Here is a 72089-nt window from a genome sequence, read left to right as displayed (position 1 = left end):
CCGTATCAATAGCTACAATAATATCTATTGACGCCAAGACAAAGTTATAAAACCTCGCTCATACGACATATTGACGTCAAGACAGTTGTCAACCCCTCGCCTGATACGACAATAAAGACACAGCCGGAATCTTCGCTCATACGACATTGGCCGTCAACATCAAAGTTACCGTAACCACCCACGACATTGCCGTCAGTATCAAAGGCATTATGTAACCACCATACGACATTGACGCCGTTATACGCACAATTTCCATTTCATTGCCGCCATCAGTTGGTATAACTCTACTCATGTACGATTTTGATGCTGTTACCGTAACCCTCTACTCATACGATAGTTGCCGATCAGTTTGTAGTTACCTACCACGATATCGGGATAAGACAGACGCTAATTACGTAGCCTACATGCCGAAATATCTTTCGTTACATCTGAAAATTACGTGAGCGTAACCGATCAAAGCCTTCGATAAGCTGGTGTTGAAGAAGTCCACGAATCTGTTCGCGTACGGTAGCCATGCCGTCATCAGTACGTCATTTATCTGAAAATATGAAGGTCACCAGTCTCGCCTTCCCCAGATAAAGCTGCGAGTTGTGTCGATGCAACGAAAAACGTCAAAATTTGGGAAGATGAAGCTATCGCGCAGTAGTAAAATGCCAGTTCTCGGCACTGAAACAGTCGTATGTCGAAACTCGACTGGCAACTTACGTGATCCCGGCCTTAAGATTATTCCGGTTCTCGCCGCAATACGATGGACGACGGCGGAAGCTCATCAATATTCACCAGCCGGGTGTTAAAACGCTTAAGTGGTCAACGAATATCATTCACTGCAACAGACAATTTCATCAGACCAGCGATCTACATTTCGATTAAGCTGAGATGAAGCTCGAACCGCCCGATAATACCGACGAACAACGCTATCACCGATAGTCTTTGCCATAGACGCTTCAGCTTACGAAATACGCCACGGCGCCCAAACACTTCACCACTGGTCAGTCAATTCCGAACTGTCAGCAAGTTGTGAACTCAAACGATGCCAGCTGGAACGATTTCAAACACGCATATGCCATGTCGGCCAATGTTCCGAAATATTTCGAGCCGACTTGCGAGAGTATAAACAATACACAACGAGGTTGGAACAAGCCGGGAGGTGTTAATGGAGTGTAACACGGACTTCGAAGATAGTCCTGAATTGCATCAAGACGTTCACGTTTTGAAGACGGGGATTTCTAACGTCAATAAGACGATGCAAAGAGCCTTCGGTAAAAGCGCGGGAACAGAACAATACCACATATCGTCGGTATCGAGCGATGTCAATCGTCGAATACCCGTCTGGCACCCGATTATACCGCCATCGTTATGTTAACGCAAACATTGTACCGTCAGTTATTCGATTCGCTATCATTTAACGTCAGCACACGTTTGTTTGCCTCTCGTCGGACATAAACTAGCAAAGCCAATAAACACATTATTCACAACTGTTTTTCGAAGCTAAGATCGTTTTAAATCGTGCCGACGAAAATTGTGCAGGTTGGTAACTATCACCGTTCAGAAGACATCGCATGATGCACCGCAGCATATATCGCTGACTTCGCTACGGCTCATATGGAGCACGACACGGGCGGGTGATGTCACCACGAATGTCAATCGCTGATGCGTTAAACAGCGAAATCGTTATAGCCAGACTGATTAGTTGTGCAAACCAATATTTTTTAATGCTTGCCATCACAGCATCATATCAGAAATGAGATCCGGAACCATATTGTCAATCAAAAACTTCGTTATCATGGTTTCAGAGCTTCACTCGGGGACAAATCTCATATCAAGCATGTGATAACTGCCAGAAAGCGCATCCAAAGTTTACTGTTTCACATAATGCGCTGCCACCAGCGTCAGGGGAAATATGATTCAAAGCCAAAAAAGATTTACGCGGTTTAAATGTCATCACAAATGGGAAAGAATTGGCTTTCAAAATACAGCTTCAGAAGTTTTCCGCCAACAACGCCATTCATTTTGCGCCCCTCCCCAATATGTCAAATACGATCAGACCTGCCAGACTACGGAAAGCGAAGACAGTTACTGTAAACGGCATTTTACGAATCGGTTGCGGTGAAGCCCTCACCTTTTGATTGTCAACGGGGATATACAGCAGCTGAAACCGTTCACGATGCAAATACATATTCTTAACGCCGGGTAGCAAAATACCTTCGATCATGTGTCGGTAACCGCCGATTCCGATGGAAGCAGCAAACTCCAACACCGGCGCGATTGCGTGAGTAAGACGCGCGAGTTCAATATCCCGCCGGGGATATTACCGGTCGCTAACAGTACAAACAACAAATCAACAATAACATTTTGTGCTTCTGAAAGCGCAAAAGCCATTAACATGGTACAGCTCACTGAGACTATGACATTCCCGGCAGCGTTATGGTTCATTTCCCTTCACGTCCTCGTACTGGGGTAGAAATGTCATACGCTCGCTCGTCAGGTCCCGACCGAAATCCAGTTTTCATAGGGTGCTAGTTTTGCCTGTAATATTCTGTTTCTAACACACAGGCTTTACATACAGTACAATGAAATGGTAATTGCCGTGGGCATGACCTGCTTTCCCCATGATAGTCGGTGAGGCGCTTCCAATAGTTGTTTCAGCCATTCACGTTAACACTCGAATTTCGATTCATTACGGGTGGCTAATGTGAAACCTACGCCGCCGTATATGTTGAAGGCGTACAACCACCGGTTTCAGTCGGCGACATGGCGAATTATCAATGCACCATATTCTTACCTCATTATTCGGAATTTGTGTCTGGGGAACAGCTCCAGTTTTGGTGACCACCTAAGAATATGGTACATTTTGAATATAGCATAAGACACACAGCCTTAGTGTTGCTGGAATTTTATTCTTTATATTCCACCTCGGTGAAAGCGAAGATTGTCGTTATCACGTTGCTCCAGTGACAGATGGGTAGTTTAAGACGAATTTGATTAATACTGGTTTTTGTTCAAACTGTATATTAGTTAGGGTATATGGTTGTTTTTGTTCGCTACTTTGCCGACTTTGATTTTCGTCGGGTCAAAGACTCAATCACACTTTTCCCCTCAACAAATCACCAGCCCGTTAACAACCAACCCTCAATTACCACTCTTTCAGCCTTCACTGGTCATAACCATCAATTCCAGCTTTCGCCAACAGTTCGTCACCACTAATAACGTTCCTTAATTTTCCCGCCATCGTCGCCAATAAACTCTTCTGTTAATACCAGTCGAATGCTTCATCAGTCAATTACCGTCAATAATTTTCAAGTTTTCGTTGTCACCACCACCACTTTCACGTTAACAGCAACTCAATAATTGCTCTCTCGCCCTTTCACCACCACCACTTCATTTTCTTCGCCATCAGTACCATCAACGTTCACCAACTCCTCGATTAACACCACTTTCGTTTCGTCATCAATCTTTCGCCACTAATCAACTACGTTGCGGTTCGAATTTTACCAACAACACCGTCGTCTTCGCCAATGTTTCCTCGCCATCATCCATCACTCTACCATTTTGTTCAATATTAACAAAGTGGTTCATTTCAACTGTTTGATAAATCAATTTTCGCCGTCAACAAAATTAATATCTAAGCCTTTCGACAACAACACTTCCTCATCAATTTTCAATACCATACCTTAAATCACCATTTTCGCGTTCACACTCGTCAATCATCTTCACTTCTTCAGTAACAATCTGCGCTAACTAATCTTCACGTACCGCACAATACTAATTCCAGCCACACCGTCCTCATCACTTTCACACACCACAGCCGTTAACAATCACCAATGCCAACAATATTGTCACTTCTTTGCCGTCAATAGTATCTTTCGCCATTACCACGCCAATACCATTCACCTCTTCGTCAGAATAATACCCGCCGTCAAACAATTACGCCCTTCTGCCGTCAAAAGCCGCGTCGGGTCATTTTCGCCATCAGCAATTAAGTTTTCGTCACCACTTTTCAGCCAATCACCATATTCGCCAACAGTGAACAATACGCTTCTTCAATAATGTTCAATGTTTCAAAATCACCACCACGTTCACCAGCTTTCAATCAATAACGCCAATCAATATTGTCAATAGCGCCACTTCGTTCTTCAATACGTTCATCAATGCGCTCATCACCTTTCGTTGCTCAACAATCATTCATCAATTTTCGCGACTATCAATGTCGTCAATTTCAATAATTTTTTCGTTAATTACCTTTCGCCGTCAAACACGCAGTCGCTGGCGAAGCGTTTCGTCAAGGAAGTTTGCGATCACATCGGCATCCGTTTGAGACAACGTTCGTGTTGCGGTTTAACAACGATCGTTTAAAACGGCGAAATGATCAGTTTCAGATTTTGGTATGTCGCCAGCCATCGAGAATGCCCAGTTACCGTTGAAATCACGGAGGCGGTGTACTCACCGAACAATAATATCGTACGACCAATGATAAAGCCTGAATCGACGGTAACCAAAGACCATCGACCATCAGGTAACGCAATGTAATATTGCGCCGCTGTCGTAATCACCATTGCGCCAGAAGTCGACACCTAAGGGCAATAACATAATGGAATAATAAAGGACCATAAATAAATAACGTTACCGACATGATAAAGAGCGAAATCTTCAAAACCGTATCGTTACCAAGCAGCCGGTTAGTAATACCGTGTCATATAATATGGCTACGTCTGGCTTACCGGGCAGTATAGACGTCCGTGCCGAGTTATCGTTAATAATGACTATCACGCCGCTGACCGTTACTGTAAACAAAGCATTACGCGAACTGTGTTCGCGATGTCCGTACCGTACTTGAAGGTTTTCGACCAAAATACAGCATCATCACCCTTATGGAATTGCCAGGCCTTTGTTTTAAATGTGAAAATAACGAAACATCGCATATCATACACGCTGTTTGTTGAATGAGCTACCGGCGCAAAATATCTTCGCCCGGATATTTCGTAACTTTATCAACCGCGGCGATATAAGCCGATACGGGCGATTCTCGAGTTAACATGCTGAAGCGACCGTTTTACCTGCCTGAAAGAATGAGTATGTACGCACGGGGCAGCTAAAGTTGATTTTTAAATATTAGCGATCATTATACAGTTTTTTCAAATGTCAAAGCACAAATGGTCATAAATTCGCGATTTATCATAACTTCGGTACATGTCGGCCAATTGTGGAAGATAAGAAATGTAAGCCAATATTAAAGTCGTTAATAGTGAATACGGTTTTCTTAACATAATAAATACGGTGTATGTGAAGTCATCAACAAAGATATTCAAATATTGATACGAGTCGCTGATTCACTCCGCATAAGATAGCGTCAGCTGGCTTTCTAAAATCAGTACTTATACGGAAATAGTTACGTTCGTTATTTTATTCAAAATTGAATGGGTTTCCGATTTTAAAGGTTTTTCGTCACGGGAGGGTACTGGAGCAGACAACTATGATCGAATATTTTGCTTTCCGTTCAGTCTTTTCGAAGTTGCCGTCATTTTTTTGGTTGAAATTGTGATAACTCAAATTTCAATAATATTAGATGCTATTTCGCAGTAAGTATCGTTACCATTCCTTAAGCGGCAACAGTATGCCGACAACTCATTACTTTCGCCGTTCGCCTGACTTCGCATAAGCGTCATTTCAATGTTTTCAATGGTCATGATATGGTGTGCCGCGAGCTTTTGCAATTGAAGCATTATTACGAACAAGTTGCCGATTTTTATTAGCCGGTTTGTATTTACTTTCATTACTATTATTTAAAAGCTTCAGTTTGTTTGTTGTTGCCGTTTTTGGGGTTGTTAAGCGAAGTTGTTACTTTGTTGTTATATGCGGCTTTATCAAAGGTGAAATTTACCGCTTCAAAAGTCTTCAAAGACTTTCATTTCCGCCAAGTTGCATCTAGTGTTCAGCGGCCGGTGCCCATAGAAATTTCAGTCAGTTTACTTCAGTTCAAGTTTTCCATGGCAACAAGTTTACTTCGACTTAATTACGCTGGTGCGAGACTGTCAGAAGATTACGAAATATAATAAACAAAACCAGTATTTCAAGCATGTATAGACCATTTGTACCAGACCGTCAAGAATACGCACAGCATGACCAAGCTTGACGGTGATTGTTTCAACGGCTGTGGTCGTAAAATATTTTCAAATGATCTAACGGAGATCGTTTTGAAGAAAAATTTGCCGTCATTTAATATACCGGTTAAAATGAATTGATTTAAACATTTCATATAGTAAAGCATATGATGACCACCGGTTGCGGTCCTTTACGGGGTTGAAGTGTCGAAAACCGGCCCCGGAGAATTTTCACTTTATTCACTCTCCAGTGGGAGATACGTGCTATCGACATTTCCGGATTTGTGCATAGTAGTAGACTGGTCGAAGATGCAGGGTTATTTGTCATTTGGCGAAGTATCACGCCAGTGAAGTATTACGGTAAATATTTGGTGTAATAATAAAACATATAACAATCACTACAGAAGACGGCATAAACAGTAGACAAGATTGCGCGGCCGCTTCGTTATCATTTGCGACGGTAGTTGCGAAAGTTATGCTGAGTATCACTTGGTGAAATAAAAATGTTATTTAATATAAGCGCATCAAATATTGAGTAGAAGTCTGAGCAATTGCTACTGATTCGATTAAGGAAAATCATTATGCGTAATGAAATACTTACTTCCGGCCAGCCAAAAGACGTTACCCTGCAAATAGTATTTTACTTGATGTACATTTCAAATTATACACACAGTATACAGATATACTTACCCCGGGATGTTATTTCAGTTCATACATCAAAAGCAAGCCAGACAGCATATAATAAGCAGAGTTTTTATAAGTAGTTGCTGTTGTATCATACAGCATCTAAGAAGAATACTACAGTTTCGTTTCGCTGGAACTTTCGTCATGTTATTGCTATTATATTCACATAATGAATTCAGCTTAGTGAGTTTAGAAATGTCTCAAGGATGAATATCATTACCAGATAAATATATGAATTTTTCTCCGGCAAGAATGATATTAACACGTAAAGCAGTCAGTGTTAATCCCCTCAGTAATATAGTAAATTTTGCAACAGATATTAATATTACCGAAGTGTTTTTAATATATGTTAAGTCATTCAAAGTTCGATCATTACGAAACATAAATACGTATTGGTCGTCCTTTCAAGATTCACAGAATATGCAACTTCATTTTTCGGTTGAATTATCAAAAGCAATTCATTCGATTTGATCAATTTAAATGCAAAATGTTTCACAAGTTTCCGATACAGAAATGCTCATTAATGTCAAGATTCGTTTATAGTCATTTAACTTTATAGTTCGTAGTTCATCACCGAAGAATATCCCCATATCAATGTTTTATAGTAGCATATCGACATTTTGTTGCAGCCGAAGGACATAATGGAGTTCCCAGGAAGCGACGCATCCTCATAGTGTTTGCGGAATAAAGCCGTTAAGATCTCCTTCAAGAATCTATTGCTTCGTTCAACCGGTCATTTTATATCATAAACCAAACTTCAGATAATGCGTTCTATTCATGAATTCCACTTCATTGATGTTTCGATTGCCCGTTTACGGCAGAATGTAATGTCGATGCAGTGTCAGTTCATATCACCGAAATTATTAGGCATTGAAAGTTTGATTTTTCCTCGTTCGATATTGGTGAGGTTACGGCCCAATTCCATATTATTGTTTTCGACAATTACCTGCTCACGGAGTTATCATCGGTCTCAAGTATCCTTTAGTTGTGGAAGATTTTCTTTCCTTCAAATTTGCAGGCCTAGGGCAAGTTGCAAAAGAAATGCATTTGATAAATCGGAGTGAAAGCGATGAAGCTTGTTTCGTTTGTTATAGACAAGAAATGATGTAGACGAAGAAAGCTACTCGTAATCGTTATCTATGTCCGAGCACAAAAGCAACGTAGAAAACTGCCTTTAGACAACAATGTAAAATCGTATTAAGATCGCCGGGTCAACCGAAAGGTAGATCACCGATAATAGAACATGGGGACTATGCCAGCCGCACGGTCTCAGCTTACCACAACGTAAAACACCAGCCGCCGGCTATTGCATGGAATTCAGCCCCTCAAATTAAAATTATCAAAGAATGAATACGAAAGCATAAAGCGGAAGATCAGCATCGAATGCCCGAACACCGCTATGACAATAAAGTTTGCGCTTCAGCCACGAAGCTGAAGTGTTGGCAATATCCCCGAGCATGTTCATATGTTTCGAAGCGACGTTATATTCCCAACAGCCAGTAATACCGGCTCAATTGGTTAACCGACACTTCAAAAGGTTGTATCAGCCTGCAGTTTCGATGGGGTCATGTTTGAACATAAGAACGGGCAACGTCGTAAACCAGCCGTCCACAAGCAAAGTCACTTTAGTCCCCTTGTTTACGTATCTTTATTGAATCGTTAGCATTCATATCGCATTACTGTAATCGTTGCACAGTTTAATATCAATACGACATTTTCGTGATAACTATTTGATTTTACCGTCCTTCGTTCATTGCGTTTAATATTCATTAGTTCGATAACTCACCATTACGGCCGAAATATTGTTCATATCGCGATTTACCACCAAACTATTTCACTCGCCAGTTTCGATGGTCGAATACATGGCGCAGTTCGCGCCTGGGGATATTGATAACGCCATCATTCTGATGAAAATAATAATGCAGATTGTCAATTAGCTTTATATAATCCCCAGCGCTCTGTTGAATCACACGACGAACATGAAGCCGCATACCGTTTCACATACAGTCAATCTTTATTTAACAGTGAGCGTTTATCCTGAATATTGCATACGCATACCGCCTGGACAACAAAGAGCCCGCCGTGGATGTCGCAGTTTACCTGATAAATTCCGGTTGTTAAACTGTTGGTTGATCACCGACCACAATTCGATTCAATAATGTTCGGTCATGGGATACAACGACAGGATGAATTAAAACAATGAACACGTTCGTTGAAGCAATATATGTTGCCGCCCGTTCACGAATAAAGCGTCAATTCCGGCGACGACATGCTTGTCATCGAAGCGAATCAGTCGGAATTAATAGTCGTTCCAGCAATATTCAACCAGTTATTCATGTCTTGCCAATAAGCATAGTAACCGGCAAAATCGCTTATCTGGGATTCGCTCAGTAATCGCTTGAAACTTTAAGATTCAATAGTCATTTCATTATTTCTAGATTAACAAAAGCCAGTTTATAGCAAAACGCATATCATCATCATCGTAAAGAAATACGCCGGTTTATTACGAGTCAGTTCATCATTGAACACCGCCGCCCTCATTCACGGCACTTATTGTGCGGTATCAACAATTGCACCGTTACGAACATTAAGTTTGCCGTCATAATGCCTAATATCAAATATTCGGTGCCATGTTCGAAATCCGCCAGTTCTCCGATGTACCGGGAGGCGGTTCGGTCATCGGTTCGCGCAGACAACATGCCAGTTACCGGGATTACCTGGTCCCAATCAACACCACCACCTCCGAGAAGCAAAATAATAGGGTTCGCGACAATCAAAGCTCACCAAACCGTATTTTTCATCAATACCAGTTACGTCGAAAATAAAGTCACGCAGATACGATCATTCGCGTATGCTCAGTTCACCCGGTTAAGCGCAGCCATTATTTCGTCGGAGAAATTGCGATAAAAATGCGAAGTCCGACCATCATGCTGGTCGGTGATCATCACCGATGAAGAATAAGACTACTAATACCGCAATGAGCGACTTCAGCTGCCGACGTCATCACCGAATGCCGCTTCCGTCATTAATGCACGTTAATGCGACGTGCGCGCTTTATGGTGATCGGTGCCGATTTATTGCCACCAATACGAATATACCGGGGTCAGTCAAAATTTAGCTCAGCATTATCACTAAGACCAATAATCGCTCCATTTTTAAAAATTTCAAACAAAGTAATGTTCGAATGACGCACCATTGGCAAAGAGGTGTCACATAGCGCGCTGTTCGAAGTCCACAAAATCCGCGCATCGAACATGCACCGTAGTGGTCGAAAAGTAACGCCGATATCGACCGAAGTCATCGATAAGTTATCGATCTGGTGCAGCAAATCAGGCATTGCATCGACGATCTGTTGACAACCAGAGGCTTAATATCAATGCCGCCATGCATGCAACCGACCAAAGCTCGACAGAGTCAAGACATGAAGTCACCAGTGATGACCGTACCACGCCTGGTACGAAGCCGGGCGTTAAACGACCTCATTACCGTTCGAGAATCGATCGAAAGTTATCGAGCTGCTCATGAGTAAGCGGCATACCGCCTGACCAATGTCAGAAGCTCGCGACAGTGAACAAGCTGTTGGGCGTCAGTATGGCATACGAATGACCACTACAAAGACAACGTCAGAACTCGCAGTAAAGGAAAGCGGCAATTGTTGGCAATTTCAGTTTATCAGGTGCCGCCGGTACGGGATAAAGATCCGTAGGCGTCGAAGCATTCCCCGATCAAATCATCAGTGTTCATCAACGATGAACCGGAAAGCGTAGCCTGAATCGACGAAGAAAGTTATCGCCGGCGTTTCAGCCGCGAGGTGCGGTGCCAGCCGGTAATGGACTATTACCTCGATCATCATTGAAAACATTTGATGTTCGTTCAGCAGAAACATACGATTGCCTGTCAGTTGCAGTTCGCCATTGTTTACCGCAAATGCAGTAAAAGGCTGTTCAGCAAGTTAAGCGCCTGCGTATGCGCGTTTTAAAGCAAAATTCGTTTTGCCATCTCCGTTGCTCATGTTGCTTATGTTGCAGTTCCCGTCCGCCGCGATGCAGTTCGTTTCAGCAGATTTTAACTGTTCGAACGAATGAGCACTTCAACATAAGAAACATAAAACAATAATGTTTCGTCGCATACCTAACATTTGTCGTTATCAAACAAACCTTCTGAGCAGATCGACAGCCTCTCCCCAGAAGGAACTACTAAAAGTAATAGCGCTATAATACGGGCTGTTACCGAAGGATGACAATGGCGTCAATACATCAAGCACGAGGCATCCTCGGCGATGTCTCCAGTTAGAAAGTCGGCGGTTCGAGTCGAAATGATCTGTTTAAAGTTGGGATACATTTATCACAAAGCCACCAATCGCATGAAGCCGACCGACACGATCCGGTGCCAATCACCTTTGCGATAAGCTCGCGTTGCCGAAGAATCAACTACTTCGGTTTATCTCCGTAAATATCGGTGTTATCGTGCACTACTATTCATTGGTTTGACAGTTCGTCGGTTGAATGCTTCGACGCGAACATACCGGTAGGCATACTTTCATTCTGGTCGGTCGGCGGCTGTGGAGAAATTTCAGTCTTTCGAAAGAATTACGGCGTCGGGAAATCACTGTTGCCTGGGTCAACGCTTCATCTTCGAAAGCTGTTCAAATTTACTACAAAATAAGCTCGTTCCGTGGTCGAATGTCAGGCCTGCTCCAGATTGAAAGCGATATTCGAGATTTATCCTTTATTCTAGCGCCGTCAGCACGAAGTTAGTAATGCCTAACGACGCATCAGCCGCTGCTGCTGGGGAACATACCGCTAAAATATACATCGTCATTTTGAAAAGCTACTAAGAACGTAGCTAACAGAACTGTGCTGGTCACTGAATGTGAAGTTTTTATATGAATCATGAGATTGACAGTGAGAGATTCAAATGCACGAACGAAAACAGCAATATGCAACGTATGAGTACTTCGGTGATATTAAATACCACTGGAATCAAACAGGAATAGAGTTATCGTTCCTGATTGAAGTAGATCTGATGTTCCTACGCTAATATGAAATCCTTCTAGAGGGCCAAATTTCGTCGCTATTCGGCTTGTCCTGGAAAAACACGAGTTGGTAACGAATGAAAGCGTACCTGTATGCGTCAGGGAATTATGGGATATTTTTAGGGGAATCCCTTACATTAACCCACGTTCGATATTGACATGCTAATAAATGTTTAATACCATCGATTTTAATGTTGTGGATTCCCAAAAATGGCTGTAAGAGTTTAATTGATTCAATTGAATTATTATTTGTCGATCATTAGGCAGCCATTCTTCATTGCTTTGATAACTTCAGTGTCAGGATAAATCTCAGGCTATCTCTGCTTTCAATCCTAAGACAGGTCAAATAGTGACTTTGTACATTCCCGTCAAACCACGGAACAGATAAACTAACGAGTACGAGCGTCTAGTCGTTTCATAAATTGAACAGCTCAGAGATGATCATAAAACGTTGACCAGAACGAAACGAGTGGTTCCCATTGTGCCATGGTTATAACTTTCAAAAAAAAAGACTGGGAAACATTTCTCACAGCCATACGGTATTAAAGGGTATGTTAAAGTATATACCTACCAGTATGATCACTTTGTCAAACTGGGCCTTCAACCAGTGATCACAATCAAATAAATAGAATAAAAGTAAATGATACTGACTAAAAATGCGTTTCCATTTCAGTCTACCAAAGATTTATATTTACAGGACATCGGCGCCTGAGTGGATCTGGGTTTGAATTTGTCCTCAGCAACACAGGCTTGTCGTAAAAGGCGATTAACGGATCGTGTGGTCAGACTCGCTGACTTGGTTGAAACATGTCATCGTATCCCAACTGCGTAGATCGATGCTCATGATCTCAATCACTGGCTTGTCTTGTGACTCGAAAATTAACAGACCGCCGGCATATAACTGGAATATTGCCGAGTGCGTCATTAACTGATAAACAAACAAAGCGTAATATTGGCACACCATTGTCATCCTTCGAGTATAACTAATAGTGCCCCGTATTCTCCAGAATTACCAAAGCATGTACGCATTTAAGTAGTTCATTTCTAGGGAGAAGTATCGATCTGGCATATCCTTTAGAAGGTTTGTTTGTCTTTGACAAATGTTAAGTATAACATTACGACAGAAACATGTATTTTATGTTACTGGCATTGAGAAAAAGGCAAGGGTCTAAACTACTATGCTGCTGTTCGGTTTTCTTTCAGACAAGTTCACAAATCTGGTGGAGCATTGCAAACGAATGAAGGCGACATTTTGGCCGGACTGGGAGGACTGCATCACGGCGGACGGAACTAAAACTGCAACAAAACAACATGAGAACTTAATAAATGGAATGTAAACTCCAAAGACCCTTTAAAACATATACATAGGCCGCCAGATAACTTGCCGGACAATGATAATTTTACTGCATTTGCATTATAAATATCGTAGCCAGACTACCAACCTAACCTAAGGCAATCAGTAGTAAATGTTTCTACTGAACAGACAATATCAAATGTTTTCAAGTATTCGATCAAAGGCTAATCGTCCAGTATACCAGCAACACCACACACCTTCCACGGCAAAATTGACACCGGCGATATGGCTTTCTTTGTCCCGGTTCAAAATAGTCCGGCCGGGCCATAGCTCTAATCTCCAGTTCGTGTTGTTGTTGCTAGTGGTTCTTGATGATCGGGGCTCTTATCGTGCCGGTATATACGAGGATCTGTATCCCATCTGTACGCAGCACGGTAACAAGCCTGTCATTCTTGAAGTACCCAACAAGCCTTGTTCCTTACTGTCACGGAGTTTCTGACGTTGTCTTGTAGTGAGGTCATTCGATATGCGATACTGTCATTCTTGAAGTACCCAACAAGCCTTGTTCCTTACTGTCATAGAGCTCTGACGTTGTCTTGTAGTGAGGTCATTCGATATGCCATACCCATTCCTTGTTCCTTCATCACTGGGCTTGTAGTGAGGTTTTGATATGCCATTCGATCCTTCCTTCATCACTGAACTTGTGCTAATCTGATTCTCTGAACTTGGCAGGGGGTCTCGGTCTACTAGCATCCGAGCCTTCAGTACCAAGGCGATGAGCACGAATAATATCACTGGGTGACCATGTCTTGACATGTATCCTGGCACTGGATATTTCTTTCCCCAGGTTCCTCGGTTACGCCATAGAGTATAACATTGTCTCTTTTGTACCCAAAGCTCTAGTTTATCAAACACGTCGTCGAACCTTGTCACCTGGTCCTGCCCCAGATCAATCTTATCAGTGAGCTAGTCGGTATCAGCGTTCACCACTTCGATACTCTGGTGCATGTTTGTCAATTCGATTTCAACTCTGCCGTTTGTGATTCCAGATTATCATATATGTTATGTAACCTCTTTACTTTAATAGTTACGTCATTCAGATTGATACTTTGTTTAAAGTTTTTAAAATGGGTAATTAATTGAATCCTTAAGCGATAATGGTACTGGGTCTGAGTCCACGACAGTTGAACATATAATTATGTGGGTAACAACTTCATCCGGCACCGGTCCACTGACTAAGCAACACACATCACGATACCAACGTGCAGTGTGATAGGCAACGTGCAGCTGATCAAATTCCAATTTGATGACGTCAACAACAAGTCCTTTCAGTGAATATGTATTACGGGTGTAAAGAGCATGGTGTCTGTCTTCATGGTGTGTGTCCTGTGCGCCGTGTCAGTTTCAACCACGTGGAGTTCGTGCAGCACATGCACTAAAGTTCCTCCGACAAGCAACGGACGAGAAGCCACAGGTAAAGCACGCTTAGCCAGGTTATGAAACTTGGACAGACTGTACACAGGTGTCAGTATCTGCGTGGCTTTGGTACCGACATGGCTTGGAAACATTGATGAAAAATACGAGAATTTGACAGCAGGGGGTATACAATAAAGCTTTGGTGTCCGCGGAAATTTCCCTAATTGTTTTGCTACATCGGAGTGAGTGAGTGTGTGAGTCTGGACCAGACAATCCAGTGATCAACAGCATGAGCATCTATCTGCGCAATTGGGAACCGATGACATGTGTCAACCGAGCCTAACCACCCGATCCTGGCTACATCGGAGGAACTGGCAGTTCTCAGAACATAACAACTGAATAATTTGCTATTAAACCCGGTGATTATTAGAGCATTGTGTTTTCATAAAGCACAAACTTTAATGTTCATGCTGGTGCAATTTGTTGAGGAAATACCACCTAATAGAAGTCACCATGAAAGGTGAGGCAGCGAGTGTTGTGTCGTGGTTGTTTCAGCTAATAAACCATAAACGTGTAAGAATGTGGCACAGATTTAATCTCACTTACGATGATGATGAAATTATATGGCTGCGCTCAAGTGATTAAACTGACTTTGTGTATCTAGAAAATGTAAAATGAGCCATTGAAACTTAAAAGTTTCAAAGCGGATACAATTTATGTGACAATTGTTATTTCTTGTATTTCGATCATTTACGAAACGGAATCCAAATCGCCCCAAAACCAGTTGTTGGTCGGATATGTTTTTGCCGAGTTGCTATGTAATTTAAACTAAAAGACCTTGGGTGTACTTTGAAAACTTGGACAGACTGTACCCAGGTGGCTGTGATTCCGATGTTGCTTTGGAAAATATGACAAGCAGCAAAACATATCAGTCAGCTGATACGCATTAACTGACGCTTTTTGTGTAAGGAATTCAAGCGTGCAACATATATGTTGCTAGCAAGACGGTGTTCAGGCTCGCTGACTTAATTCATGTCATTGTATCCCATGACCAGTTGTGGCAGGTTGTGAATCCCTGGATTGTAGGGTCCAGCCTAGATTACTTAGGAGAGCTTGAATATTGTAGTTTAACAACCAGAGTGTGTGTATTTATCCAAGGTAAACTGCGACATCCACTGGCCTGCATCAGATGCTGGTATACACGACTGAACATGCACGTACTTTCAAATGCAATAATGTAGGACAAGTTATTAAACCTTCCTGTTAAAAAATAAATTGGCTGTTATGTGAGAACAATTTATATAACCTCATATTCGTTTTGCGTCATGCATCTGATTCAACAAACACTGGGGATATATAAAGAAAGCTTAGTGATAATCTGCATTATTATTTTCATAGAACTGATGGCGTTATCAATTTTCTGAAACACCTCCCCAGACTTTGCGAACTGCGTTGTGTAGTTTGTTCGACCATCAAGAGAGCTAGCGGGTGAGAGAAAGTTCACAAAATAACGTTTGTATTAATTATTAGTGAGTTAAAATGTACGGTCATATGGGCAATATTTCAGCCATATCGTGAGTTATGAATTCATGATAAATACAGCTGATTATTTAAACCTGTGAACGAAGGACAGTAAAATAAATAGATTATCATCACAGAAAATGTCATGTGTGATATTAAACTGTACAACGATTACAGACAATACGATATAAATACAAATGCTAACAGTTCAATAAAGATGCATCACCATAGAAAGACCATGGGGACTAAAGTAACTTTTGCTACCTGCATGGACCCCAGCTGGATTTACACGATCCCTTCAGCCGTTGCCGATTCTGCTATTCATATTTACAAAACATATTTATCAAAATGCTTCAAACGATTCTATTGCTTTTTTAGAGTGTCAATTATTGAGAAATTGAGCCGAACATTAAATGACAAGTTTTCTGTTATTATAACAGTAGGAGATATAGCATCACTTCGAAACATATGGGCTTACATGCCCTCTCGGGGGATAACACTTTAACACTGCTTCAACCCCAATCAAGGGCATTGGCACAAACAAACTGTGAATAATCACATACTTCCAATTTATGAAGATACGTAATTCCCTAGACATTCGAAGTAAAATTTTAATCTTCCACTTTTATACTCGTAGTATTCTTGTCATTTTAATTTGGGGCTAAATTTGCATACAATCGCCAGCGGCTGAAGGGATGTTTTTTGTTGTAAATTAAGCTAGGGTCCATGCAGGTAGCAAAGGCACTGTAAGTCCCCATGGTCTCTAGTATGGTGATCTACCTTCAGTTGTTGGCGATCACTAGCCCATTTTTACATTGTATTGTCTAAAATAGTTTTCTACATTTAAAAATAATACTAGCTAGTTTTAACTCTTTTTGTGATACTCTAGTTAGTTTGCAGTCCGTCGATGGCTGGTTATTTTAGTACTTTTCTTTATTTGTGTATCTACATCATTTCTTGTCACTATATGGCTGAAATATTGCCGAGGTGACGTTAAAACTCACTCACTCACTCCAATTTATAAAATACATTTCTTTTTGCAACACCCCTCGGCCCTCACAAAATTTGAAAGAAGAAATCTTCTAACTAAAAGTTACTTAAGTTGATGAGGAAATTTCTGTCTAGTCTGTACTTCCGTAAACGAGAGTAGTTCTGTCAAAACAATAATATGGAATTGGGATTCGTAACCTCTTTGTCAGGTACACACCAATATCAAAGGCAAAGGAAAAAATAAACTTTTAAATAATGCCTAATAGTGAGTGAGTATAGATTTATTTTCACATCGGCGGTATTTCTGCCATATCGTGACAGAGAAAGTCAAACATCAATGAGAAATATCTACATATAGTATAGGAATTCTGTCGTCGGAGCACAGTATACTAACTACATTATCACAAAGTGTTTGGTTTATGATATAAAATGACCAGTTGACAAACACAATAAAAAGGGGGGGGGGTCTTGAGGAGGATCGCTAGCAACGACAGTAAGGTCACGACACAAGGACCTGTGGGGACGTACAATACGTCTCCTTCCTGCAGGGCTCCCAGTAGGATTTATACCATCCCTTCAGCTGCCATAGCGATTGTATGCAGATTGCCATTATCTAAAAATATCGATATACTACTATAAAACGGTGATAGATATAGGGGATATTCTTCGAATGATGTGGGCTACAAGTAATTCTCAGGGTTGACTATTAAATGACTATAAACTAGAAAATCAAAATCTTGGTATTAATGAAGCGATATTAACTCTGCTTACACCTTCAAAAGGCTGTAGAATATTTTACGACAAATTGATCAAATCAGATAGATTGCCTGATGTGTGTAGAAAATGGGAAGTTGTGATAAATATTGCTATACCCTGGGACGCTATTTTCTTAAATTATAGAAAATGTACTAAGGATATTAAACTCTTGGATTTTCAGTACAGATTCATTCACAAAGCTATCTACACAAGAAAAGAACTAGTAAAGATGAAAATAATTGATAATGATCACTGTATATTCTGTAAAAAAGAATCTGAGGACATTGTACATGTGTATGTTTCATGTGATATTGTCCAGACTTTTTGGAATGACTTAAGTACATATATTAAAAAACACTGTTAATATTAATATCCTATTTACAAAATTTACTATATTACTGGGGATTAACACTGGCTACCTTTTTATTGATAATATCATTCTTGCCGGAAAAAGATTCATATATTTATCTAGTATTAATGATAGAAAACCATCCTTGGACACATTTCTAAACTCACTAAAAACAATTCTATCAATTGAAAGATATATAGCCAAAAAAAATAATAACATGACAAAGTTCCAGAGAAAATGGCCCAAGGAATTGAAACTGTAGTATTCTTCTTAGATAAATATATGATACAATACCTACTATAAAGTGCTAATAACTACTATAAAAAGCTCTACTCCTATTATATTATATCTAGCTATACTGTGTGCTATGAACTGAAATAACATCAAATTAAATTATATCTAGCTATACTGTGTGCTATGAACTGAAATAACATCAAATTAAAATACTTATTTATATAAGTGTAGCATGCGCTATATACAGTATTGTTCTGGCCAGATTAAATTGTTACTAGGTCATACGGATATTTCATTACACTATTTTTTGTATAATGATTTTCCATGAAAATCAAGTGTAATATGTGTTAGCTCAAGACTATACCCTCTTAATATTTGATGCATATGTCATGCTTGTTTTACTATTTCACTAAATGATACTCAAATATCACCATGTATGCTTCACTGAAAGTTTGTCTTACTACATCACCAAATGATACTTAAATATCAACCCTGCACGCTTCTCTGAAATGCTTGTCTATTACTGTTTTTCATCAAGTGTCCTTATGCCATCCTATATCCTCTTAGTAGTTGATCCATATGTCATGATTGTTTTATTATTACACCAAATGATACTCAAATACTACCATGTATGCTTCACTGAAAAGCGTGTCTTACTACTTCACCAAATGATACTTAAATATCACCCTGCATGCTTCATTGAGATGTTTGTCTACTACTGTATTTCGTCAAATGTCATTATACCATCCTGTATGCTCCACTGGAATGAATAAAAATTAAAAAAAAAAAAAAAAAATTCTCAGGGTTACAATAGTTTCGAGTACTTCAACCCCCATAAAGGGTTTAGCCACAACCAATTGAAAGTCATAATCATATGCTACCTATATATAAAATGTTTAAATCAATTCGATTTCTTGGTACTAATTAAATGACAACAAATTTTCTTAAAACGATCCTCCATTTAAGATCATTTGAAATATTTGTCCCTTGTGATCCAAACAAATCCACAGAATCAAGCAGATCATGCTTGACCGTGATTCTTTGATGAGGATCCTCGGGTTTTACCAAATAGTCATGTCTATACATGCCCAATAATAAAAGGCAGCAGTTGAAAACCTGGTTTTTGTTTGTGCATAGTTTCGTGAAAGAATCCTCTTTCCTGATGGTCTTGACAATCGCACCAGCATGAATAGAGTCAAAGTAAAACTTGTTGCCATGGAAACAGGAACTAAATGCAACTGACTAAAATTCCTATATAGCAAAAGACACCAGCCCTTGGACACTAGATGTAGCAGGCGGGAATGGAAAGTCTTTGAAATTTTTTGAGCGGTGCTACGGAAACGAAAACAAAATTTCACCTTGTCCCTTTTGCGACCAAAGAGCCCCCACCCGCTCCGAAATAAAGAAAAAGCAACAAAACAACAACTTCAACAACAACCCCCCCCCCAAAAAAAAAAAACAACAACAACAAACAAACAAACTTAAATAAATAAATAATAAAATAAAATACAAACCAACTAAATAAAAAATCAACAACCCTGATTTCATGTAAATATAGAATTGCAAAAATGCGCAAGTAGCAAAAGGCAGTTTAGGTTTTGTATTTCATATCTAAAAGTAGTATTGGAAAAACATTGAAAGTATTTTAGCTATGCTAAGGAATCAGAATGGTGACGGTCAAGCAGACTTGGCAGAAAGTAATGGAACAATGTCGGTAACATACTGTTGCCGCTAGGTATGAATGAACAACATTCTGCCTGCAAGTGCATCTAATATTAGTGAAGAATTTGGGTTATCACAATTTCTAATAAAAATGACAACGAAGCTGAAACTAGAAAGATTCCCCCTTTGAGATTGGAAAGCAAAAATGTGTTGATCACTGGATTGTCTGCTCCAGACTTATCCATTGTGGCGAAAAATAACAAATCAAAGGCCAGTTTCTAAATGTTTTGGATAAAATGGCAAACGTGCTATTTTTACCCATTTCCGTACTGTTTGTGTAGATAAATTACTAGTTTTAAAGTAGCTAATGGCCAAATCATCTCAGTATATCTTATGCAGGTGAGATCTTTGACTCGGTAATATTTTCAATATTTGAATAATCTTGTTGTGAAGATACACAGTTCACATACACCAGTAACCTTGATATGTAGAAACCGTGGTGATTCACTTCTCACATTACAAAGCGACAATGTGAAACACATTTCTTATCTTCCTGATTGAAGTTGACATGTACCATAAATTGTAAGTTATGTCAATCACGGATTGCTTGTTGTTGAATTTGGTGCTTTGACGTTTTCTGTTTGGAAAAAATAATATAATGAATCTATATGTATTTAAAAATCCAACTCTTTTAAGCCTTGTGCGACGTAAAACTCAACTCTTCAGGTGGAATTAAAAACAATCACTTCAGAAACATGGTAAATAGAGAATCTCACCCGAGTGCCTTCTGATATCAATTATATCACCACGAGTTGATAAAGTTACAAATATCCGAGGCGTGCCGAGGATATTTTTACTTTTATCACCGAGTGAGATGTTAGCTCATTCAAAGTTTTTCGTGCCAGTGAAACATAATTATTACATCTTTTGTAGGAAATGACCGATTTTGTTTTGCAGTGTTTAAAATCAACAAAGGCCCTAACAGTTATAAAGGATTTATGATGTCTGTAATTTTTGGGGTCAAGGAAACCTTCAAATTTGATGCTGCAGTTTTTTAATCTAGGGACCTCCTCAATTTTCAGTTCTAAACATGTATGCTATGAGATAGAACCCTTGATTTTCACACAATGGTTTACGCACCAGAAACTGTGGTGCTTCAATACATTGATGTGAAGTCATTATTCTATTAACAGTCTCTTGAATAGTTCATTGTCCTCAGCGTATCAACACGGACTGTCATATTCTCTAATTCACCTGCCCGATGGTCGGGTTAAAATTTAGACATGTATATTATTATATTTTGTGGGCAGGTACGTTTTGGTCAGGGTATTACATCTAACCAGCCTTGTGGCCTGGCTGACAGTTTTGGGAGTTTCATGCCCTGTTGTCCTCATGTCAGACAAACAGTCTTGTTTGTCCCCATAGTCAGCAGTATTCCAGCTGTATGGTTGTACCCTTAAGATTGTCGACTCTGGGCCAGACAATCCAGTGATTGACATTTTGACTTAATAAATACATTTGCGTTACACACCTGTTGGGGTCAGATGAGTCACTGGATTGTCTGATTCAGACTATCATTTAAAAAAGGTCATACAGTGTATTGTTCAGGTGGAGTACACCGCCTCCATGGTGTAGTGGCTAGAGCGTCCTCCTGGGACCTCTCAGGCGGTGTACAGGACAGTATATACCAAAAATCATAATTGTGAATCCAACATTTCGCTCATTTTGTGAATCGTTAAACATGATGACCTAGAAGATATACAGCACAGACACAAAGATTTAAATACTCAAACAGTTTAGTGCCAGTGATACACAATCATCCCTCTAAATGTGATCACAAATACAGTGATAACCATGGCAGGAATAGCCTTCGTAGCTGTTTGCGAGTGAATGAGTGAGGGAGTGTTTGTTGGCAGGGAGCGAGGCGTAGGCCGGTGTTAGCGGGAAAAAAGAGTGAGTGAGGGAGTGGTTTTGGCGGGAAACGAGGTGTGGGTCACTGTCGGCGGGAAAGGAGAGTGAGTGGATGGTTGTTGGAGCGAAACGAGGTGTGGGCCGCTGTTGGTGGGAAAAGAGCGTGAGTGAGGGAGTGGTTTTGGGGGGAAACGAGGTGTGGGCAGCTGTTGGTGGGAAAAGAGCGTGTGTGAGGGAGTGGTTGTTGGCGGGAAACGAGGTGTGGGTCACTGTCGGCGGGAAAGGAGAGTGAGTGGATGGTTGTTGGAGCGAAACGAGGTGTGGGCCGCTGTTGGTGGGAAAAGAGCGTGAGTGAGGGAGTGGTTTTGGGGGGAAACGAGGTGTGGGCAGCTGTTGGTGGGAAAAGAGCGTGTGTGAGGGAGTGGTTGTTGGCGGGAAACGAGGTGTGGGTCACTGTTGGCGGGAAAGGAGAGTGAGTGATGGAGTGGTTGTTGGCTGGAAAAGTGAGTGAGTGACGGGTTGGTTGTTGGCAGGAAACGAAGTGTAAGTTGCTGTTGGCGGGGAAAGAGAATGAGTGAGGGGTTGGTTGTTGGCGGGAAACGAGGTGTCTGTTCCTGTTGGCGGTTAAAGAGGGCGAGTGAGTGAGGGAGTGGTTTTGGCGGGAAACGAGGTGTGTGTCACTGTTGGCGGGAAAGGAGAGTGAGTGGGTGGTTGTTGGAGCGTAACGAGGTGTGGGCCGCTGTTGGCGGGAAAAGAGCGTGAGTGAGGGAGTAGTTGATGGCGGGGAACGAGGTGTGGGTCACTGTTGACGGCAAAGGAGAGTGAGTGATGGAGTGGTTGTTGGCTGGAAAAGAGAGTGAGTGACGGGTTGGTTGTTGGCAGGTAACGAAGTGTGGGTTGCTGCTGGCGGGGAAAGAGAGTGAGTGAGGGGTTGGTTGTTGGCGAGAAACGAGGTGTCTGTTCCTGTTGGCGATGAAAGAGGGCGAGTGAGTGAGGGATGGATGTTAGCGGGAAACGAGGTGCGGGTTGCTGTTGGCGGGGAAAGAGAGTGAGTGAGTGGTTGTTGGCGGGAAAAGAAGTGTGGGCCGCTGTTGGCGGGAAAAGAGAGTGAGTGAGTGAGTGGTTGTTGGCGGGAAACAAGGTGTGGGCCGCTGTTGGTGAGAAAAGAGAGTGAGTGAGGGAGTGGTTGTTGATGGGAAACTAAGTGTGGGCCGCTGTTGGCGGGAAAAGAGAGTGAGTGAGGGAGTGGTTGCTGGCGGGAAACGAGGTGTGGGCCGCTGTTGGCGAGATAAGAGTGTGAGTGAGTGAGTAGTTGTTGTTGGAGGGAAGCGTGGGCCGCTGTTGGCGGGAAAAGAGAGTGAGTGAGTGAGTGGTTGTTAGCGGGAAAAGAGAGCGAATGAGGGAGTGGTTGTTGGCAGGAAACAAGGTGTGGGCCGCTGTTGGCGAGATAAGAGAGTGAGTGAGTGAGTAGTTGTTGGCGGGAAACGAAGCGTGGGCCGCTGTTGGCGGGAAAAGAGAGTGAGTGAGTGAGTGGTTGTTGGCGGGAAACAAAGTGTGGGCCGCTGTTGGCGAGAAAAGAGAGTGAGTAAGTGAATGGTTGGTGGGAAACAAGGTGTTGGCGGGAAAGGAGAGTGAGTAAGGGAGGGATTGTTGGCGGGAAAAGAGAGCAAGTGAGGGAGTGGTTGTTGGCGGCAAAAGAGATCGAGGGAGTGAGTGAGGGGTTGGTTGTTGGAGGGAAACAGGTGTGGGTTGCTGTTGGCAGGAAATGAGAGTGAGTGAGTGAGTGAAGGGTTGGTTGTTGGCGGGAAACGAAGTGTGGGTTGCTGTTGGCGGTAAAAGAGAGTGAGTGAGTGAGGGCTGGTTGTTAGCAGGAAACGAGGTGGGGTTGCTGTTGGCGGGGAAAGAGAATGAGTGAGTGAGTGGCTGTTGGTGGGAAACAAGGTGTGGGCTGGTGGTGGCGGGAAAAAAGAGAGTGAGTAAGGAAGGGATTGTTGGCGGGAAAAGAGAGCGAGTGAGGGAGTGGGTGTTGGCGGGAAAGGAGAGTGAGTAAGGGTTTGGTTGTTGGCGGCAAAAGAGAGTGAGTGAGTGAGGGTTTGGTTGTTGGCGGGAAACGAGGTGTGGGTTGCTGTTGGTGGGAACAGAGAGTGAGTGAGTGAGTGAGGGGTTGGTTGTTGGCAGGAAACGAGGTGTTGGTCGCTGTTGGGGGGAAAAAGAATGTGATTGAGGGAGTGCTTGTTGGCGAGAAATCAAGTCAACCTAAGTATGAACAAAAACAAGCCATATGCCTATGTATACAGTTTGAATAATTAAAAAAATAGTAGCTAATCAAATTCACATGCTTAAATCTTCCCCTACCCCATCTATCACTTAAGGCAACGTATGATGACATGACGTCTGTCTTCCTTCCTGAGGTGAATACTGAATAAAATTCCATAGCCTTGCAGAGACATTGTGGCAATGCTAATGCTGCTCTTCTTAGATGCCACCATGACTTATGCTTAGAATTGAATTTAGAACGTCAGTGCAAAAGACCTGACTGTCCCCAGACACAAATTCCGAATAGTGAGTGAGGTAAAATTATAAGTCACATTGGCAATAATTCAACCATATCATGACTAGTGAGTGAGTGACTGAGTTTAGCTTTACGCCGCTTTTAGCAATATTCCAGCAATATCACGGCGGGGGGACACCAAAAATGGGTTTCACACATTGTACCCATGTGGGGAATCGAATCCGGGTCTTTGGCGTGACGAGCGAGGGCATTAACAACTAGGCTACTTCACCGGCCCATATATCATGATTAAAACAGGTCATACTTACAATAATTATAATTTATAATGTTATAATATAAAGCCTGTGGCCAAAGGACAGTAGAAAACTAGAATATTACAGACACAAGAACTAAAACTAGCACCTATGTCTAAAACTGGATTTCAGTCAGGACGATACAATATGAAAACAGGCAGAGTATCGCCGGCAACCATACTAGGTACAATGGGGACAGTATGAAGGGGAAATAGTTATAACAGCTACCGGAATAGTGTCCTGAATCTCAGTGATAACACCATGTGTAACTCGCTCAAACACAAATGTTATTGTTGGATTTGGTGTTTAGTACTACTGTGCAGCCAGTAATATCCCAGCTTCAGGAATGTAGATAAACGCGTCTGCACCACACAATCCAGTGATTGACACCAGTGGTTATGTAAGTTGGAGTTTATATACATCAAGTCAGCGGACCTGAAGGCCATACCATGATCGGAAGATATTTTACTACCAACATTCTCAGGTAAAATATGAAACACATCAATGAACAGTTTCAATGCCTGCATTATATCCCCAAATTGATGAAATCTAAAAATTGAGGGCCACACAATATATCAATTGATTCAAAATAAATCTGTTCCTAGATATGAAGTAAGAAACTATCTGTAACTCCATCATCCTGGCAAGGGATATCTTGAATATTCATTAGGTATACAATTTAACTATGTTGCATATTTATAAGGGGAGGAGTAAATAGAATAAGCATTGTTGTGGTACCCATGAGTGTTCAGGCCAAATACAAATATATTTTAGAAATAGATTCTTTTCCATTTCTTGATGGTATTTAAACCACGTAAAGTCTTTTTTTAACTAGATCGTAATAACACTGGCACTGTATAGTGTATACATTATGTAAAAGAGCAAATAAACTGGATGCACTTTTCTAGCAGTTATCACATGCCCCAGAAAAATATGTGTGTAAAGTTTGTCCCCAGGTGAAATCTGAAAAGCCATGATAACGAAAGTTTTAATTGACTAATATGGTTTCGGATCTCCAGTTTCTGATATTTCTGTGATGGCCAAACATTAAAAAAATGTGGTTGCGATCACCGGATTATCCGACCGACCCAATTAATGAATCTGAAGCTATGCTGGTTCACTGTTTAACATCAACTTGATTGACATTTGCCCCGAGTGTAGTGAAAGTGACATCACCGCCCGTGTCAATGCAGTCTCCATGGAGCCATGTGCGAGAATTCAAATTTAGCGAAATAATACTTTTGTCTGCAGTGCATCATGTGCACGATCTTCTTCTAGACAGTGTCGTTTTACTCAACCTACACAATTTTCATCCCTGGTACAGTTTAAAAAACGATCGTTGTACCGAAAAATAGTTGTGAATGAAAACAATGGTGACAGTAACGCTGGATTTGTATCCGACAGAGGCAAATAAAAACATTGAGAAATTGCTGGCAACCGTTAAAATTATGTCTGAATCAGGTCTTGTGAAATTTGTTTCTTTGAATGTTTAACGTTAGCTATATGATGGCGGGCCATATATAATCCAGGTCTGGACCAGATGATTCAGTGATTGACATCATACGCATCGATCTACCCAGTGATATGTAGTCAGTGTGACCATGTTTGTTGCCTTTTACAGAAAGGCATGCTGAAGAATTGTTCCATCTCAGATCTTTGCGTGTACTGACATTAGAAATCCCCCATCTTAAAGAAGCATGGGTGTCTGAAATACAATTCCAGGACTATCTCAAGTCCGTATTGCACTCCATTGGCTGCACACGTCCAGCTGACCAACCTCGTTGTGTGGTTGTTTAATCCACTCTCTGCTAGAGTCGAGCATTTTTTCCCGAAATATTTCGGAACATTTGCCATGGCGTTGATATTTGCCGATGAAAATATACGAATGTTTAGAATCGGTTCAAATTTGAAGCATCGTTTTTACAGGTTCCTAACTACTGTCAGTCAAGTAGTTCAGGTTAACTAGTGAGTGAGTGAGTGAGTTTAGATTTACGCCGCATTCAGCAATATTTCAGCTAAATGGCGGTGGTCTGTAAATAATCGAGTCTGGCCAAGACCATCCAGTGATCATACGTTATAAAATTAATGTGAGTGAGTATTATCAAGGCGGGGGACACCAGGGAAGGGCTTCACTCAGCTAATGGTTCTTTGATCAAAATGTAGATCACTGGGTTGTCTGATCCTAATTGGTCTATTTGCAGATGGATGTCATGTGTTATTATCCCCCGCCGCGCGTTTAGCGCGAAGCGGGGGATATAGTATTAGGCTCCGTCCGTCCGTCCGTCCGTACGTACGAATTGGAATATCTTAAGGTAGGTTCATCACAGTAAAAGGAAGGTGCCAGTCAGGTTTGGTGACCTTGACCTTCATTTCAAGGTCACTAGGGAACTTTAACGTTTTACCTGCACGTTAAGCTATCTTAAGAACCCTTGACTGGATTTTGTTCATATTTAATACCAAGCTTTATCTAGGGAAGGCGCAGGGCCCAGTCAATTTTGGTGACCTTCACTTAATTTTCAAGGTCATGGCGACACTTTGAATATTTCAGCATGTAAACCTGCATGTTAAGCTACCTCAAGAACCGTTCATTGGACTTTCTTCATATTTAACACCAAGCTTTATCAGGGAAGGCGCATGGCCCAGTCGATTTTGGTTACCTTCACATAATTTTCAAGGTCATGGCGAGACTTTGAATATTTCAGCATGTAAACCTGCATGTTAAGCATCTTGTCTTAGCATCCAATGTCAGTAAAGGTAAGGGTAACTATAGCTTGTCTTGGCAACTAATGTCAGTATAGGTGAGGGTTACAGTAGCTTGTCTCGGCATCCAAAGTCAGTATAGGTGAGGGTTACTATAGCTGGTCTTGGCAACCAATGTCAGAATAGGCGAGGGTTATTGCATTTTGTCTTGGCATCCAATGTCAGTATAGGTGAGGGTTATAGTACCTTGTCCTGGCAACCAATGTCAGTATAGGTGAGGGTTACAGTAGCTTGTCTTGGCAGCCAATGTCAGTATAGGCGAGGGTTACAGTAGCTTGTCTTGGCATCCAATGTCAGTATAGGCGAGGGTTACAGTAGCTTGTCTTGGCATCCAATGTCAGTATAGGCGAGGTTTACTATAGCTTGTCTTGGCATCCAATAGATGTGTACTTAAATGTGGCCAGTAAGATCACGCACCCACTGCTTTGCCTCGTTCTCCCCACTTGTCGGTGTACACAGACGTCTGAACATCTGCACCACTTGTCGTCTGCTCTCCTCAAACGTGGCCTCACTCCCGCCATGGTGTAGCCAGTACTGCTTGGCGTATTCATCCACATACAAGTGACTTTCGTTCAGTAAATGAACCAGCTCGGTGATGCTCCTATCGACAACTGGAGCATTGTAGCTGTTGTTGCCATAATAGTCGTACATGTAAGTGACCACCATGTCAGATATCGCCCCACTGGCTATACCATAGACTGTTGCGTTGGCATCAATGTATGGGTCCTCTTCCGGAATGTGTGCAACCATGTGGTACCTGATAGACTGGGTGGTGGCTTCAGGAAGGGGTGCGTAATATGCTTGATGAGCTGCTGTGTGTTCTTTTTTTTCAAGCAGTTGAGCTGCAGTGCTTCCAATCTTAGCAGCAAATCGGTCAATCATTGTTCGAAACACCTTCAGAACGTTGTTGTTGATGACATGTTCACCACGTTGAGATGTTTTCTTTTCACCCTCGTTGGTCTTTGGGTCTTTGGGTCTGTTGGATTTTTTGACGAATTCGTGGATCAGAACCCGATCAGCAACTCCTTTCGCACCAGCTCTGCCCGCGACTTTAGCCATGGCATTCACGACAACTTTTTCTGTAGTGCCCTTGACTGCGAGTTTTTCACCCAGTCTGAGGGCGGCAGTCCCAGCGGCATGTTCGGTACCACCTGTGAAAACATCCAGCACAAGACCCAAAGCGGCACTGGCTCCTTTCTCCTTCGCAAGGTCATAGTCTCCATGGCAGACGGCTGTTACAGCTTCGACCGTGTTCTTGACTGTACCCACGACTGGGATAAAGTCTAGCCAATCTGTCCATACACTCATGTTTGCTGTTACTTGTCTGAAAGAGCAAGAAGGGAGTTATTATTCCATGTGGTCGAAGAACGTTTAAAGGGCTTCAGTAAATGTGGTTCTACACAGCTTTTAGCAAAAACCTGGAAACGACACGCCAGAGGTCCCGTGCAGATCCGGGTTGGAATTTATCTTCAGTAACCCATGCTTGTGGTAAGCGGCGACTAACAGAATCGGGTGGTCAGGTTTTCTAAGTGTGTAGATCGATGCTCATGCTGTTGATCACTGGATTGTCTGGTCCAGACTCGATTATTTACAGACCGCCGCCATATAGCTGGAATATTGCTGTGTGCGGCGTAAAACTAAACTCACTCACATGCCGGAGGACATCAGCAATGGCTCTACACATTGAATTAATTCGGAGAATTCAAATCCCTGAACTGCTGGGCGTCCTCGCGACTGAACAGTTTAATTTATAGGATCAGGTACGACAAGGGCGTACATTGTGGCCACTGGAACTGCCTAAGCTACTAGTAACGTTGGGATGAGCTGTGAGAGCCCTCAAATACTGAGACGAAGATCGACAACTCGCAACACAAGATATGAGAGAGTCTGTCTCAAGGTCCCTGAACCACATTATTTTCATTTCTGCCTCGCCCTCCCTGCAATGCAAAAGCCCTAAATGAAGCAAGTCTAGATGAATCTGCCAGCTCACTGGGGCTCTTTCAATTTTAAAGGGTTTATTTGTTACTATCAAAATTATATATATTCAGGGACTAAGCGTTAGTCTAGAGTAAAGTGTCTTGTCTTGGCATTCAGTGTCAGTATAGTTAAGTGAGTTATAGTGAGTGAGTGGGTTTAGTTTTTACGCTTCTTTTAGCAATATTCCAGCAACATCACGACGGGGAACACCAGAAATGGGCTTGACACATTGTACCCATGTGGGAAACTAACCCGGGTTTTCGGCCTGACGAGCGAACGCTTTAACCTCTAGTCTACCCCTCCACCACTAAATGCTTTTTGTCTCCATTTCAAATTCAGAGGTATTACAGTTACTTAAATAACAAATATCACTTTAAGAAACATCTACCTAATGTAGACCGAGGGAATAAATTTTGAGACATGCCCTAAAATGCGTTTTCACTGAAAAAAATACCAAAAACCTAGAAAAATAAGGGGTAGTGTGACGTTATTTGATACAAACATTAACTGCCTGTGTTAAGTCATCAGCATGCACGATATCGACAGGTGAAATTGACACCTGAGCACACGCTCGGGCGAGGGGTCATCTCAATAGATGTTTTCTTCAAAATGTTGAATATGTGTACGTATAGTATACATATTTGTTATGTAAGGGATCATATGTGTATGTGTGTTTGTTGTGAAATAAGCATACGAACTAGTGTACATTGGAAAGAATCCTATCACTTGTGTTATCTTATCGATTGATTGTAAAATGTGCAATCTAATAAATCTTTTGCATGTCAACAGTATATTTCATTCCAAAAATATGGATGTAATTCGGTCAGTTTAATCAAGTTAATATATATATTATTATTCTCCTAAAGTTTGTAGACCGCCCGTCTAAGTACTCCCTTGTCAAAGTTGTCAATGATGGTTTTACGTCCCGGTTTTGCCTTTGAGGCGGTCCCTGTCTTGGCTGATTTGTTGTAAACTTGTTGGTAAGACTGACTGACTGACTGAGTTTAGTTTTACGCCGCTTTTAGCAATATTCCAGCAATATCACGGCGGGGGACACCAGAAATGGGCTTAACACATTGTGCCCATGTGGGGAATCGAACCCGGGCCTTCGGCGTGACGAGCCAACGCTTTAACCACTAGGCTACCCCACCGCCCCTGTTGGTAAGACATACCAACAGCTCTGCAAGTTCTGTAACAACACATTTCTATACTAATGAAAGGTTTAGATCTGTCTTTTTCAAACACAAAAAAACTTATAAACCTTTGCAACAACCGTCTGCAAATAGTTGTCCATAGTGGACGCTGTGATAAAGATGTGCATGCATGACGGGAAACTTATTTATCAAGACTTAACATTTATATTAATATTTCTCCAATAAAGACACGATAATTAAGTAAAGAAACACAAACATTCGACATTTATTTGTTTAAGAAAAACGTTAATTTATAGTTTTACACCACCTGTATTATTAACATAAATTTACACACTACATTTCAGATTTCTGATGTTGAACTCTGAAAACATCTTAAGTTGTTGTTTTGGTACCAAATTCTCTCCTGTAAACTGCCCTTTATATGTGTGGGAATGTTAAATCAATTGAAACAAAAAATTAGGTACGCTAAAGGTGAGTTGATATATTGACAACATAATACATTTATCACCTTTCTAAAGATACTAAGGCTAAAAAGCATTTTTCTAGCATTTCCGACAGTACTTTAGTTGAGTTACTGTTGCTTGTCTTTGCTACCAGTGTCAGTGGGACGGTGGGGGTAGTCTAGTGGTTAAGGCGTTCGCTCGTCACGCCGAACATCCAGGTTTGATACCCCACATGAGCCCCATTTCTGTCGGGTTAAAACTAAACTCACTCACTTCAATGTAAGTATTGTTAAAATTCAAAATACTGAAATGAAAATCGACTACTAACAACAAAAGCAATGAGAGTACATATCTACCTGATGGCAACTAAAGACATACATTCAGTTGTCCCACAAAGGGAGGTCGTAAATCCTTCTCACTAACATGTAGACTACCTAAGCCTTTAGGGCCATTCGTTTTTGTTTTGTTTTGGGGGGTTTTCTTCATTTGAATTTAAGATAACGATCTTGAAATTTCAACATTATATCTCGAAATTCAAGATCATTTTCATGAAATTTCAACTTCGTAAGTATCTAAAAACATAATATGTATCCGAAAAACGAATGGCCCTAATAGGCTTCCGTACCAATGGGATATGAGCGAACGCCTACCTTTTCTAGAAACCTCCCACCTGACTTTACGCAAGATACTTTACCTGTAACTCCGTATACACTATCTGAGCAGCGAGTGTCAGTGCTATTTGAGTTATAAGTGTTACACTTGTCCTTTACCCCCCTCCCCCCTCCTGTAATACCCGTGTGGGTTTTATGATCGCCAGTCACAACACAATTGTCATTCTCCAGATCACACATAACTCTCTCAAGGAAATGTTTATCGTCTATTGTATTTTCATAAGAGGTGGGTGTGCTGAGGCTAGATCGGGGTGACACAAGGATTTTCGCGAAACAGGCGAGCATATCGTGATCATTGTGGCCATTTCGAAGAAATGATAAGTGGTGAGGTAAGCACTATATATTACAGTGCTCGAACCTCTCAATGGGCATTATCCTCCGTTCAGGATGTCTATAACTTATGTCCTTGTTACCCACTCTCAAGTGCGACCCGACAGTGCTATTGTCCTTACCTTTGTTGGGTCGCGTTCTTAACTAAAGTAAGGCCCGAAATGCTTGGAAAATGCTTATTGGCTTCAATATCAATATGGTGAATCTGACACAAGATAAAAGCACAAATATGACACATGTACGACTCTACCTATTTGGATATTAAAGCTCAGATGATAAAATGCACTTGAGGGATGACTTCTCAGGAGGAAATTTTGACGTTTTAACAACATTCGTAAATATTCTAAGTACAAACTGTAGTTTTGAAATACAGACTATAAATATTCATATAGCCTCAACAAATTAAATTACATAAATGATTGTAAAAAGTTGTTTTTTTTTATGAACATCTCTATGTGAAAAAGATGGAACTCTTGTAGCAGTTATATCCAAACGAATTACGTCAAAAAACCTTAATTGAAATCCTATTGATTATCTTGTTCACCCATAGAAGTTTCACTTCGTGTATGAGCATTGAACTGGCAACATGCTACTTGATATCTCTGCAGAACAATTAATTTCAAATTTATACCAGTATTTCATACTGGAGAAACAAAGGGCGAAACCTCTCGTCAGCTATGACAGGGTTTACCATAGAATGTGTAAATCCCTTAATTTGACAGTCAGGTTTAGAAAGTTGTAAACACATCAGTTACCTCAGGGGTCGTGTCAAAATCAAAACCAGATAAGAAACACAAACTGGATAGTTTTGATAAGGGGGTCATACGGGGTGCAGTTTATCAACTGTATGAACGTAAAATCCCACAGACGTGTGCTAAAATGCAAGATGAGATAAAAGATACAATAAATGTCCTGTGTATATCCGCTAAAGTCCTCCACCAGCTGTGATACTAACACTTCATATTTCGGGACAGTCCCTGACATGTACTGCCCTTGCATTACAAAACGCTGGTCATATTGTGAGTCACGCCGAAGTCTGCCTGCCAGGTGGGTCACAGCATAGTTTGTTTCTTAGAAGTGTTTCTGCCATGAAGTTTGTCGATAATTTATGAGTAATCGTTATGATTAGGGAATGGTACACCGTGATTACGCATATGCCATATTAGGTCGAGGTGGTATGAATGACTATATATGAGTTTTGAATCTGAAATATCAACCATTATCAAATAATTGCCAAAAAGCATTTTCCAAGCATTTCTGGCCTTACTTTTTTTCAAATACTGCACACTGCGTTTGCGGCTTCTCGGTAAACTTATTTAAAATACAGGGAATCTGATTTTGTGGGAACTGTGTGTCCGGGTATGCTGTACTCCACCCAGGATACTCTGCTGTTATATGTGTCATGGTTGAGTGAATCGTATTCTTGAAAGTGACTGATGATTGAAGCGGCGGCGGGTGGCTGGGTGGCTGGGTGGTTAGGTGCTGTCGCTCAATGCCTTCACCGGGAGGTGGGGTAGTCTAGTGGTTAATGCGTTCGTCACGCCGAAGTCCCGTGTTCGATTCCCCACATGGCTACAATGTGTAAAGCCCATTGCTGGTGTCCCCCGCCGTAATATTGCTGGAATATAGCTAAATGACTCATTAAATTAAACGGACTTACTCACAATATCATGACCAATGACTCAATAATAGGTCTGTACATATCCCCAAACCTACCGCCTGATATTGCTGGAATATTGCTAAAAGCGGCGTAAAACCAAACTCACTCACTCAGTGCCTTCGCAGGCACTTGACACATAAACTTGCACCCGCACACACATTGCGCACACGCACGCACACATGCACACCCACACACGCGCAGTATATTATAACAAGCGCACGCGTGTGTGCATGCATACACACACTAGTGTGAATACGTATCTGGAATGTGTGAGTAATATGTGTTTTGCCTGCAGTCAGAATGGTCCAGCGGTATTGGCTACGTGTAACTGATCGATTCTAGGCCTTGTAAACCAGTGGTTGATAGAATCAAGTCCACTATCGAGACATGATGACACACAATCAACTGGCAGCTCACGTTTGTGCCCTGTTACGGGTAAGGCGTAGTGGAGGAGCCCTGCAAAATAGAAAGCTGCATAATACAATCACGGCTTATATGATGGTAAACTGAGCAGGTATGCCTTCATTCTCTCAACGAATCTTGTACTGAAAGAAACAAGTCCCAAATAGTCCAGTCATGACGGGCGGTGGGGTAGCCTAGTGGCTGAAGCGTTCGCTCGTCACACTGAAGACCCGGGTTCGATTCCCCAAATGGGTACAATGTGTGAAGACCATTTCTTTGCTGAATATTGCTGAAAGCGGCGTAAAATTAAACCCACTCACTCGCTCATGACCCATGTCCCAATAATAGGTCTGTACATGTTCCAAAACCTACAATCTGAACAATGTTTGAAGGGGATATAGGCCATCTTATTGAACCATTTATTAGTTTCGGATGTTGTTACTTATTTTCATTGCCAAAAGGTAAAAAAAAAATGTTATTGCAGTATATTTATGTCTGTCCTGGACGGGTCTGTACGATATGCAGAGGTGTACTGTTTCCGCCCTGTTTCCACCCATGAACTGTACTCTTCACTGGACACATGTATAAACAAGCCAATCATGACCCATGGGCCCAATAATTATAATACTGGAATTCAAAGACGTTATTATAGGGCCTGTAGACAGGAGACAGTAATAATGGCCCATTCACACATCATGAGTGAGTGAGTTTAGTTTTACGCCTTTTTTAGCAATATTCAAGCAATATCACGGCGGGCGACACAGCAAATGGGCTTCACACATTGTACTCATGTGGGGAATCGAACCCGGATCCTCAGAGTAGCGCCTTAACCACTAGGCTACCCCACCATACACCACACCCACAATTTTGTCGTCTGGACTGGTTGGTTGGTTGGTTTTTAACGCCGCACTCAGCAATATTCAAGCTATATGGCGGGGGTGTGAAAATAATCGAGTCTTGACCTACAAGATCTGCTGTTTGCTGTACTTGCCGGATCAGGTCACATTGAAATCTGAGAAGTGTGTCAGTGGTTATTGGCTGTTTGTACACAACCAGTTTAACATCCTAGCTGAAGAAGACCTTCCTGTTTACTCCACATTCGAGCAGATAGCGCATCTAGAAATCCTGCAGTATCATATCCTGAGATGTTCCCTTCCTCAACCCACTGACTAATCCCCTTGTCCAATGCCCCTATCCAGTGAACCCTGCTCTGTCGGTTGCACCCGTGTATAGCCGCAGTGGCTCATTGTCCTACTTTCACTTTCCGGTAAGGATTGTTCCCATTAGTGCTACATTTCTACTTGGGGAATCGTCACTTTTGTTTGTTTGTTGTTGAACGCCGCACACTGTACTATTCCAGCTATATGGCGGCGGTCTGTAACCGGACCAGACAATCCAGAGATTCACGGGTTCGACTCTGTGATTCGATACAATAGCCCAAAGATCTTACAAACCATTGGTCAGATGGAGGGAGAGTGAACGTAGGGAGTATTTATACGTACCTGCCCTGGTGAATAAATACAAGGGCCCACATGCTCCTGATCTGCATAACAATATTGGATTGAAGAACACCAGCCAAGCAGTCCAAACTACTTATTTCACAACACAGATCATCATCACTATTCTTTCACAATTTACAGATTTCTATAATGTAAGAGAAACAATCAAGTCACACCCAGGACCTATACCTTTGCAGGATATTTTAAGATATTTATACTTAGTTTTGTCCTACTTTCAATATCAGAAATATGTGTGTCACTATGCTACTACATATCATACCAAAATATATTCTATTTAGCCTCATAGGGTATCTGACATAAGAATATTAAATATACTTAGCTATAAATACACAAAGACTTGTCGATTAATGTTTCATTAATTATTATATAGATTACATTAGAAGACAAGCCATATCTTTAATGGTATACATTTTCATTGCATTAAGATGGCATAACATTTGTCCCACTTTTTTATACATTGTACTATTGACCGCGAGATATAAATAAAGGATTCATGTGTCAATCCTTACAACTTCACTGGCAAAGTTTGATTTTAGCGTTATAATAAGTCGTTTTAATGTTTATAAGAAATATTTACTAAAGTGAAGTCGATGGTACCATTCCTTCTGTACCGTCAGCAGGTGTTTATGTAGTATTATTAAATAGTTTTGATTCTAGGAGTTCTTGAAAATGGTTCCAGTCACAAACACACGTAAGGGCATGTCAAATGTTAATCAGTTAAAAACACTAAACTATATGGTACAATCCAAAGCAAGGAAGAATGTTGTCTTTAATGTGTCACATGTGGAATTGTTATCCACGCATCTACAACTAAACCATTTAATTTTTATAAAAATATATTTTGTAAGCTTGATGAAACAACTTCAGAGCAAGAGCTGTATGGTCATCTTTGACATCTTGGTAAAAAAGGTGTGGCGGTAGGGTAGCCCAGTGGTTAAAGCCCTCGCTCGTCACGCCGAAGGCCCCGAGTTCGATTCTCCACATGGTATGTGTTTATAGCCCATTTTTAAGTGAGTGAGTGAGTGAGTTTAGTTTTAAGCCGCACTCAGCAAAAGTCCAGCTATATGGGGGCGGTCTGTAACTAATCGAGTCTGGACCAGCCAATCCAGTGATCAACAGCATGAGCATTGATCTGCGCAATTGGGAACCGATGACATGTGTCAACCAAGTCAGTTGAGCCTGACCAATTCGATCCCGTTAGTCGCCTTTACGACAAGCATACATCGCCTTTATGGCAAGCATGGGTTGCTGAAGACCTATTCCTCACCCCGGATCTTCACGGGTCCCCATTTCTTGATGTTCCCCAGCGTATCGTTGCTGGAATATTGCTCAAGGCGGCGTAAAACCATACTCACTCACTCACCCGAACAAATCAGCGTACCTAACTACTTGAATCTGGTCTTCAGATACCCATGCTAACAGGATCGGGTGGTCAGGCTCCAAGTGACCACCCTATTTACAGCATATATACACTGGTATGAAGAGAGTTAGAGATAATGAAACGCGTGAAGATCCGGGTTAGAAGTGTTTTTCAGAAACCCATGCTTGTCGTAAGAAGCGACCAACAGGATCGGGGGCTCCCAATCGTATCCCAATTGCGTAGATCGATGCTCATGTTGTTGATCACTAGATTGTCTGGTCCAGACTCGATTATTTACAGACTGATTTATTCTGACATCAATAATGTGTATCACTCGAGAAGATCCGGGTTAGAAGTGATTTTCAGAAACCCATGCTTGTCGTAAGAAGCTCCCAATCGTATCCCAATTGCGTAGATCTATGCTCATGTTGTTGATCACTAGATTGTCTGGTCCAGACTCGATTATTTACAGACTGATTTATTTTATCATCAACAAACTGTTCCTTATGTATCACCGGAGAAGATTCAGTAACCCATGCTTGTCGTAAGACGCGACTTGCAGGATCGGGTGGTTGGTTGACACAGGTCACTGGTTCCCAATTGCGCTGGAATATTGCTGAGTGCGGCGTAAAACTAAACTCTATCACTCTCTCGTGCGTGAGTCGACTGTGTAATATGATACTTCCATGCAAACATGTGGACAATGGCTTCGGCATGTACAAGGAAGTAAATTCAAGGTTTCTGTGGCTGCATGTGACTCAATGATTGACAGGTAAACGCGGATGTATAAACGTGATGGCGTGGGCAGTATCAGATAAATAAATCAGTCCGAGAATTTACATTTTATCAGTCGCGGGACCTTTTGTTGAGAGCAGACACGTAAGTACTTAGAGTTTTCGATGTCTAATGTGTCACGTCACTGAATTACTCAAGTGTTACATGTCAATATGTGCCCCCACTTTGTTTATATTTGACATATTTGAGAAAGGTGCATTATTCGTGCCATAAGCTTGTCTCCGTTATTCGCTCATCTGAAAAACGGTTCTATGATTCTTTGTTTGTTCGTGTTTTTGTTTGTTTGTTGTTTAACGCCACACACAGCACTAGAAGAGAGTCGTGACGTGGTCCTAGTCTAAGCTGTATAGTGAGTGAGTAAGTGAGTGAGTGAGTTGGGTTTTACGCGGCTTTTAGCAATATTTAGCTTTTAGCAGATGAAGAGAATACCTGTAAACATTAGCATTATACATATGATCATCACAGTATAAATCATATCACATAGAATCACAGAGTCATTAAAAGCGAAAAGGAAAGGGAGACAACTGAAACACATGTTTCAAACTGTCACATTTAACAATAATAATAAATACATTGATTGACTAACAGTGAGTGAGTGAGTTGGGTTTTACGCCGTTGTTTTGCAATATTCCAGCAATATCAATGGCGGGAGAAACCAGAAATGGCTTCACACATTGTACTACATGGGGAATCGAACCCGATCTTCGGCATATTGAGCGAACTCTTTAACCACTAGGCTACCTCACCGTCCCTCTACCTCACCGTCCCTCTACTATAGCTATACAGTGACTATCTATTCATAAATGAGTCTGTACCAGATAATCCGGTGATGAACAGCACGAGCATCGATCGACGCAATTAGGATACTACGACTGACAGCATGCATCTAACGTGTAGGAAATAATTAAATATAGCAATGCATTAAATGGAAACAAGTATTTTTTCAGGTGAGAGGGTTTTGAATATGTAAAAGATGGTACAACAGTAACAGTAGCATGTTTTAAATAGCATTGTAATGTGATGAAAAGTGACATAGGAAAACTGACCTTTAAATAAGAGCGACCAATGAAGGTCCGGGTTAGGACTGTTCTTCAGTAGTGAGTGAGTATAGTTTTATGCCGCTTTTAGCAATATTACAGCAATATCACGGCGGGGGACACCAGAAATGGGCCTTACACATTGTACCCATGTGGGGAATCTAACCCGGGTCTTAAGCGTGACGGGATGACAGGTTCGGGTGGCCAGGCTCGCTGCCTTGGTTGACACATGCCATCGTATCCCAATTGCGTAGGTCGATGCTGATGCTGTTGATCCCTGGATTGTCTGGCCCAGACTCGATTATTTACAGACCGGTGCCATATAGCTGGAATATTGCTGATTGCAGCGCAAAACTAAACTCCCTCCCTCACTGGAAGGAGAGCCGCTCATTGACATAACGCTCTTCATAGGTTTTCATAGGTTTCCAAGAATTATCCAATCTCAACTTTTTAACGGCCCCAGCATAATATGAGTGAGTGAGTGGTTTTAGAGAGTTTCAGTCGCTGGTTGGGTGAGTGAGTTTAACAAACTTTTCAATCGACCGTACTTTTGACCGCGATTTCTTATCAAAATAATTACTATTTCGATGTTTCTATTTATTTGAACACTATTCTAAGGAAGAACAGGGTGTAAGGCAGTTATCACTTTGGTGAAACCCACGAGCACTGGAATGGCACTGTCAACATATCGAAACATACACACCTGGCAATGACGTCCTACTGGCAAACAAGGATAAGTTGAGCACCGACTTGACAATTGACCCGTATTAGCATGTATGAGAGCCGCCCACTGGCGCTTGCCATTGTGAGCGAAGGGGCCCCAGGTTGTCCACGATCAAGTGTAATGCGATGGGTGAAGCGCGTGGCCTGTCTCAGCAAACTCCGAGTTCGACAGTGGCAGGTGCTATCTTTTAATAGTGCCTGTTTCGTAGATGTACTTAGTAACATATTGTATGCCACCTCTCGGGTCTGAGAATGTATGATCTGACCGTGCTTACCTAACTTTGACATATTTAATTCTCTCGAAATATATATCTATACCTCCGAATATTATCGACTTGCTACACCGACCACGTGAGAGTCTTATGAGCAAGGCGTGTGCAGCTACGCACGGAATCAATTTCATCGCCATGTACTGCACGAACACTAGCCTACATCTGCTCTACCTTTCACAAACCAAATGGGTTTGCTCATTGCCGTGCACCGCCTACTTCCCGTAATAAACGTGTTCTCTGCGCCGGTCCAACTTATCCTTGTTTGCCAGTAGACGTGTTTAAAGGGTGTGAAGGCTGCGTTCTGGCTATGACGAGGCGGTGGGGTAGCAAAGTGGTTAAAGCGTTCGCTCGTCACGTCGAAGACCCGGGTTCGATTCCCCACACGGGTACAGCGTGTAAAGCCCTGGCGTCCCCCCGCTGTGATATTGCTCGGAAATTGCTAAAAGCGGCTTAAAACCTAACTCACACACTCAGTCTGGCCATGACATGAATGTTTTGCTGTTGGAGGAAACGGGTCAGAATCCTTGCAATATGAGCACGTCCATTATTATCTTGAAAAATAAAATGTTACCCAAAACGTTGCTGGCATTACGAGTGTTGGATTGATGATATCATGATTATTATGACTGTGATGTCATCGTATCCCATATGCGTATATTGATGCTCATGCTATTGATCACTGGCTTGTCCGGTCCAGATTCGATTATTTACAGACCGCCGCCATATAGCTGGAATATTGCTGAGTGCGGCGTAAAACTAAACTCACTCACATACCGGAGGACATCAGCAATGGCTCTACACATTGAATTAATTCGGAGAATTCAAATCCCCGAACTGCTGGGCGTCCTCGCGACTGAACAGTTTAATTTATAGGATCAGGTACGACAAGGGCGTACATTGTGGCCACTGGAACTACCTAAGCTACTAGTAACGTTGGGGTGAGCTGTGAGAGACCTCAAAATACTGAGACGAAGATCGACAACTCGCAACACAAGCTATGAGAGTCGGTCTCAAGGTCCCTGAACCACATTATTTTCATTTCTGCCTCGCCCTCCCTGCAATGCAAAAAGCCCTAAATCAAGCAAGTCTAGATGAATCTGCCAACTCACTGGGGCTCTTTCAAGTTTAATGGGTTTATTTTGTTACTATCCAAATTATATTTATTCAGGGGACTAAGCGTTAGTCTAGAGGCAAGTGTCTTGTCTTGGCATTCAGTGTCAGTATAGTTAAGTGAGTTATAGTGAGTGAGTGGGTTTTAGTTTTTACGTTTCTTTTAGCATTATTCCAGCAACATCACGATGGGGACATTCAGAAATGGTTTTGACATTGTACCCATGTGGAAATAACCCGGTTTTCGGCCTGACGAGCGAATGCTTTAAATCCACTCAGGCTACCCCACCGCCACTAGTTGAGTTGCTGTTGCTTGTCTTGGCTTCCAGTGTCAGTGGGACGGTGGGGGCAGCCTAGTGGTTAAAGCGTTGGCTCGTCACGCCGAAGACCCGGGTTCGAATCCCCACATGGGTACAATGAGTGAAGCCCATTTCTGGTGTCCCCCGCTGTGATATTGCTGGAATATTGCTAAAAGCGGCGTAAAACCAAACTCAGTCAGTCAGGCAGACATGACCCCATTTCTGGCGGGTTAAAACTAAACTCACTCACTTCAATGTAAGCGTTGTTAAAATTCAAAATACTCAAACGAAGATCGACTACTAACAACAAAAGCCATGAGAGTACATATCTACCAGATGGCAACTAAAGACATACATTCAGTTGTCCCACAAAGGGAGGTCGGAAATCCTTCTCACTAAGATGTACACTACCTAAGCCTTTAGGGCCATTCGTTTTTTGGTGGTTTTTTTTGAGTTTTGTTAATTGAATTTAAGATAACGATCTTGAAATTTCAACATTATATCTTGAAATTTCAAGATCATTTTCATGAAATTTCAACTTCGTAAGTATCTAAAAACATAATATGTATCCGAAAAACCGAATGGCCCTAACAGGCTTCCGTACCAATGGGATATGAGCTAACGCCTACCTTTTCTAGAAACCTCCCACCTGACTTTACGCAAGATACTTTACCTGTAACTCCGTACACACTATCTTGAGTACTGAGCAGCGAGTGTCAGTGCTATTTGAGTTATAAGTGTTACACGTGTCCTTGACACACACACACACACACACACACACACACACACACACACACACACACACCCCCCTCCTGTAGTACCCGTGTGGGTTTTATGATCGCCATTCACAACACAATTGTCATTCTCCAGATCACACATAACTCTCTCAAGGAAATATTTATCGTCTATTGTACTTTCATAAGAGGTGGGTGTGCTGAGGCTAGATCGGGGTGACACAAGGATTTCCGCAAAACAGGCGAGCATATCGTGATCATTGTGGCCATTTCCAGGGAATGATAAGTGGTGAGGTAAGCACTATATATTACAGTGCTCGAACCTCTCAATGGGCATTACCCTCCGTTCTGGATGTCTATAACCTACGTCCTTGTTACCCACTCTCACTCCACACCTTTGTAGGGTCGCCTTCTTAACTAATGCCGCACACTGCATTGGCAGCTTCTCGGTAAACTGACATTGGAATACAGGGAATCTGATTTAGTGGGAACTGTATGTCCGGGTATGCTGCATTCCGCCCAGGATACCCTGCTGTTACATGTGTCATGGTTGAGTGAATCATCTTCTTGAAAGTGACTGCTGATTGAAGGGGCGGCGGATGGCTGGGTGGCTGGGTGCAATGTGTGAAGCCCATTTTTGGTGTCCCTCGCCGTGATATTGCTGGAATATTGCTAAAAGCGGCGTAAAATTAAACTGACTCAGTCACAATATCATGACCAGTGACCCAATAATAGGTCTATATATATTCCCAAACCTACCGCCTGATATTGCTGGAATATTGCTAAAAGCGGCGTTAAACCAAACTCACTAACTCAATGCCTTTGCAGGCACTTGACACATAAACACGCACCCGCATTGCGAGCACGCACGCACACATGCACACACACACGCGCGCAGTATATTGTAACAAGCGCACGCGTGTGTGCATGCATACACACACTAGTGTGAATACATATCTGGAATGTGTGAGCAATGTGGTTTTTGCCTGCAGTCAGAATGATCCAGCGGTATCGGCTACGTGTAATTGATCGATTCTAGGCCTTGTAAACCAGTGGTTGATAGCATCAAGTCCACTATCGAGATATGATAACACAATCAACTGGCAGCCCACGTTTGTGCCCTGTTACGGGTAAGGCGTAGTGGAGGAGCCCTGCAAAATAGAAAGCTGCATAATACAATCACGCCTTATATGATGGTAAACTGAGCAGGTCTGTTGCCGTCATTCACTCAACGATTCTTGTACTGAAAGAAACAAGTCCCAAATGGTCCAATTATGACGGGCGGTGGGGTAGCCTAGTGGTTGAAGCGTTCGCTCGTCATACCGAAGCCCCGCCATGTCCCAATAATAGGTCTGTACATGTTCCAAAACCTACAATCTGAACAATTTTTGAAGGGGATATAGGCAATCTTATTGAACCATTTATTAGCTTCGGATGTTGTTACTTATTTTCATTGCCAAAAGGTAAATTTTTTTTGTTATTGCAGTATATTAATGTCTGTCCTGGACGGGTTTGTACGATATGCAGAGGTGTACTGTTTCCACCCTGTTTCCACCCTGTTTCCACCCATGAATTGTACTCTTCACTGGACACATGTATAAACAAGCCAATCATGACCCATGGACCAACAATAATACTGGAATTCAAAGACCTCATTATAGGGCCTGTAGACAGGAGACAGTAATAATGGCCCATTCACACATCGCGAGTGAGTGAGTTTAGTTTTACGCCCTTTTTAGCAATATTCCAGCAATATCACGGCGGGCGACACAGCAAATGGGCTTCACCCATTGTACTCATGTGGGGAATCGAACCCGGATCCTCAGAGTAACGAGCGAACACTTTAACCACTAGGCAAACCCCACCGCACCAAAGAGCAAAGAAGTCATTATAGGCCTATATAAACAGAGGGGTACCCAAAGTCTGTCGTCTGGACTGGTTGGTTGGTTGGTTTTTAACACCGCAATCAGCAATATTCAAGCTATATGGCGGGTGTGTGAAAATAATCGAGTCTTGACCTACAGTTAGGACCTGACCTGGAGTCAGGCACCTAATCGCCTGCACACAAAATCAGCCGTCTAACCCACTCAGCCACCACGGCTTCCATAAAAATGGAAGTCGAACAACTTGTAGTCGAGACCATAGACACATAGAATTGGTCTTCAATAACCCATGCCTGTCGTAAGGCGACTAACGGGGTCGGGTGGTCAGAATTGCTGACTTGGTTGACAAATGTCATCGTTTCCCAGTTGCGCAGATCGATGAGCATGCTGTTGATCACTTGATTGTCTGGTCGCAACTTGATTATTCAAGACCACCGCCATATAGCTGAGCATGGCGATAGACAACAAACCAATTTAAATAGTGCAGCGGAGTCGAGCGTCGCTCTGCTGTTTGCTCTACTTGCCGGATCAGGTCACATTGAAATCTGAGAAGTGTGTCAGTGGTTATTGGCTGCTTCTACACAACCAGTTTAACATCCTAGCTGAAGAAGACCTTCCTGTTTACTCCACATTCGAGCAGATAGCGCAACTGGAACTCCTGCAGTGTCATATCCTGAGATGTTCCTTCCTCAACCCACTGACTAATCCCCTTGTCCAGTGTCCGTATCCAGTGAACCCTGCTCTGTGCAACAGCGTATAGCCGCAGTGGCTCATTGTCCTACTTTCACTTTCCGGTAAGGATTGTTACCATTAGTGCTGCATTTCTACTTGGGGAATCGTTACTTTTGTTTGTTTGTTGTTGAACGCCGCACACTGTACTATTCCAGCTGACCCGTGAAGGTCCGGGTCTATTAGAATAGCCCTTCAGCAACCCATGCTTGCTCTAAAAGGCGACTATGCTTGTCGTAAAAGGCGACTAACGGGGATCGGGTGGTCAGGCTCGCTGACTTGGTTGACACATGTCATCGGTTCCCCATTGCACAGATCGATGCTCATGCTGTTGATCACTGGATTGTCTGGTCCAGACTCGATTATTTACAGACCGCCGCCATATAGCTGGAATATTGCTGAGTGCGGCGTAAAACTCAACTCACTCACTCACTCACTATTCCAGCTATAAGGCAGCGGTCCGTAACCGAACCAGACAATCCCGAGATTCACGGGTTCGACTCTGTGATTCGATACAATAGCCCAAAGATCTTACAAACCATTGGTGAACGTAGGGAGTATTTATACGTACCTGCCCTGTTGAATAAATATAAGGGCCCACATGCTCCTGATCTGCATAACAATATTGGATTGAAGAACACCAAGCAGTCCAAACTACTTATTTCACAACACAGATCATCATCACTATTCTTTCACAATTTACAGATTTTTATTTTGTAAGAGAAACAATTAAAGTCACACCCAGGATCTATACATTTGCAGGATATTTTAAGATATTTATACTTAGTTTTGTCCTAATTTTCAATATCACAAATATATCTGCCACTATGCTGCAACACATCGTACCATATAGGGTATCTGACATAAGAATATTAATTATAATTAGCTATTAATGCACAAAGACTTGTCGACTAATGTATGATTAATTATTTTATGGATTACATTAGAAGACAAGCCATATCTTTAAAGCTATACATTTTCATTGCATTAAGATGGCATAACATTTGTCCCACCTGCCCTTCTGCACATGTGTGATCTTATACTTTGTACTATTGACCACCAAATATGAATAGAGGATTCATGTGTCAATCGGTCTCATTTCCTTACAACTTCACTGGCAAAGTTTGATTTTAGCGTTATAATAAGTCGTTTTAATGTTTATAGGAAATATTTACTAAAGTGAAGTCGATGGTACCATTCCTTCTGTACCGTGAGCAGGTGTTTATGTATTATTATGAAATAGTTTTGATTCTAGGAGTTCTTGAAAATGGTTCCAGTCACAAACACACGCAAGTGCATGTCAAATGTTTATCAGTTAAAAACACTAAACGATAGCCAAAGCAGGGAAGAATGTTGTCTTTAATGTGTCACATGTGGAATTGTTATCCACGCATCTACAACTAAACCAATTTCTATAAAATATATTTTGTAAGCTTGATGGAACAACTTCTGAGCAAGAGCTGTATGGTCTTCTTTGACATCTTGGTAAGAAAGGTGTGGCGGTAGGGTAGCCCAGTGGTTAAAGCCCTCGGTCGTCACGCCGAAAGCCCGAGTTCGATTCCCCACATGGGTACAATGTTTATAGCCCATTTCTGGTGTTCCCCGGCGTAATATTGCTGGAATATTGCTCACGTCGGGGTAAAACCATACTCACTCACTCACCCGACCAAATCAGCGTGCCTAACTACTTGACCCTGGTCTTCAGATACCCATGCTAACGGGATCGGGTGGTCAGGCTCCAAGTGACCACCCTATTGACAGCATACACTGGTATGAAGAGAGTTAGAGCTAATGGGACGCGTGAAGATCCGGGTTAGAAGTGGTTTTCAGAAACCCATGCTTGTCGTAAGAAGCGACCAACAGGATCGGGGGCTCCCAATCGTATCCCAATTGCGTAGATCGATGCTCATGTTGTTCATCACTAGTTTGTCTGGTCCAGACTCGATTGTTTACAGACTGATTTATTTTGATATCAATAAGACTCTCCTTATGTGTATCACCCGAGAAGATCCGGGTTAGAATCGATCTTCAGTAACCCATGCTTGTCGTAAGAGGCGACTTACGGGGATCGGGTGGTTGGTTGACATCGGTTCCCAATTGCGCTGGAATATTGCTGAGTGCGGCGTAAAACTAAACTCTATCACTTACATTGTCGACTGTAATATGATACTCTCCATGCAAAGATGTAGGACAATGGCAGACATTTACAAGGAAGGAAATTAATTTCTGTGACTCGATGCGACTTAATGATTGACAGGTAAACGCGGATGTATGAACAGAGATGGCGTGGGCAGTATCGGTTAAATAAATCAGTCTGAGACTTGACATTTTATCAGTCGCGGGACCTTTTGTTGAGAGCAGCAGACACGTAAGTGTTTAGAGTTTTCGATGTCTAATATGTCAGGTCACTGAATTACTCAATTGTTACATGTAAACATGTGCCCCCACTTTGTTTATATTTGCCATATTTGAGGGGGTGCATTATTTGTGGCATAAGCGGGTCTCCTTTCTTCGCTCATCTGAAAAACGGTTCTATGTTTGTTCGTGTTTTTGTTTGTTTGTTGTTTAACGCCACACACATCACTAGAAGAGAGTCGTGACGTGGTCCTAGTCTAGACTGTATAGTAAGTGAGTGAGTGAGTGAGTTAGGTTTTACGCAGCTTTTAGCAATATTTAGCTTTTAGCAGATGAAGAGAATACCTGTAAACATTATCATTATACATATGATTATCACAGTATAAATCATATCACATAGAATCACAGATTCATTAAAAGCGAAAAGAAAAGGAAAGGGAGACAACTGAGACACATGTTTCACACTATCACATTTAACAATAATAATACTTACATTGATTGACTAACAGTGAGTGAGTGAGTTGGGTTTTACGCCGTTGTTTTGCAATATTCCAGCAATATCACGGCGGTAGACACCAGAAATGGCCTTTACACATTGTACCCATGTGGGGAATCGAACCGGATCTTCGGCGTATTGAGCGAACGCTTTAAGCACTAGGTTACCTCACCGTCCCTCTACCTCACCGTCCCTCTACTATAGCTATACACTGACGATCTATAAATAATTGAGTCTGTACCAGATAACCCGGTGATCAACAGCACGAGCATCGATCGACGCAATTAGGATACTTCGATTGACAGCATGTATCTAACGTGTAGTAAATAATTAAATATCACAATGCATAAAATGGAAACAAGTATTTTTTTCAGGTGACAGGGTTTTGAATATGTAAAGATGGTACAACAATAACAGTAGCATGTTTTAAATAGCATTGTAATGTGATGAACTGACCTTCAAATAAGAGCGACCAATGAAGGTCCGGGTTAGGACTGTTCTTCAGTAGTGAGTGAGTATAGTTTTATGCCGCTTTTAGCAATATTACAGCAATATCACGGCGGGGGACACCAGAAATGGGCCTTACACATTGTACCCATGTGGGGAATCTAACCCGGGTCTTTAGCGTGACGGGAGGACAGGTTCGGGTGGCCAGGCTCGCTGCCTTGGTTGACTCATGCCATCGTATCCCAATTGCGTAGATCGATGCTCATGCTGTTGATCCCTGGATTGTCTGGCATCGACTCGATTATTTACAGACCGGTGCCATATAGCTGGAATATTGCTGATTGCAGCGCAAAACTAAACTCCCTCCCTCACTGGAAGGAGAGCAGCTCATTGACATGTAACGCTCTTCATAGGTTTTCATAGGTTTCCAAAAATTCCAATCTCAACTTTTTTTACGGCCCCAACATAATATGAGTGAGTGAATGGTTATAATGAGTTTCAGTCGCTGGTTGGGTGAGTGAGTTTAACAAACTTTTCAATCGACCATACTTTTGGCCGCGATTTCTTATCGAAATTATTTCTGTTTCGATGTTTCTATTTATTTTTTTAACACTATTCTGAGGGAGACGAGCGTGTAAGGCAGTTATCACTTTGGTGAAACCCACGAGCACTGGAATGGCACTGTCAACATATAGAAACATACACACCTGGCAATGACGTCCTACTGGCAAACTAGGATAAGTTGAGCACCGACTCGACAATTGACCCGTATTAGCATGTATGAGAGCCGCCCACTGGTGCTTGCCATTGTGAGTGAAGGGGCCCCAGGTTGTCCGCGATCAAGTGTAATGCGATGGGTGAAGAGCATGGCCTGTCTCAGCGAACTCGAGTTCGACAGTGGCAGGTGCTAGCTTTTAATAGTGCCTGTTTCGTAGATGTACATTCTTTCTCCATGTACTTAGTAACCTTGTATGCCACCTCTCGGGTCTGAGAATGTATTATCTGACCGTGCTTAACCTAACTTTGACATGTTTAATTCTCTCGAAATATATATCTATACCTCCGAATATTATCGACTTGCTACACCGACCACGTGAGAGTCTTATGAGCAAGGCGTGTGCAGCTACGCACGGAATCAATTTCATCGTCATGTACTGCACGAGCTCTAGCCCACATCTGCTCTACCTTTCACAAACCAAATGGGTTTGCTCATTGCCGTGCACCGCCTACTTCTCGTAAACGTGTTCTCTGCGCCGGTCCAACTTATCCTTGTTTTCCAGTAGACGTGTTTAAAGGGTGTCAAGGCTGAGTTCTGACTATGACGAGGCGGTGGGGTAGCAAAGTGGTTAAAGCGTTCGCTCGTCACGTCGAAGACCCTGGTTCGATTCCCCACACGGGTACAGCGTGTAAAGCCCTGGCGTCTCACTCAGTCTGGTCAGAATCCTAGCAATATGAGCACGTCCAGTATTATCTTGAAAAATAAAATGTTGCCCAAAACGTTGCTGGTGTTGAATTGATGATATCAGGATAATAATGAGTGTGATGTCATCGTATCCCATATGCGTATATTGATCCTCATGCTATTGATCACTGGATTGTCCGGTCCAGATTCGATTATTTACAGACCGCCGCCATATATCTGGAATATGGCTTAAACAACAATAAGGGTCGGAAGGAAATCTAGTCGTTAAGACGATTCTCCTGTGAGGGAAACTCCCAGCTTCGAATATGTGAAACACCCTCCCTGGTGTCTACTGAGAAGAAGTTGTTCGGGTATTGCTACAAGAGCTCTTAAAAACATATTCACTCAATCACATTTAAATGGAAAGGATTTATTACCCATTTGATCTTCAGTAACCCATGCTTGTTCGACGAGGCGACTAACGAAATCTGGTGGTCAGACTCGCTGACTTGGTTGACACTTGTCACGATAACAATGACGTGATGTCATCATATCAAAATTGTGTAGATCGATGTTCATGATGTTGATCACTGGATTGTCTGGTCCAGACTCGATTATTTACAGACAGCTATATAGTTTGAATATTGCTGAGTGCGGCATGAACTTAACTCACTCACTCACTCGCCCATCCAATGTTCCCTTGCTTTTTTCAGACAAGCTACAACAAACATGAGCGTATGGACAGAATGGCTGGACATCTTCCCAGTCGTGGGTACACTCCAGAACACGGTTGAAGCTATATCAGCCGTCTGTCATGGCGCCTATGATCTTGCAAAGGAAAATGGAGCCGATGCAGCTCTGAGTCTTGTGCTGGATGTCCTCACATATGGGACAGCAGGTGCCCCGGATTCTGCACACCTTAAAGTTGCTGAAAAGGTCGTAATGAAGGGCATTGGGCCTAAAGAAGTCATGAATGCCATGAAAGGTAAAGGTGGAAAATCCGGGAAAGGAGGAGCTGCACAATCCATGAAAGGAGCTGGTACAAAACCTGCTGCTACTCAGATTAACATCAAGGAATTGGCCAACAAATCCAAAAAGCCATCAGACCCAAAGACCAGTAAAGGGGAACAGAAGAAGCCGTCGCATCGTGGCGAACATGTCATCAACAACAACGTCCTGAAGGTGTTTCGGGACAATCATTGACCGGTTTGCTGCTAAGATTGGAAGCACTGCAGCTCAACTGCTTGAAAATAAAGAACACACAGCAGCTTATAAAGCATATCACATGCCTCTTCCTGCAGCCACCACCCAGTCAATCGGCCACCAGATGGTTGCTCATATTCGAGAAGAAGACCAATACATTGATGCCAACGCAACAGCCTATGGAGCAGCCATCAAAGAGATTTCTGACATGGTGGTCACTTATATGTACGACTATTACACCAACAACTTTTACTCCGGTCCTGCCGTCGATAGGAGCATCATCGATCTGATTCGTTTACTGAACAACGGTCAGTTGTATGTGGACGAGTACGCCAAGCAGTACTGGCTTCAACAGGGCGGGGACGTGAACAAGTTTGAAGAGTGCAGGCAAGAAGTCGTGCAGATGTTTAGATGTCTGTGTTCACCGACAAGCGGGGAAAACGAGGCGAAGCAGTGGGTGCGTGATCTTACTGGTCACATTTAACTGATACATTGGTGTTATCAGCAGCTAATCAGGTTTCTTCTAACCAAAGATTCCACTTCAGATACTGATACTGGAGAAAGCTCAAGTCAACAGACTTTAGTTATCATGTTGTGGGGAGAGCACACCTAACTCTATACTGAACTTTGAGGGATATCTCAACTATGCTGACCTCTGATGTCATGTTACTTATACTAACTTCTTTAAATCTACCCAGATCTGCTCAGTCTAAAGGACATTTTAAGATTTTAAGTGTACCGACTTTGGATGCCAAGTCAAGTTACTATGAAACACCTATCCATGCAGACATTTCACACCATGATACCATACTATTAAACTCTTGACTGTTCTCACATTGAACGCCATGATACTTTATCACAAAGCAAATATTTTTGCAGATATTTCACACCAACACACCACACTATACGACACTTGACTGTACTGACATTGGATTCCAAGGCATGGCGTTGTAACATCATTAATTATGCAGACATTTCACACCAACACATCACACTATACGACACTTGACTGTACTGACATTGGATGCCAAGGCATGGTGTTGTAACATCATTAATTATGCAGACATTTCACACCAACACACCACACTATACGACACTTGACTGTACTGACATTGGATGCCAAGGCATGGCGTTGTAACATCATTAATTATGCAGACATTTCACACCAACACACCACACTATACGACACTTGACTGTACTGACATTGGATTCCAAGGCATGGCGTTGTAACATCATTAATTATGCAGACATTTCACACCAACACATCACACTATACGACACTTGACTGAACTGACATTGGATGCCAAGGCATGGCGTTGTAACATCATTAATTATGCAGACATTTCACACCAACACACCACACTATACGACACTTAACTGTACTGACATTGGATGCCAATGCATGGCGTTGTAACATCATTAATTACGCAGACATTGGATGCAAATAAGGGACGTCGGTACATCCAGACATGACCGTTTGATGCCATGCTCAACCGACACAATCGAGCAATATCCAATGGCTCGAAGACTTGAAAATAAAACGTTGCCTGAATATGATCCTATGTACTGGCGACTGAACGCCTTGTGGGCAGAAATTCTGAGACCATAACACTTGTGCCATAACATAAAACAACGGGTTTTGGGATTAGTCAAATGTTGAAACATGTTGTCGATGACAACCTTTAATGAACACTACTTGCTTAGATAGAGGTTTTCTTAATCAACGCCCACGTCAGTCTTGAAGCTTGAAGGCGCCTGAAACAGCTATAGGTATATTGCCCCATTATGCTGCAATTAGGGGGACCAGGTCCATGCGGAAATGGTTTTAAATAGCGTGAGGTGAGGTGAGGTGAGGTGAGGTGAGGTGAGGTGAGGTGAAATTGGTTTTAACGTCGTGCTTGTGAATATTTCGCTCATATGACGACGTGCATGCGTGTGTATGTGTATGTGCGCCCAGACTTAAGCTGGTTTTAGAATGCTAGTCCACTGAGATAGCATGCCGCAGTGAAGTATGAATACCCCACTCAGACACATTATACTGACTCCAACCGACCAGTCCTTGTTGTACCCATTATTGCCGAGCGCCAGACAGGACCAACAAGTACCATATTTTAACGACTTTTGGTATGACGCGGCCGGGGATCGAACCCGCGACCTTCCGCTCTCCGGGCGGACGCTCTAACAACTACGCCATGGAGGCGGTCAAATAGTATAAGAATATTGTAGGTATGTGCGGTGTTGCTTTTGCAGGACGGTCTGTTTCCACCTGACTGAGTAGGTTTGTAAATACCCTATCATGGAACATTGGACTTTTGCCCTCATCACTGCTGTATGATATAATAATATGCAGTGGCATTTGTATGTGCTAATGTGATAAAAATAAATCGTGAATTATGAGAGTTTGTTGTATCTCATCATGGAGAGTAGTATGTGGTGGTATTTGCTTTGGTGCTGTTCAGTTTGACGCTTCTGAAGCCAGGAACATGACCCGAGACGATCAGTAACCAATGCTAGTCGTAAGAGAAATAATTGTTCTCAGTTATACCTTTCAAGATACCTGTCATAGTCAGGTAAATACTGGCTTAATAGTGACAAGACCGGCATTATCATAGTGGTAGCGAACCAATACTAAGCCCCGTTCCACAAAACGATGTTGGTTCAAACATATATTCATGGAACCAAATAATGGAAAACATGAAAGTACAAGTGTTCCTTTATTTTCCAGATTTTCAGGCACAGTGCAAAACATAACTTGTGAAGAAACCTGGAAAAATAAAGGAGCACTTGTACTTTCATGTGTTCCCCTATTTGTTTCCATGAGTATATTTATTCACAAAGTGAAAAGGATCGGGGCCATGTTCTTACAACTCAGAAAACCCCTCTTTAAGAATATTTACTTCAACAAATTGCATCACAAGCCACTATCAGACATAGACCCAAAGGAAGATTGACAGTTAAGGGAAATATTAAAATACCAAAGGAACAGAGAAGGAAAACTGCTGTAATCTTAGCTCTACGATGATAACAGTAAGTCAACCCTAAAGCATTTGAGTTACGATCACCTTAGCGCTAAGATCGCTTTGTGGGGCGGGTCCCAATACAGCATATGCGGTAATATATACTACCCATCAAAAGTTTAGACTCACTAGTGTAAATGAAGCCACTTACTTCAGTCAACTGTTCTAAACTAGATTTTGCAAAATATTCCATACTATTTAAAGGTACTGTTTACACAAGAACTGATGTCTTGTAAAACAAATTCGTAACGTTGAAAAGATTATTGTCATGAGTTCAATAAATGGTGAAACTCAGTGAAAATTGGCGAATTCTTAACAAACTCAACACCAAAACGCTGCTGTTCACATGCACGATATTTGCACATGCTTTTCAGCAATTTGATGTATTGATCCTCGTGCAACCCATATGCATAAGATTTGCAGTTGGTTCCCCAACGTTGTGGAGAAATTCATCTTCGATGTAACTACATATATATACATAACACATAGTGAGTTCTTTAAGTGAGTCTAAACTTTTGATGGGTAATATACCATTACTGACACTGTGTACCAGTCCAGCACTGATGGCATGGTAGAGCTGAGTACTGCTTGCTTGTTGGTAGTTTACCACCACATTCAGCAATACATCCGCTTAACGGTTGTTGTCTATAACAAATCGAAAATATCGAACTGACAATCAAGTGATTAACGATGTAAAGCATCGATCTTCCCGCAACTGAAATACGTTTTTCTGCATTGAATCAAGTCAGCGAGGCTGACCACCTTATTCTCGAAACGTTCGTAGCCCTAAGAATTCTTAACTTTGATCGTAGCCAATGTCTTAACAATGGGCTTAAGAAGTTCGTAGGGCTACGAACGTTTCGAAAATAGCTAGCCAGATCCGTTTAGATTTGTCTTATAATGTACAGACATACGTTGCTTCATTCTGACAAGTAATTACCATGGTTACCACATGTTATTCCGCCCTTTCTGGCCAAATGCTGGCTTGGAAGTAGTGGTCTCAAACCGGTTTACTTACAGGAGTCCAGTGTTAACTGTGGTAATATAGAGATAGGTCACTGAGACGGCAATGATGCATTCGTGACTGACTCGTGTTCATTCGTCACCACTCGCCCCTTTCCGTAACCTCCAAGAAGACTCGTCCCTGTCTCGATTCTTGTTACGTGCGAAAATACGACAAACCAATCAGAACGCGCGTAATGATTGCGGAGCCTTGATAAAAATACTCCCGAGTACTTAAATCGTTTATGGCAGTATGGCATTATTTATAAATTCATGGAAACTATATATCGTCATATTGAAAGTAAAAGACATTGCTAACAGAATTGTGTTGCCTAATATAACGTTTTCAATGAGGATAATGCCATGGAAGGTGAGAGATTCCACAACACGCACCTGCGTTTGTTTGCATAGCGGCTCTCATGGGTCCAATTGAATGTATTTCTGACGATTTTTTGTTGACATAGGTAACATACTTATTTATCGCTACGAGTTTCAAAACAATTATATTACATCTATATATACCAAATCAACTTTAGTATCTAACTTTGGGCTTATATTTCATACATATGGGGATATAATAGTCCCACTTTTTGAGGGTCATTTATGTATTTTTCAGCTACTCATTTTGAAATTCCGCCAGTGGTATGACAGCAAGGTTACATGAATGTTCAGTTTGAGAAATACTTCTTTGAGTATATGTTTTGGGTTTATTGTAGCTGAGAATTTTTTTATTTATTTGCATATTCCATTTAACAACTCCCATTTGTGATTCCTAAACCCTATTTAGAAACATATTACGTTTGGAAATATATATGAGGTGAACAGCTGGTAATAATTACGTTAGAATATGTGTCTAACAAATATCTATATTTCCTTTTATTTGTGTCAAAGAAGTTTCGTTCTTTAGAATAATAAAATAACAACAAAAACAGCAATACAATATACGAGTACTTCGGCAATATGATGTTAAGAGTCCTACCCGAGGGGCACGAGTCGCTATTCGGTTTGTCTCGGAATAACACGAGCTGGTCACGAGTGGATACTTAGTTGATTTCGTGAAGATTGTATACCAAATTCTGTAAAATATGGTAGCTTCCATGAGGGCTGATAGTTAGTATTATTGAGAGAAATGCATTGTGTATTGTTAGAGTATTGTAGTGTGACATTGTGTCTTTAAATTGAGGTTTTAATAAACCCTTTGCAATGGTCACTGGCAGCATTGGGGTTCAGTTCAGGGTAGTTAAATGTCAAAGAAATACATCAAAAGTGAGGTCTTGTTCTGCAGCATTTATTGACTGGTTACATAAGAGTGCGCCACTACACAGGGACCACGGGGGCTTACGGCCCTAATGCTACCTGCTGACCCCCATTCTTCGAAGCAAACATAAATCTGAGTTTTCACTTAAGTTAGAGATTTTAATCAAATTTGAGAAAACACAGGCAAATGCATTTCCCTGAATAAACTGAAATTGATATTGGACTTAGTATACTATCTGATTTTGGTAAATATGTTACTTAAGTTGTTTTGGCTTTTTGGTCTTAGAAATGCCGTTTCAAATGCTGCTTAGAGTTAACTGTTTCAAATTGCCAAACTCTGTTTGAAATTTGAGTAAAAACGTTTGTTTTCAGAAATCGGATCCTGAATTTACACCCTCCCTCTGGCCACTCATCAGTAGGTGTGGTGACGGAACACAAATGTGACACCATTCTCATTAGAACCTATCACGTCCGCGTCTGTACTAGTCTACAGGACACAGCTGTATGATGATAGTGATCATGTAAACTGTTTCTCACACAACAGTGGGAAATGATGCATGTTATGACAACCAAACAGATTGTGAGCGACGCATCCCGTTCAATACAGGACTTAACAGTATGTCAGTTATATAACGAGCAGTCAGCTTAATGATGGAGGGAAGACCAACTTTAGGGAGGCCGAACATTGTTTTTTAATAGATGCTTCAAGACAAATCTGTAAGAAAATTCATTTTAATATAGTTTTACTTTTACCTGACCGAAAGCAAAGTAAGCTTTTATCAAGACATTGGGGCGGTGGGGGAGCCTAGTGGTTAACACATTCGCTCGTCACGCCGAAGGCCGGGGTTCGATTCCCTACACAGCTACAGTGTGTGAAGCCCATTTCTGGTGCCCCTGGTGCTGATAACTTCGGCGTAGAGCTGAACTCACTCACTCACCTAAATGATATGATTAAACCGTAATTCGTTTTAGCTTTTCAGATGAATCCCTTCCAAGTGTGTGTCTTATAATCTTATAATCTTGAATATTTTGTCTACTCGGTGTAAAGCCCAACCCCCCAAACCCACTCACTCACTCACTCAAAATCAAACCTAATGTGAATTGGTTCACATTTTATACACATGGAGAAGGTATCGCATTAACTATGATTTTTAATCCCCATATAGACATTTATATTCATATCATAATTATGTTTGTATGATAATTTGACCATTTGGACGCACCATGCATTGATTTATGCATTGATATGTACGTGCGAGGATACAAGGCAAGCATCACGTGCACTAGGAGTTAGGAAACTTGGATAATCAATTGACCTCGTTGTTGAGAAGCAAATATGGAGCCTCCTCACTTGCCAACTGTTCAACCTGCCAAGTTGAGGAATGCTGCATGTCATTGAGGTTGTCATTCATCGACTATCGGCCGATTGGCCAGTTAACATCAGCAATTCCATTCGTCACCACTCGCCCCCTTTCCGTAACCTCAAAGAAGACTCGTCACCACCTACCCCCACCTCCATCCCCACCCCGATGCTTGTTTTGTGCGAAAATACGACAAACCTATCAGAACGCGCGTAATGATTGGGGTGCTTTGATAAATATAATCCCGAGTTTTTAAATCGTTTAAGCATTATGTGATTGTTGAATAAAATCATTAAGAGTATATATCGTCATATTGAAAGTACAAATAACTAAGTGCTAACAGAATTGTGTTTCCTAATTTGAAGTTTTTATTAAGGATAATGCCATGGAAGGTATGTGATTCAACTACACGCACGTGCTCTTGTTTACATAACGGCTCTTATGGGTACAGCTGAGGGTATTCCTGACGATCTTGCGGACTTGGTTTGGAGGTTGCAAGTGCACTTCCCAACATTTTTAGGTAATATACTTATATAAAACGCTACGAGTTTCCAAATAATAATGTTACATCTATATATAACTAATCAACTTTAATCTCTAACTTTGGGCTTTTATTTCGCATCTCTGGGGAATTTTTGGTATACATTCTAAAATTCCACCAGTGGTAAGGCAGCAAGGTTACACGAATGTTAAGTTTGAGAAATACTTTAAAGTCATCTGTTTTGGGATTTATTGTAGCTGAAAAATATTATCTATATTTGCATATTCAATAAGGCAAATCCCATTTGTGATTCTTAAACCCTAGTTAGAAACATACATTTGGAAATATATATAAGGTGAACAGCTGGTAATAATTACGTTAGAATATGTGTCTAAGAAATATTATCACTAGTATCAAAGAAGTTAAATTGTTTAGAATAAATAAATAAAAACAAAAGTTCTTAGGTAATATCACGCACCACTGGAATCAAACAGGAATTGAGTTATCGTTCTGATTTAAAGTAAGTTATGATGTTCATACGCCAATAAGAAATTCTTCCAAAAGGGCACGAGTCTATTCGGCTTGTCCTGAAATAACCCGAGTTGGTCATGAATGGATACTTAATTGAATTCGTGAAAATTGTATACCAGAATCGGGAAAATGACCGCACTAATCAACGTCATATGACCATAGTTAATTTGCCATTGAATTATTCTTTGACGGTCAATTTATCCAGATAGTATGTTAAAGGCACAATGTCACACATTTTCGAAAATATTTTAGCCTATATTACATACATTTGGGGCATATGCATTCATCCTAGCTTCCTATTGATGGTGGTGTGACATTGTGCCTATACATTGAGGTTTTGATAAGTCCCTTTGCAATGGTCTCTGGTAGCATTGTGATACTATAAAACAATGGGGTTCAGTTCAGGGTAGTTAAATGTCATAGAAATACATCAAAAGTAAGGTCTTGTTCTGCAGCATTTATTGACTGGTTACATAAGAGCGCGACGTTTACGTCAGTGGATCAAGCAGGTTTCAAATTTCCAACGTCTGTCTCTGAAATAGAAAACAGCCATTGGTTATAACGCCCAGGTTGACGAACGGATAACCCACCACTGAAATTCCTTGAATATAATGCCAAACTGGTTATAAACTCAAGGTTGCTTTAATGGATAACCCACCACTGAAATTCCTTGAATATAATGCCAAACTGGATATAAACATAAGGTTGCTTTAATGGATAGCCCACCATTGAAATTCCTTGAATATAATGCCAAACTGGTTATAAACTCCAGGTTGTTTTAATGGATATTCAACTATTGAGATCCACGTTACGGAAAAAACTCAGAATTACAAGAAAATGATTGAAATAAAGAGAAAAATGAGAGTGAGTGAGTATGGTTTTACGCCGCGTTAGCAATATTCCAGCAATATCACGGCACGGGACACCAGAAATGGGCTTCACACATTGAACCCATGTGAGGAATCGAACCCGAGTCTTCGGTGTGACGAGCTAGGGCTTTAACCACTAGGCTACCCCACCGCCCCAGAAAAATGAGAGAAATAAGAGAAAAAATAAGTGAAATGACGAAACCTTAAAGACAAACAAACCAATGTTTAATGTGAAGAAACTTGAGTTAAAAAACATACAAATAGTTAAAATACAGACAAATCACAGGGTATGCTAAAAGTGGCACCTTTTGGCTTTGATAAAATTATTTTTAAAATCAAAATGGGGTTGTTTTCCCCGTTAATTAAAAAAAATTGAAATGTCTATTTGTTTTCTCGGTGCTTCGATTGTTTTCTCCTAATTTCGATTGGTATTTGTTATTTCGAGTTTGTATCAAACAATGCATTAGATTTAAAGTTAGATTGTTGAACGTGTAAATGTATCAGAGAGCATCGGGCAGATGGATGTACATACTCGTGTTGGTTGTGGTGAATGCTGAACACGCCTTTTAAGAAGTGAGCAGCGGGCATTCTAAATTTTATCTTTTCATCCCAACAGTTGACGTAGCCAATTGTGCCACAGTGCACCAAATGTTTACCTGAAACAGACAGGTTGCAACACGTATGTAAATACAATAGTATATATCACATCTATATCGGTTTTTCAAAGCCCAGATATGTACCTGTCTCAATTAATTAACACCTTTGTAAATACACTAAATACTTGAAATCTATATCTGATATTTAGTTCCCAAACATGCAGCATTCTTGTCGACCCATGTCACTGGATTGTCTGGTCCAGACTCGATTATTTACAGATTGCGGTCATATAGTTGGAATATTGCTGACTGTGGCGTTAAACAGCAAACCATCAAAATCCAACCAATACTCAATATGGAATCAATATCTGCTTTCAGTAAATATTCTTTGTTAATGCCTTTGTCATTTCTATCACCTGCCACATATAACCTGATAAGGAAATGAGTGTCAGTAACTATTCTTTGTTAATGCCTTTGTCATCTCTATCACCTGCCACATATAACCTGATACGGAAATGAGTGTCAGTAAATATTCTTTGTTAGCCTTTGTCATCTCTATCACCCGCCACATATAACCTGATAAGGAAATGAGTGGAACCAACTGAATACACATTCTATACGCGTTAAGGTCAATCTATACATTCTCAAGGCGTTTAGGGACTCAGGTTTTATTAACAATCAAAACTGTGTTACTAAGAATAGATTACTGAGCCCACGATCCTCAGAGAAGACACAAACGTTACAAGTCAATCTGAGGAGAGTATTGCTGCTTCAGACCAATACTCAGAGATTCATCCGAAACCTGGGAATCGTTCAGTGTGCGCGGCTCGATCAAGGAGGAAATTCAGAACAACATCGTCACCAACTCGAATTGTGACCAAGGCGTTTGTTGTTCGACATGTTTCAAAGAGACTGTGCTGTGCAGAGGATATACTAGCCAGTAACAAAGCTAAATATCATACAGCACAAAATGCTATGGCATTTGTACAGCGCCAGACATATTAGTCTCATTACAACCTTCTTAATAATTGTCTGGGGCTTCGAATGTCATTTGAATTTTATTCGTCAATATATGTCAATGTAAACAAAGCTATAAAAATAATAAATGTCAGCAATAAATCTAAAACATTCTTCCTGGTGGTATTTGTGAGAGCCAGTGTGAAAGAAATGTTCAAGCTACGCAAGCTGTTATTATTTTTCTTTCACACTTTCTCTGTACTGCAACCAAGATGTAATTTAAAAGTTAGGTATGTTTCTCCCCAATCGCTGCAGAGTTAAATAAGGCTTAGTGGGTGGAATTAGATGAGACCAATCACAACGTACACAACGTACAACTAAACTCACTCACTCACTCATTCTTGTCGACATCTCAGTGACATGAAAGTCACTAGTGAAGATGGAAGTGATTTTGCAATGCAATAATCACATTTACCGATTCAAAACGAAATGGAACCAGATGAGTGGATAGCATGAACTGTTTTAAAGATTTTACTCAAATAAGATATCGAAGTTAAGAACATTTTAAATGATATCATGCTTTTGCTTGAAAGACGTGAGTTTGACCTACGTTTCAAGGAGCAACAGTAGAACTTAAAACGTCGGTCTTCGTCACGGTTGCTGTGGTAGCTGCTGACGCCGCTAATGACGCCATTGTTGGGACACTGGAAAGATATCGGTTGATCAAATTGGTTCACATAGCCTGAAAGAGAGATTGTATCAGTTAATGCTGAACTTAAATAAACATAGTTCCTAACTTTTTGGGACCTATTCCAAATAAAATAACCATAAATACAATTCTTCAATGTTCTACTTTACAATGTCATTCCGCATTGGATGTACCATACACTTAGTTTAACGACTGGATAGGGCGTCTGTCAAAGAGCAGAATGTCACTTCTTCCATCCCCGATGGTGTCATTACAAAAGAGGTTAAAAGACAGTACTTGTTGTTTTCCTGCCTGGCGATTTGCATTGAGAGGATAAAATAAGGCCTCGGCTATGAGCCAGTATACTGTGTCTGTGTGAGGTATGCATGTTAAACTGTGGCATGGTATATCAATGGACTAATTGTATTACACCGGCATTACTCCGAACAAGCAAAAGCAAATTTCACCTCCATTTGCAGTATTTCCAACTCCCTGTTGTATTCTCACACCTACGATGTTTCCAGAGATCAGAAAATGCACCAGAGAAACAGTGATATATGAAGGTCAGAAGTCAAAGTTCATGATCATCCCGGTACTGTTACTATCTGCAATTTTGAAATTGTTGGCCCGACGAAGCCCGTCCCTGCCAGACTTTAAAAATCCCCCTTTCAATCTCCTGTGAAACGGCATACCGCGGTATCAGTAGAACCGCGGTATTTTGCCTTCGGCTCGGTATACCGTAATGCAATCCAAAGAATCGGTATTTTCGGTTTGTTACCGTCATTTCAGGGGCTTATAATGAGTATTGGTTTGATACAGGTCCAACAATCGTTCATTCAGGTATTATTTTCAGCAATACATGTGCCTGTTGTTTGGCTTCAGCTGTCAATTTTCTTCATAATGATCACAGTTCATTTACCGAACCGAAGGCCTTGTACCGCAATACGAACCGTGCCGTGATAAGAGCGTACCGTTTCACCCCTATCAATCTCTCTATGTGAACACTGAGCAATGAGGTTCTCTTGCTATTACCAAAGTGTAACTCCTGTGTGCATGGCCCCATCATATGTTAACACTCAAGACGCTTTGAGGAGGTCGCTTACCAGACCACTGACATTTCCCAAGTTCAGGTGTGTTCTGACAGGTGAACCTATGGCGCCTGTCTTCGTGGTGGTTGTTGTGATAGCTTTCCCAAGTAGCGATGGACTTCCCTTGAGGACATTGGTACAGCATAGGCTTGTCAAAGTCGTTGACGTATGACGTCATGACAGGGATAAGCGAAAGCAAAAGAAATGCAGCCTGAAAGCAATGAAGTAACGTATGTTGGCAGCCGTGAAACAAAACGTAATTGGAATTGTTAAAAACAAAATTCTACACTTCATGATGCCAATTACTTTTGAATCACACGGTGGTGAGTGAGTATCGTTTTACGCCGAATTAGTGATATTACAGCAATATCACGGTGGAGGACACCAGAAATTGGCTTCACACATTTTACCCATGTTGGGAATCGAACCCGGGTCTTCGGCGTGACGAGCCTAAGCCTTAACCATTCGTCTAACCCACCGCCGCCACAGGGAATTACCCATTCTGTTTATCATGTCTATGGAACAATTGCTTTCTCTTGGCAAGGTGCTATTTCCACTTTCCTATTTCATTCTGTAATTACCTTACATATACATCTTCTGAAAGGAGCAGCGACTATTGGAAATTGTAAACAATCAGTAATCTTTAAATTTTTTAGGTCTTATGCAAATGTTGAATATGTGTTCTAGATTACTTCATGGACACGATGGAGTACGTTTCAAACACAATGGAACTGAAATTGCCACTAAATGCTTCATTTACTATACGATTTTGGACCAATGAAGATCCGGGTTCTTCAGTAAGAATTGGTCTTCAGTAACCCTGCTTATCTGAACAGGCGACTAACGGGATCGGGTGGTCAGACTCGCTGACTTGGTTAACACATGTTTTCTAATCCAAAACGGTCGATGCTCATGCTGTTGATCACTGAATCGTCTATTGCAAATTCGATTAGTTACAGTTGTAACGTCCTCAAACGCCGGTCTTCAACTGGTGTTGTTACTTGCGGTTTCCCACTTCTTGGTCTGTCCTGTGTCTGGCCCGTCTGCGTGTAACGTTGCAGCAGTCTAGAGACGGCTACATGGGTGCAGCCGAGGGTTCTTGCAACGTTGGCGTGTGTCGACCCTATCTGGAGCATACCTATGGCCCTCTCACGTTTAACTGCGTTTATCTGTGGTAATCTTTTTAAAACTGCATGTGTAACCTGACTTTTATATCCTTAGTGCATGTGAAACTCTGACAGAGTCCCCAAATCATGGTTTATACAATTTCCTACTTCGACGTTTTGGTATACTTTCTTTTGCCGGTCAGTTTATATAACTGTAACTGTACTCCATAGAAATGAAAAATCGTTCCTTCCTATACTTACAGTGAGCATCATTTTGTGCAAGCTCTGTATCTTGGACTCCACGGACTGCGACAGGGTGTCCCACCAGTAGGTATATATAGGTACGTTGTGTTGGCTATGATTGGTCTGATTTAATTCCGCCCAGTTAGCGTTATGCAACTCTGCAGTGATTGGGGGAAAACATATCTAACTTTTAAATACATCCTGGCTGCAATACAGAGAAAGTGTGAAAGAAAAATAACAGCTGTGCTTAGCTTTATCACTTGAACATTTGCACATTGGCTCTCACAAATAGGACCAGGGAGAATATTGTAGATCCATTGCTGACATTATCTATTTTTGTACCTTTTGTTTACATTGACATTTATCATCTAATACTAGTTTCCAGAGGAGATATAGTTTTGGAAAGTTTTGAGCTAATTGCTGATTGGTCAATATTTCTGGACTACTTATCATCTCCCCTAGCTGTAAAAAAAGATGGCTGCTGCAATTAAGTCATTTTTGACAGGTGACAAAGTTTCAATTGATGGATCTGACCAAGCCACTATTACTTCCTATGTAGGTGAGGGAAGGTATATCTGTTCAATAGATGGAATTGATTGGACAGTGGAAGTGATGGAAACTCGACTATCATTAATTGCCCCACCCGCCTTGACAACATTAGGTGAGCAGACGTCATCAGCTATGTCAACATGTACTAATACTACAACATCAGCTACAACATCTCATGCTACTCTGCCGCCCCAGGATTTAAACAACAACAACAACAATGTAAACTCAAAATTCGCACAAGTGTGTGACAATGATGTTGACAAGCTGATACAGATGCAAGAAAACAAAAACACCGCTCGAAAAACCCTCCGTGACACAAATCTGGTGTCCCAGTTTCTCGTCACGCTTGGCGAAACATGCCCTATTCATGTCATACCCCCCCTGGAACTCAACAACTATCTCTGCAAATTTATCGTGTCTACCAAAAGGGTCGATGGTAACGAATATTGAAACCAATTCCCTTTGTGGAATAAACTCATCTGTAGAACGATATTTACCGCGACATACTTATGGCTACACACTCCGGGGAAGCGTCGAGTTCACTAAATACAGAGAGGTCATGTCTGCAAAACAAAAATAACTAAAGTCGCTAGGGAAAGGAAACTTACCCCATAGATCTGTTGCGATTACTGACGAAGAAATAGGGCAGTTTTGGGCGAAGCAGCAGCTTGGATATTCATCACCAGAATCCATACTAAACTCCCTGTGGTTTAACAACACTATCCATTTGGGCTTGAGGGGAAGCCACGAGCATAAACAGATGAAGTGGGGGGATGTTGAATTGAAAGTGGACAGTAATGGCCGGGAATTCCTAGAACTTACTGAGAGGGTCTCCAAAACACGCCAGGGGGATCAAACAGGCACCTGGGTTGTCTGTCCAAAAATGTGGGCTCTTAAATAATGAAGAGCAGTGCCCGGTCGAGATGTTTGAAGCCTACGAGCGCTTGCGTCCGGTTGGCTTTTTATTACAATACTTACTCCTAATATCATGAGTTCTTTACAATTTGCCCATACTAGCCAAGCTTGCAAAATACACGAAATTTGTTACCCCGAAACCGGGAACCAACCATGTGGTTCTAGCGCTACGCTATGCTGCGCTCGGGGCAACACACCACTCGTCCGCGGCGGGTGACGTCACGCTCCAGATGACGTCACGATCTCTATAAATACGAGCGCTAACCATGCAACTTCCTCTTTTCAATTTTGGCTGCTACGGAGCACACCCCTGGTATAGTACCCTAGCAGCCCAGTTTGCTCTTTTAGTCAAAGAATCATGTCATGTACTTCTTTGAAGTGTTTTGGTGTGGAAGCTCGGGGGGTGCGGGATTAATCTGAAGGCAGATGATCCGCACCCCTTATGTTTGGCATGCCTCCACTGCTCTCGGTCGTCGCCTTGTGCTGTGTGCAAGGATTGGACACCGGAGCAGTGGACCCAGTTGGAGAGGCGCGTTCAAAAGGCGTCGCGGAAACGGGAGCTTCGTTCCAAACTACTTTTCGAAGGCCGTCTCTCCAACGGGAGCTCTTCGTCGTCGGCGAAGTGGTGGCGGGTGTAGGGTCCCTCAGGGCCACCTCCCCACTGCCCGGGACCTCCGGATTCGTCCCGGCCGTCACTGACGTCCCGACTTTCCTGTGTCTGACATCACCTTTGGGGTTGAGGTCGGCCCGAGTTCCCAGGTGCCGGCTTCGTCAGACCCCCCTGGTTCTGGAATCGACAGCCCAGATAGTTTCCGAACGTCCCTACGGGACTGACGGGATTGGGGTCGGTGTATCGCAACGGGACACCAAGCCTTCAGCCTCGTGGGCAGACCTGGCTGTGGGTCAGGTCCCGGCTGGCCCTTCAGTGGGTGCAGGCCAGGGTATGGCTGCCCCGGGTCCCGGCCAGGACACTCCTGCTCCCGCAGAGATGTGGCAGGCCATCCAGAGGCAAAGTTTCTGTCTTCTCTACGGGGTCCCCCTATTCAAGGGGACAGTAGAATGTGCCTAGTGGGGTAGCGACCACTGGAAGCTTCCCCGAGGCCCTTTCAGCTCCAAGGGACCCACCCCCGACTTTTGCTCGGGTTGTTATGCGAGACATGGGTGCGACGACCGTGCAGGCCCCGACAGTCCCGCTAGGTTTGCCCCAAGGTGACGGGCAGCGTCCCATGGACGTGGACTCAGACCCGGATGACTCCTCGTCCGTGGACTCGAGCATCCTGTACGAGGAGGAGTCTCTACCATCCAGGGCAGTCGGAAAGGACCCACTGGGCCTAAACTGACTGTCCCTAGGGGTACATCCACCCCCTCGGAGGTGGGGAGGGAAGCGCAGTGGGGGATTATTCTTTCAACGAATCCATCCTCTCCTGAAAGATTTTCTTCTGGTAAGTGCGATCGGACGGCAAATCCTTGGAACTTGGACCCCCCACGGCAGGAGGCCACACCTTTCCTGACTCCCGCTCAGGTGAGTAGGGCAGCACGTGCGCCTACGTCCTCCCTCTCCCTACCTTTCTCTAGGGACTTGGATGAGATATGGTACGGAGCTGAATGACCTGATCAGAGGATCGGGAAATTCAGACCTGCCGGAGGACGGTAGATCCATGAAGACGGGTAAAGTGCCCACCCATATATCCCCTCGTATTTACAGTCTGGGCACATACTGTTGCTTTGCGCCGGACGGCTCGGAGCCGTTCTCCCTGGCAGCTCCCCCCGTGCCCCCTGAGTTCCTCTCACGTTTTCCCGCGGCAAACCCAGCAAAATTGCTGATAGCTTCGGAAAACCTGAGGAGCTGGGAGGAGATGTGCCGCCACTCTTTTGGGGTGATTTCACATCTCTTCTGGAATCTCGGTGGAACCTTCCTTAAGGACTTAGGGGTCGGACACACCTCCCTTGCAAGCGTGGATGACATCGGCTCTGACTGCGTTGTCACATCTGTCATGCTTGCAAGGGCGCCTCATGGCAGGTCTCCTGCTAACGAGGCAGGACGCATCCTTTGCTGCATGCTCTTACGACGAGCAGACAAGGGCGCAGTTTAGGTGTGCCCCAATTGAGAACTGGCAACTCTTCGGCACGGGTCTCTCTGACTGAATGCAGCAGCTGGTGGACAGGCAGAAGGACGACGCGCTGTACACCCATCAGCCTCCTCTCTTTCCTCTCTTTCCGTGACTGTACCTCCTCCCAAAACTGACGCCGCCTCAGGTCCAACTGGTGCCAAACAACACCGAGCGAATCGGAAAAGGGGGACGCAGCAGTCCTCCAACAGAGCCACCCAAGGGCGGCGAGTCAAGTTCGGCGGACCTAAGGGTCCAGGGCCGGCAGGGAAGGCCACAGGTCATTCCTGACTTCTTCCCCCCAAAGAGACAGGTCGTCGGAGCTCCACAAGGAGCCTCCAATACTGGTGTCCACTCGGGACCCAGGACCCAGTAAGGCCTCTGTATCAGGGGCAGAATTCCCTATAGCTGGCAGGTTGTCACACTTCCTACTAGCATGGGAAGATGAGACGCTCGACCCTTGGGTACATTCCGTACTAAGGGTCGGATACTGCATTCAGTTTCACCGTAACCGCCGCTAACATGCCACTATCCTCTGTCTGCCCTCCCCCGTGACAAAAATCAATTGTCATCAAATGATAAGGGAGTTTCTCGGAGTTACACCCGACTGTTCCGAGTCCCTAAAAGAAACGGAGACTGGAGGCCAGTATTAGACCTGTCTCACCTGAACAAGTACACGCCAGTAGAGGCGTTCAAAATGGAAACTCTCACTTCCTTAAGAACCTCTCTAAATCAAGGCGACTGGGCTATTTCAATCGACTTAAAAGACACCTATCTTCACATTCCTATTCACAAAACGTCGAGAAAATACCTCCGGTTTGTGTTCGAGGATCGCGAATACGAGTTCCATGCTCTTCCATTCGGTCTAGCCTCAGCCCACTACCTATTCCCCGAGTCATGAAAGCAGTGGTAGCAAGGCTCCATTGCCTGGGTCTCCGGTTTCATGCTTACCTGGGCGATTCCCTGAGTCCTGCCAGGTCGAATCTCCTCTGTGCTTCACAGAGTCAGCAGATTCAGGAACTATTTGTGAAAGAAGGGTTTGTAATAAATCTCGAGAAATCGGAACTAGTCTCTTCTCAGAGATTTACCTTTCTCGGGGTGAAATTCGACCTAGCGGAAGCCACTGTGTCTCCCGCCGATCGCCGTCTGAACGCCTTCGTCACGGTAGCACACAAGTTGTGCAAGAAGACTTTCCCCATGTGGACCTGTTTGCCACATGGTTGAATCACAGACTGCCCCTGTTTGTGTCCCCGGTTCCGGAGCCCCTAGCGTGGGCACACGATGCTCTCACGTTAGATTGGACGGGTCTGGTCGCCTATGCCTTTCCTTGACCCCCGATACTGGATCGGGTGATAAGGAAAGCGAAAGGAAAGTTCAGATCTCACTCTCATACCTCCGAGGTGGCCACCTCAAACGGTTTGCCACGCTGCTCGAGCTCCTAGTGGCCCCACCGATAGCGCTTCCACGCCGGTTCGATCTGTTAGTGCAACCTTAGTCGAGGATATGCCACAAGAACCTGGCAGTGTTAGAACTACACGCCAGGAAACTGTCAAAGACTCCCTCCAGACGTGAGGTTTATCTAAAGCAGTTGCCGAACGCGTCGCTCAGTCCAGGCGCTCGTCAATTTAGAGACTATATCAGTCACACTGGCAGTGCTGGGTGGATTGGACGAAGTCACAACAGGTGGATACCTTACGTCCAATGGTGAAAGACTTAACCAAGTTTCTAAATCACCTACAGGTGAATTCACACCTTAAAGCTCGCACTATTAAGTCTTACCACTCTGGGATTTGTACCACAATACGCCAAAGCGGGGGTCCCGACTTCTCGGGGGATCCAGTCCTGAGAGATCTAATGACGTCAATGTCTGCGTCCACGGTGTCGAGACAGTTGACTCCCGAATGGGATGTATTCTTAGTCCTCGAAGCTTTAAGAAAGCCACGATCGAGCCAATGGAGACGGCAGAGTTACGGCTCGTTTCTTACAAAACAGCCTTCCTCACGGCTTTGGCTACAGCGTGTCGTTGAAGTGAGTTACACGCTGTTGATTTCTAAAGTTTACCTTGGCAGGATGACTTAGTAGGCTTACAAACTCTTCCAGAGTTCAGGGCTAAGACTCAGAAACCACATGAGTGTTTAGCTCCGATTACAATCCCTTCTCTCTCCAATACCTTGCAGAAAGAGGATTCGAATCGCTTACTTTGTCCTGTACGCTCCCTTAAGTGGTATATATCCACAGGGTTAAACCCCTACGGACTACACAGAGAAGGTTGTCTATTTCCTACACAACGGAAGGTAGAGAAATTGCGGCAGCCTCTTTCTCTAAGTGGATTACGGGCACTGTCAGGGTAGCCTATGATCAGGCAGGTAAATCCGACCTGCTGACCTCTAGTAGTGTGAAATCACACGAATTAAGGGCTATCACGGCCTCACTAGCATTCGCCTCCTCAGTCTCTTTAGATGCTATTATGAGGGCGGGTTACTGGAGACAACCTTCCACTTTTGCAAGATTTTATATCAGAAACGTTGCTACACAGCGAAACGGGTGTAAACGTCTTCCCCTCGCAGTAGTACAGAATCTATCGCTCTGTTAATGATGATGTCGATATTTTTTGTGAGTTTGGAATATTTGTCCTCCAGCAATATTGAGTATATTGCGTTGTGGTTGCAGAGTTAGTGTGTTTATAGTAATGTTATATGGGCTGCTTTTATGGGTACCAATAACATCGTGCTCCTTAGGGCCATAAATGTCATTTTCCCTTAACGGGGATTGGAGAAGAAACTTCTGTATACCCTTCATGGGGTGGAAGTCATGGTAACGGCCAGACCGACCATCTTGAAGATTTACAAGCCAAAGGTGAGTAAATTTTCTTTTCTCTATTATTGTGCACTGAAGTTCCTTATGTTCTAGGGGAGGCAACTTCTACCAGGTCGGGCTGACCCGCCCCCGCGTGGGTGGCAATGTCAAGGCCGGGTCGACCTGACCTAGGTCGGCATGACCGCAGGAATTTTCTTTCGCTTTACAATACCTCTCCTTATATCGGCGACTTGTCAGGACGAGGCTCGGTTCCCGCAGTCCGCTATGACAAAGTCTCATGATATTAGGAGTAAGTATTGTAATAAAAAGGGGGAATTCCATAGTAATTCCTGTTTTTATTAAATACTTACGAGTAATATAATTCCCACTCTCCTTCCCCACATTGGATAGAGATCGTGACGTCATCTGGAGCGTGACGTCACCCGCCACGGACGAGTGGTGTGTTGCCCCGAGCGCAGCGTAGCGTAGCGCTAGAACTATATGGCTGGGAAAATATTTACGTTTGTTTCCCGGTTTTGGGTAACAAATTTCGAGTATTTTGTAAGTTTGGCTAGTATGGGCACATTGAAAAGAACTCATGATATTAGGAGTAAGTATTTCATAAAAACAGGAATTACTATAGAATTCCCCCTATAGCTACACATAGTCTCCATTTTATATGTCCTGCACCACTGTAAAAAGCGTATGTCAACAGCAGCTGGTCTGTCAAGTGACAGAAAACTTACGAATGTACTTGGTTCAAAAGTTGAGCGACAACAATGTCCCGCCGTCACATATAATGCAGATCACTGGGCACAAAAATATCCAAAGTATCAATAACTATTCTCACATCAGTGATGCACAGCACAGCGAGATATCCTCCATTCTCTCAAATTCAGATTCTTCAGTTTCAGGCCAGCTGGTCCCATGTTATAGCGAGGCAAGGAGGGATGTAAACAAAGCCCCCGCTCCCCGCCATAACGACTGTTGCTTGTCCATGACATATGCTTCCAACACCACTTGTGTTTCTAGCAAGAGAAACCACCTTCATTCTCTTCTTATTACAATTTTTCGCGCTCTTTGGACTTGTGGCAGCGACTACTTAAAAGATACGTATTACATAAGACGAGGCGGTACGTTTTAGGTTTGAGTCGGTGTTGGAATGAACGGGTTTTCTTATTGTTGTTGTTGGGTGGGTGGGTTTAAAGGGGGGGGGGGGGCATTAAAATTAGAGGGGTCAGGTGGGCAATGAGAAACACAAAGAATACAAATGCTGCCCATATGTGATCTATGGACCTGGAAAACAAACCTCGTTCGTTGTATGAGAGTTTGCTTCCATTTCTGGATGCTGCCACCCTGGGTTTTAGGAAATATCTTTCATACGTCTGTACTTAAGAATTAGTAGCTAGTGCGGTTTGTAATTGTTCCATGTACTTGTAAACAGTACAATATCATCTACAAATATATACGATCTGATTAACATGGACCTTTTAATTGTTTCAGGATACAGATTATTGGCAATCAGGATGCAAGATCTTATCTCCTTTACTTAATCTGGTCAAAAACTTTATTGATTAAAAATCGAAACAAACACCCTTGTTTTTCCCAGAAAACACGCAAAAATGTTATGGGCCTGTATTGCACCAAGGAACATGTCTTATTCATAAGACAAACTCCTCATACATGTTTTGTGTGTTGCATATCTGTTCTATTCATATATTTGCATTATGTTCATCTGTCTGTTTATTGTCTTAATGTTCCCTGTGTACTGCTAGTGTCACATGATTTGCATGTCTCATTGAGCTCTATTCGTGTTTCACGTTTTGAACACGACTTAAACTGCATTTATCTCTATCTCACATAACCTCAACTTCAACCTCATCGCCGCCATGGTCATTGTAATCATTCACTAGCTATGGAAGGTATGTTTTGTTTTCGATGAACAGTTTCCAGTTTGAAGCAAAATCCCAACTGCAACATCAGTTCACACTGATATGATCTCCTAGCT

The 72089-nt window shown here is 42.4% G+C and overlaps 3 protein-coding genes and 1 long non-coding RNA gene across 5 annotated transcripts; 1 reads left to right on the top strand and 3 right to left on the bottom strand.

Annotated features, from left to right (window-relative positions):
* Positions 1 to 27905: 27905 nt before the first annotated feature.
* Positions 27906 to 42029, bottom strand: LOC124271950. Its single transcript, XM_046707120.1, has 2 exons — positions 41942 to 42029; positions 27906 to 28839 (listed from the first exon to the last, which is right to left on the bottom strand). The coding sequence occupies exon 2, from the start codon at positions 28821 to 28823 to the stop codon at positions 27906 to 27908; it is 918 nt and encodes a 305-aa protein (XP_046563076.1). The 5' UTR covers positions 28824 to 28839; positions 41942 to 42029.
* LOC124271955 lies at positions 37817 to 52431 on the top strand. 2 transcript variants are annotated; one of them, XM_046707124.1, is made up of 2 exons: positions 37817 to 37911; positions 50028 to 52431. In XM_046707124.1, the coding sequence occupies exon 2, from the start codon at positions 50044 to 50046 to the stop codon at positions 50515 to 50517; it is 474 nt and encodes a 157-aa protein (XP_046563080.1). In that variant the 5' UTR covers positions 37817 to 37911; positions 50028 to 50043; the 3' UTR covers positions 50518 to 52431. The 2 variants fall into 2 exon arrangements, with proteins under 2 accessions (XP_046563080.1, XP_046563081.1); XM_046707125.1 differs by lacking the exon at positions 37817 to 37911 and adding an exon at positions 46918 to 46982.
* A 6177-nt stretch (positions 52432 to 58608) lies between these two features.
* On the bottom strand, positions 58609 to 63847 carry LOC124271952 (hemagglutinin/amebocyte aggregation factor-like). The gene is made up of 5 exons (XM_046707122.1): positions 63732 to 63847; positions 62380 to 62575; positions 61199 to 61330; positions 59568 to 59691; positions 58609 to 58699 (listed from the first exon to the last, which is right to left on the bottom strand). Exons 1-5 carry the CDS (start codon positions 63741 to 63743, stop codon positions 58660 to 58662), a joined length of 504 nt encoding a protein of 167 aa, XP_046563078.1. The 5' UTR covers positions 63744 to 63847; the 3' UTR covers positions 58609 to 58659.
* On the bottom strand, positions 60022 to 60737 carry LOC124271953. Its single transcript, XR_006897187.1, has 2 exons — positions 60194 to 60737; positions 60022 to 60121 (listed from the first exon to the last, which is right to left on the bottom strand). It is a non-coding gene; the product is annotated as an uncharacterized LOC124271953 (long non-coding RNA).
* Positions 63848 to 72089: the final 8242 nt, after the last annotated feature.

The sequence above is a fragment of the Haliotis rubra genome, unplaced genomic scaffold (assembly GCF_003918875.1).
Source record: "Haliotis rubra isolate DU_JTF1 unplaced genomic scaffold, ASM391887v1 Scf1648, whole genome shotgun sequence".
In the NCBI taxonomy this organism is placed as follows: domain Eukaryota; kingdom Metazoa; phylum Mollusca; class Gastropoda; order Lepetellida; family Haliotidae; genus Haliotis; species Haliotis rubra.
The sequence above is the reverse complement of the archived record's forward strand: the minus strand, read 5'-3'. Positions and strand labels throughout refer to the sequence as shown.

Bases quoted from the DNA above. Each gene is read 5' to 3' on its own strand.
- LOC124271950 (XM_046707120.1), bottom strand. From the start codon at position 28,823: ATGAGTGTATGGACAGATTGGCTAGACTTTATCCCAGTCGTGGGTACA.
- LOC124271955 (XM_046707124.1), top strand. From the start codon at position 50,044: ATGAGCGTATGGACAGAATGGCTGGACATCTTCCCAGTCGTGGGTACA.
- LOC124271952 (XM_046707122.1), bottom strand. The intron at 61,331-62,379 runs GTAAGCGACCTC...TCTCTCTTTCAG, and splicing joins TGGGAAATGTCAGTGGTCTG to GCTATGTGAACCAATTTGAT. The intron at 58,700-59,567 runs GTATGTACATCC...TTTCTATTTCAG, and splicing joins ATTCACCACAACCAACACGA to AGACAGACGTTGGAAATTTG.